Source organism: Melozone crissalis, unplaced genomic scaffold (genome assembly GCF_028551555.1).
Source record: "Melozone crissalis strain CALT ecotype California unplaced genomic scaffold, PUWL_Pcris_2 ptg000042l_1, whole genome shotgun sequence".
NCBI classification, from domain to species: Eukaryota; Metazoa; Chordata; class Aves; order Passeriformes; family Passerellidae; genus Melozone; species Melozone crissalis.
In genome coordinates this window covers 1,188,994-1,261,082 of record NW_026535820.1, presented here as the reverse complement: position 1 = coordinate 1,261,082, position 72,089 = coordinate 1,188,994, and positions in this window count along the sequence as shown.

The window sequence follows — 72,089 nt, the reverse complement described above, 5'->3', positions numbered from 1 at the left end:
ATGGAGTTATTTCTATTGACCTTGTTCATAGTACCACCAGTTGCTAAATTAAAGTTCAAATCAGAACATATGTGACCAGATGAGAATTTTTATTAGATTTTGAAGTTCTTGTTTTTCCAGACTTGTATTTGACACAACAGTAGGTTGTCTCTTTCAAATATGACCTATTATGTATCAATTGCAGTGGCTGAATCAGATCTTAATTTTACTTTGTCTGATAGAATCAGCTAATTATTTCTGTGTAGTGTCATTTTATCTGATAACAGCTTAGCTGACTAGAATTTTAAAAGCTTTGTCTTAAGAAGTAAACAACAGTGGGAGAATGCCACTGTTCTTAATGATATAAAAACTTTTTACTTAAATTCTATGTCCCTCACTTCTCATTTTGTGTGTTGTCACCTCACAAGGATCAACATTATTTCAGTCTGCCGCATGGACTTCTTCTGGGTTAAAATACTTCTGCTATACTGACTAGCCCTAAAGTTCAACTACAGGTTGTTATCCAGGATAAATATAAAGTCACTAAATATTTCTACTACATCATTTTCAGTTCTCTGTGAAAAGTGAAAGCAATACTTTTATCCATTTTCATTTGAATTATTCCAAAATATCACTGTCATCATTTGCAGATACTGCATAGCAACTCTACCTGAAGCAAAGATTGGTCAGAAGCATGGTCAGACTAGGGCACTGTTCTGAGGCTTGCTGCATTTAAATTGTTAGGCAGCTGCAAAGTCAGTTGCCCCTACTTCATGAAAATGTTTAAATTTCCCTTCTGAAACTTAAAACAATAGTACTGGAGATTACATAAAATGTTATTTTGTTTACCACTTCAGACTGGCCATATCTATTACATACATTTCTCAGGGTTTTCTTTGAGCTTCAAATTTGTTTCTTTCAAAACATAGCTTATTTACACTGATAACTTTGAGTAGCTGCAGTGTCTAACTCAAGGATTTTTTTTGCTGACATTTAAATTTGGTGACTAAAACACTTGAGTTGTGATATGGCTGGAGTGCTGGGAAAAGTATGTGAGATAGATAGGCTAAAGACCTTTGAAAATGAGAACCAGACTATGAATTGGAGATGATATTTCATGGGCCACTTGAATACTAAGCAAGGGACAGCTGTCTCTTATCCTACCTTGTTTAGCTTTGAAGACACACAGCCAGCCAAATGATTTTCCACTCAATTAACACTGCCTCTTAATTGACAGTATTTTTACTGCGCGCTGGGTGGAGGATGGATGGCTATATACATTTGGTCTGATGTGCCACAGTTGTTTCAGCGGCCTTGATGATAATGTCAACTTGCACAGTGACAGTTGTTGGTAGCTGATACAACCTTTTAAATATAAAGCTATGCATGATTATAGTTCTAAATTTTAAGCGATAGAATTTACATGTATAGACTGAGAGGAATAGCACATTGATGATTTTTTTTATTAACTTCTTTATAATAATTCTTTTTTTCTCTGTTCCCTTGAGTAATGCCTGCTCAATCCTACATCTATTGAGGCTCTTCACCCTGCAGGCAACTGTCACAGAGAAGACAGACACATAACAGCTACATGCTAAATGATTGGATATATTCTTTTCAGGAAAAAAAGTCGCTTCCAAAGCAAATTCTGTCATGAAAAATGTGATATGTTTTTATCTTTCCCCATGAGTTTTTAATTCAGGGACAAGTTTTTAGGAGAACTTATCCTAGTGTTTTTAACCTTTTAACCTGGAAATTCTTTTATATAATGAATTACTAAATACAAATTACATGTAATGTGCATATTGTGCCCTCTGTACCTAATGTACCTATTGTACCTTCTGTGTAGAGCTGGTTATTTAGACCCCTAAACAACATTTCATGCTTTTAAAAAAGGCTAAATGTACAATTGCTATAACAGCACTAAAATCCTTAGAGGAAATGTATTATAAAAACAGGCCTATCTAAAAACTTATTCATAGCGCGAAAAAGTATTCATCAGTAAAATATGTTAAAAGTTCATACTTACCAATACAGTCCATCTAAATTTCTCACTTCATTGTCTAATAAAATGCGGGATGCCCGCTATTTAGCATTTCTGACGTGGTTGAAATATAGAATATATTTCTTGGAATGTTATTATAACAAAACCTGCACATGCTTTGCTAATTTCTAAATAAGATGTATTTATTATATCTGTATGTATTACAAGTATATTTATTTTTGAAAAAAGCAGTTAATCTACTGCTGAGAAGCTCTGAATGTCAAGTGTTAAAATTGCAACTTAATTTGAGCCTTCGAAACAACAAAAAACAGTGGGAGACTTACAACAGGAAAATATTTTGATATTAAAAAAAAATCTGGTGGCATTTAATTTTATTCCTGTAGCTCACAAAACCTTGGCCAGACTAGTTATGTTGGAAACAGTACTCCTTTACTTTTGTGTATGTCACTAATTATTCACTGATTTAGGGTCCTAAGTAGAGATCAGTAGAACATACAAATGTTGGACATTCTTAGAAAAGGTCTCAATATTTTACGACATCTGAACTACACAAAATTTATTAAGATGAAGAAGAACAGAAAAACAGAGCTGCTGCAAATTCTTTGCCTATCTTGTATGAAATTAATATTTATTTCAAAATGCATGATGAGGTCTCTTTTGTCTCTTCCTCATAATTTATAAACACTAAAGAAAATGTTTCATCATATTACTATGGGACAGCCTGTCTCTTTCAGTCTACTTTGAGCTTTGAGTCATATTTAAATAACAAATTTGAACTTGCTTGACATGTAATTCTACCTTAAATAGGCTATAATATTTTAAACACATTTTCCAAAAGTCTCTGTTACATATCATTGGAGCTCAAATATCATGCCTGAAAAGAGTTTTGGAAACTTTGACATTGTCATCTGACCAACCAAACCATGTTTGAAATTGTTATCACTACTGCATTTGTAAGTGAGCTCAAAGCTCAGCGCAGACAACCTGACAGGCAGTATCTTGGAAGTGTTGTGTCTTAGTAACCTTAAACATGGCTTTTCCTTTTGAACACTTTAGTAGTTGAGATAAAGTGGAAGCGATTTGGCAGCCCTACAGCCTTTGATCCAGTCAGTGAGAAAAATAGTACTGAAATGCCCCTAGTCCTGAATTTTATAAACCATGGGAGGATGACAGTAATCTGTCCTTTCCCCCTTTTTCCCCTCCACAGTTAGTACAAGGGTTCCATTTGAAATGCAAACTTCATGAGTCTAAGAAAAACACTAATTCTAAAGTGCTACAGAGGCCACCAGAGATAAAAGAAGAACATATTTCATCTTCCTACACTTGCTGCAGCTCACTCATTCTCCTCATAAAGATGCTGTATACAATTTAGCAAATTTTGTGAAATTATTGTGAAAATACTTCAGTATTTCCTTTCACATTTCAGTAATCATTAATACCGTGAAATTAATCCTAACTTCTAAACAATGTAACCCAGGGAAGTGGTGGATTATTTAGGACTTGGCTTCTCAGGGGCCTTGACAATCTAATCTAACCCAACACCCTACCTTCAACAGTTTAGAAAAAATGTTTTTCAGAGTGCCCTTCCAACCTAGTATTTTCTACCCCGTGTTCTTCTCCATTCCTTTTTTCTCTTTCCCGTCATGCCCAGTCTTGTTTCTCCCTCATTCTAGCCCCAGCCTCAATGAATCCTGAGCAGTTGTAGTTTTTGTTTCCTCCTAAAACCTATGCTCAGTTACAATCCTTACTTGCTTTCATGGCTATTCTCTCAGCAAGCATTATGGCTGTCAGATATCCATTCACAAGAAGAGTAAATACCACCACTGTGTCACCTCTAAGAGGACATGGGAGGTAGGCTGAGCAAGTCATGATCTTGCCTCTGGTGCTTCTACCAATGTCTTTCTCTTTTTTAGGCATGTCCCTTGGCTGATAAAAGGTAATTGACAGGATGGATCAGAGAACCCAACCAGTCACCCTGTGGGAATTCAGGTTCAATCCACCTTCACAGATTCTGTTCAGTGCAGTACAAGATTATGGCAAGCTCGTCTTGGACAAGGAGTATGCCAGGCCCATCTGTTATTTGGGCAGCTCTAATCCATTGTCACTGAGCTGAAAATGTCACTATCAGTATTGTGAACACTGCCAGAGGGAATATGGCTGACTCAAAGAGAACCATCTTAGTGCCTTCCTTCATGTAATGCTGGCTAGGCTCTAGAAATACATTGAATTGGGCTGAAAAGTCATATAGACAAGGCTACATCATGAAGAAATTACATCCAATTAATTATCTTAGTAATCTGTCCCATCCCCTGCAGTCATTTCTGCAGACTGCATGCCACTCAGACAGTGGAACTCCATGCTGCAGAAAAACAGATGCTTGCAAACACTTCTGTTTTCTTGCCACTATGTTCCACCCAAGGGCAAAGAGTTCTGTCACTATGAACAACCACAAGAGTGAAGAGAAGCGCTGTGAGTAGAGATCTGAGCTGCCCAAGATCTTAGTATGACAGTATTTATTTGGATTTTTTTGTGGATCAAAAGCAGCAAAATCTAACTGGACTTCACTGGACTTGAATATGTTGGAACTAGTATAGAAGTCTTCTCATTGCATCACTCCTAACAAAATCCTAAAGGTCCCAAGCCTATTCTCAATAAAGCAATTAGGACTTAGCTTGATTAATAAACAAACTAGATAACCTTCTATGAGCAGTTTAAAACTCATGTTTCTTGACAAAGAACTAAACTTTTTCTAGAAATATTAGTAAGATTTCCATGGCTCAGGTGCATCTGTGTTGGTATGCATGAGCTGGCAGTAGTTGTTGACATGAGCATAGACCTGTGTCCTGTTTACAGGACTTGCAAGGACTGCTTATCAGGATGGCTCTTCGGTGTGAATAGATGGTTGGTGCACGACCGTAGCCTTTCTCTACCTTAAGCCCAAGTATGCAAATAAAGACTCTGTGACTGTAACTGAAGGCGAAAGGCCAGACACTTGCCAGAAATGGAGGTGAGAAATCAAGCCAAGGAATCTCAGTCAGAGTGGAGAAAACTGACCTCCAGCCCGGCGCTTTTTTCTCCCAGGCAACAGAGGAGAATCCCCTATTAATATTCCCAGAGAGGCAAAGCCAAAATGTTAGGAGAGCATTATGTATTTGTGCTTCTCTTTATAACATATTCTTGATTTTCAGATATACTGTTTTTAATTGCAGTTTAAATTAAAACATTTTAAAATATATTAGTGTATCTCAACAACATTCTCAAATTATATTTTGTTTATTATAAGGAAATAACTGTAATATTAAATTATCACCTCTATAGCAACCTATGGTGCAGGCCTTCAAACTCTTATTTTTTCTCTCCAATATCACAGCTACTAGTCTGAAATATCTGATTTTCACAAGCAATGAAGAAACTCCCCATCATGTGTTAAATATTTGCTTCATATTTACCATTACACTGCAAAAAAAAAGTTAAAAACTTAAAGATTAGTTATTAATATCAATATGTGTTCTTATGATTTTGGCAGCAAAATCATGCTGATTTTTTTAGACATGCTGAGTCTTCATCTGTAAAATGAAGCTAAAAGAGAAGGACCACTTCAATTTATGGCTAGACTGGACAGGTACGGTATCTGAGTTTTTAATGTTTTTGAGCATAATAGATAACATGTATGGAGTTGATTCAATGAAAACTATCATGAATAATGACCTTATAAGTTTAGTCTTTCAAAAGTTGATTCAAAAAAACGTTTAGAAAGGTATTTCAACTAAGAGTGCCTGAGATCACAGTACTAAGTTGCTTTCCAATGAATATTTGTTAAATTCAAAGCTTCCATGCTCTGTGAGATTGACTGAAATTTCCTGAGAGACTCCTTCTCCCTACGTGGTCATAAGCATTTGCACAGCTGCTAAAGGTTTTTGGCAGCTTCCCACAGCTGTGGAACCACATCTGGACTAGATCTAAGTGGTCATAAATTTCAGTACCTTCAGAGCAAATCAGTGAAACCTACTTCTCTCACCTAGCAGTACCAAAGCCAAAAAATATGCCAATAAATTCCTGCTATCAGGAGGGATGGAAAGAGAAAAACAGAGACCCTTTTGTCTTCTCTTTAGCAGATATGTAAGATGCTTTAATAATCTGATAAAGGGACAGAATATAAATTTAGAATATAAGCTTTGTTAGCTAAAACCTAATCTGAAATATAAAAAAAACCAAAGGAGTTAATTCAATTTCAGGAATTCAGAAAATAAAATCTCAATTTAACTCTTAACAGCAAAATTTGAAGTTAGATTCTTTTTTCCAGGCTTTTTTTGTTCACAATAATGTTTTTTCAAGGAGAATCTTGTCTCTTAAGAAAACTACTAGACGATCACCACATTTTTAATTGCACGGTGGAATAAACTCAGTAAACAATAGTATGGTTTGCTATGCATCTTGCTCTTGAATAACTCAAAATTTGGGAGATAATTAAAACTTAAACTTCTAAAGTGAAATTCAATCCCATATCTTTGAAATATATAATTTTATATATTTATGAGACTTTTTTGATTAGGTTGACATTATACTATTGTTTGAAATGGGCATCATAAGGGGAAACTGAGATGTTGAGAATAAGAGGAAATGTATAATTTATAAACTCTACTTAATAAAGCATATGTTAAGTACAGCTCTGTGTGGAAAAGTCTTTTAAGGTTATTTATAGTTTGATTTATTATATTAGAGTTCTTCTTAATAATAGAGTTATCTTACCATTGTAATTGAGCCTATCTGTCAAGATTACAGAGGACATTTTACATATCTGAAGGAAGATGGCAAGGCAGAGCTACGAATCAGCAGCAAGTACCAAAGTTAGGATGGCAATCAATACTATTGAACGACAGCATTTTCTTAACTTAAATTTTCCAAATCATTTGAGTCTGGATATATGCTTAATGTTTGTCCAAATCAGAATTGCCAGTTAGATAGGAATGACCAGCAACCTCAATTGCTTAGAGTTTTTAAATAAGGTTTTCAAAATCAAGCTATTGAGTCAGCCAAGAGAAGGTAAGAGAAAGAACTCATGGACAGCTGCATGGAGAGAACAGATATTTGAAGAACAATCTTTGTTCATAAATGATCACTGTGTATTTCAGAGTGAAGCAAAGAAGGCAGTCACATGAACTGCTGATCGGTAGTAGAAGCGTTTTCAGCCAGGCCCTGAGATCTTTCTTGGCTCCCAACAAGACCAGATTCCTACAGATGCCATGCCACAACTTCCTTTTCTTTGCAAAGGATCCCTCTACAGTAGTGCCATCTTCACTCTATCTCAGCTTCTGCAGGAGCCATTTTAGAATTAGAAAGCTGAAGTGCAAAAACTCAAAAATCATGGGTTCATATATTTACCTTAGAAATTCTTCAAAAGTTAAGTGTAAAGTTTCTGTCAGGTCAAACTTCATGTTGGCATGTAAGCGTTATACTCAGTCATGATGAAATACTTGCCCACTAAATAATAAAATAAGTAATTTTTCTTATAGTAAAATAAGAAAAAGATATTGCAGTCAAAAAATTGAAGAGGAGTGTAGTAGAGAGAAAAAAGATAAATAAAATTGGTGTGGAAGATAAACAGGGCATATTTGTTTCTCACTTCACTGTTTGTTCAGGAGCGATATAATCAGCTAAAATAGTATTGTAACAAAAAGAATGAGAAGAAAGGGATGTGATGAGATGTGAAAAGTTGACCAAAATTTTGCTCAGATTTTAGAGAGTGGAGGAGAAGAAGAACTGAATTTTCCAGGAAATCTAATGCAAGTTTCCCTCTGCTGGTTCTTTTGCTTTGAAGTAAAGATCAGGTAATGTCATTTCAGGAGGTGGAATGATGCTGTAAGAACAACAGCAGAATTGAAGACTGAAGATTATTTTTGATTGATTCATTGATTGCATGGGAAAAGAGAGGGTTTGCTGTTGGGTTTTGGGGGACGTGGGGTTTGAGTCTTTGGATGTGGGTATTATTGTCATGGTTTACTTTCAAAATTAAAAATTATCCAGCAGGAATAATGGCAGGGAGTCCTGGGTGTAGTCTTCATTATTTTGTCTATTGCAAAGAAAAAATCCAATTAGAAAAAAAACTTTATTAATCAGAATTATTTTTCTTCTGCATTGCTTTCAGCTAATCATTAATATTATTGCAAAAGAATCTCAAACCAGTACTCTCCTTCTCATATTGTTTCAGTAAGTTCAGTAAGTTCTCCATCGTCATCTGCATGATGATAGAGACGATCATAAAGCAAGGAGTTTTTGGTTATGCATAATAAAGTGACTCTTAAGCCTTTTAGTAGAGTGCAACAGGATCTACAATTAACAGGAGCAACTAGGGAATTTTGGTCACACACACCAGCAAAAGTGTGATAAAACTGTGGAAATCCGAAGAGTGTCTTCAAAAGGGGAATTCAGAAACCAGAATCACAACTGAAGTTGTGAATCCTTTGTCCTCCTGCACTACTATTCTCATCTCAAAATTTGCCACTACTAGATCGATAGATACATAATAATTCCATTATGTTCCTGTCTATATCTTATCCCCCACCTCACAAAAGTCAGAAAACAAGCTTGAGGCCAGTACCTATAATTAAAGCTCTCAGGCTTATTGACAGTATTAATACTGTTATTTGAACATAACATTCAGAAAATTTTCATTTGTGGTTCATTCAATAACCATTCCCAGTATTTCTTAATAAATGCAATAGGTAAAAATATTCAGTAGGTATCAAAAGTGAATATATGAGCCATATACAGTACATATCAGTTTCTGAAGTCACTAAAAAATCAATACACTTATTTGATGCTTTCTTTCCCAATAACAAAGTCCTGCTGCATTAGTCCCCATGCTCCTAATCAACAATATTTTCTATGCTGTGAAACTGTATTCTGTCTATTTAACACTCCTTCAGTTTCTAGTAGCAAAATAATTTCGTGGAAATTCTTGAAAGTTCTTGTGAAAAAACACCTGTGTATGTGAGATGTTATCTGATGGAACATTAGTAAAAGTAATTTAAAATGTGTAAGAAAACAAATTTCTGTTATTATTGTCAGTCTAGATTACATTTTTACTCTGGGTTATGGGATCACTCATTCTTTTGCTCTGTAATTTACCGACTTGACTTAACAGCACTACTACTACTTAATACTGAATGCATGATTTAAATGAAATATTTGGGGAGTGAGTTAAGACTTGTCAGGTCTTATCTAAATCTTACTGAAATTGAAAATCTCTGGAAAAGACTTATAGGAAAAAGATTTTTGGAAGTGTCAAATTTTTCATCTTTATTTTGAGGCTGGCACAAATTAACTTTATTAAAAAGGGTTTTTTGGATTTTCTTTAAACTGCTTTCTAATCCTTATAACATTTTTAAATTGTTGGCAGAGAGTTTAAATTGCTTGTTACTATAAATATCTGCATAGTGGTAGAATGAAAAAAAGGGGTTTTTAAACTTAATTTTGTAGAAATGCATTGTATTTTCAATCTGTATCTATTTAGATGAGTTTTTTGAAAAAGAGCACAAGGGTCACTTATTCTGGTTCATATATATGTTATGGCCCCAGTTTTTCATAGTTGCACTCCATTCAACTGAATGGTTAATTCCTGACTGAAAATTTACACGTGGTGGGTAGATTTAGCTGAAGATATTGATCCTCTGGCAGTGAAGTAGTTACCTGTATTTGTATTTCCTGTAGGTATAATTAAGCTTCAAAATTAACACTTTGAAGTTAACACCTCATTGAAATCAGTGGACAACACTTACACTTCTCCTCAGATTTTCCATTATTTTGGGCTACTGATTGAATGGATGATGCACATTGAGGACTTTATTTTAAAACACAAAGAAATAGAAACAGGAAATAACCTTGAAGTCAATAAGCAAATTCTTGAGATCCATCCATGGTCAGTCGTCATTCATATTCATAGCGATGTGACTTATTTACAGTAAGATGCATTTATTCAATAAATATTAAAGACTTTAGGTTTGATGTCTTACTTTATTTATTCAGAGTTTTTTATTTTGTTTTATTTTGCTTTCTTTTCTTTTTGCTTTCTCCCTGAAGTGAAGGGGAACACAGCTTTAAAATGCTGTGGGGAAGAAAAGATCTTAATATGAAGTCCTTTGTGACTGAGGCGAGACTTAGATCCTAAGTAACAGACTATCCTTTGGATTTTTTTTAAATTTATAGTGCTTGATTAGAAGTTTTTGGATAAAAATGAATGATAATAATCATCTTTCAGTAAAATTATTATGCTGACTCATGAGGTTGTCAATGCCACTTCCAAATGAACATATATTTCTATCATGTAACTCAAGAAGTAATTGTGTTGTCACATAGCAGTGGAGCACCAGAATTTTGACAGACTGTTTGTTTTTTTCCCCACAAGTCCTTTAAGAAAGGTCTAATTCCTGAGATTAAAATGTGTTTGTAATTCTGAGATCCAGAATTACAGTGACTATGATGTCTAAAGGTTGTGTGCTAAAATGTTGGAAGAGATCTGAAAGAAAACAGGAATTGCCAGAAATCTTATGCATTATAATACTATGAAATAAAACTGAAGTTAAGCAGAGAGATTTAAAAAACCCCAAGAATTATAACTTAATATACATTATAAATTCCATTATATAATAGTTGATCAGCATTGTGCCTGTGCCTGTTTATAGGGTGAAAATTGAGAAACTTTGAGATACTGGAATGACAAGAAACACATACAGGAACCACAGAAAAGGGGAAATTCCAAGAGCTTAATAACACTACGGGAAAAATGCCAGAGATGTATTTAAAAACCTCCTATCTACAGGCTGGAGAAATTATTCCAAGGAGTCTAAGGTAGCAATGTATGTATTGGATCATATTTAACTATGTGATTTTCTTGTGGGTAAATGTTTTCATGAGCTCTATTCTAATGTTTTACAAGTAAAGTAAATGTATAAGGGCAGAATAATTTATTTTCTAATGAGGGATCAAGTAGTTTATTTCTATTGTACATGTTATTACAGTGACTGTAACATGCTGTGAGAGAGCAGAACGATGAGCAGTCACATCTTGCTAACACATCTTAGATGATAAACAGATGGAGACTATAGAGATATTCCATGTTAGGACACATAGAAAAAATTATTTCACAAATGTAATTAGCATAAATTATATTTTAAAAGCTTTGGGGCTTTGTTTTGTTTTGGAGTTTTTTTATAGTCTCCTCCTCTGCCCTCTTAATAGCCATGACTTTGGCAGCTTGAGTCTTCAAGATCAGCTACAATTATGATGGGTGGATGAAGCCTTAAAGGTTAGAAGTTTATTTTGGAGCAGTACCAAGAAGTTTGGATACTAATCTCATATTTATCCAATCTAATCCTTGGAGGTCTCTCTCCTTCCTCTTCCACATCTTTCCTCTTTCTCCCCCCAAGACTATGTCTTTTTTCAGGCTTCATGCTTGCACTGACACTGTCCTTTCACACTCATCTTGGAAATTTCACATCTGGTATTGCTTTATGCTTCCTGTTATTTTAAAATCACATACAGTGGGATCTCCCTGAGTCAGGGATTTCTCACGAATGCTTAGCTTCTTGCCCTGGTGAAGTCTCAAGTCTGGTGAGATTTGAAATGATGAAAAGTGAGACAGAATTGTCAGGCCCATTAACTGATTTTGATAAAAAAATTCTGTTCAATTTAGGGTCAAAAAAAGGGTTGATGAGACCTCCAGTCTGATCCCCCGTGTAAAGTAAGCAACAGATTTTTAGCTCCTGATTGCTGCTGCATTGAATCCAGTAATTTGAGTTCAACTGAAGTATATTTTCCAGCAAACCATCCTATCTTCACCTAAATACAGAATGAGATACTTCCCTCATCCTCAATGATAACTACTCTTTTTTTTTTTTTTAATTTGACTTTGTCCTTCTTCAGCCTCAAAAATATTCATCCTTAGCCTTTCTTTACCAGATTACAGGTTCTTTAGAAGCCTAGTCTTTGTCTTTCTCCCTGGACTTTTTTTTTTTTTGGTGATCTATCCAAAGTTATTTAAGTCTCTCATACTTGAGCTTTATTCTCCAGACATTGAATAATTTTTATCTGAACCTTTCTAAATTTTTCAGTACTCTTTTGAAAATGTATAATGGAACAACAAAAATAAAATTGCCTCTCTAATCCTATTCAATATTCTCCCTTTCCATACCAACAGAGCAGACTGTCTCTTTTCATTATTGCATTGGACTGGAGGCTCAAATTGAATTACTTGTCTATGGTCAATGCTTGTCAATGGTTTCTCAGGACACTTTATGGTACTCAAGAAATGGAACTCGAACATGCTGAAGTCTTATGATGGAAATTTTTCTTTTTTCCTTAACAACAGTAAACTCATAATCCTGAATGCAAATAAGAGGAAAACACTCAAATAAAAGGGTCAGAAGCCAATCAATTCTTAGAACGAGGTCATCAGAGTCAAAAGAGCTGTGAGGACAAAAGGGAAAAGCAAAATTTTCTTCTCACATGGAAAATGTATATGCCCACCTTTACCAGGACATACACTATGCACAAAACTGGAATGACTACCTTAAACTCTTCCAATGTTTCACCTAATTGTAGCTCCTTATTCCTGCAAAATCATATATATAACTTTGGCTGTACATGATTTGAATTGGTCCAGTCATCAAGTGTTACAGATCACTTCCCATGACTGCCTGTCTTCATTATTTACCGGTGTGCCAATCTTTGTGTCATCCCATAAGTTTTATCAGCTCGGATTTTATCTTTGCTTTTCAGAGAATTGATAAATATTGAAGGGTGTCAAGCCTAATATGAACTCCTGCTGCAACTCAGAAGCAGTCTCAGTCAACTAGGATTCCTCACTGCCTGCTACTTACCAAAATGTCAGCCTACTTAGACCTACTTATTTTGATTTAACTTGGTGAAATTGTACTGTGTTAAGTTGCATTGCTAGGAAGTAAGCAGTAAGAGATGTGTTCTGATAATTTCTATATGCATTTAGTGTTCAGGAAGGTGAGAGGCTGTTTGTGAGGCTGAACACATGTGGAAAGCATCATGGGCTGGATTTTCTTATGGACCTATCTTGGTCTGAGACAGCACTCATAGACTAGTCCCAAACAGTCTCACAACATCAAATTTAGTACACACCTTCAGCCTTCCATGCAGAGTAGAAGAAACCACTATTCCAGCTCTCACAGCTGACCCAGGACAGAACAGATGTTCTGCATTTCAGTAGTAAGGATAACATTTTGGAAAACCAAATGTTGTCACAGCATCTCATCTAAACAAGTCATACTAAACACAATTTATTTTTTTCTTCTGCTGAATTATCTAAAAAAAATTGTCCAATAAAAGGGAGAAACTCAAAATTCTTGGACTGGATGTGTTTTAATTACCTGCTCATGGATTCCAGATAAATATGATATATATAATATGCATACATACATACATACATACATACATATATATACATACATACATATATATATATATATATAATGTATATACATTATGTATAAGCATATTCTTGAAAATTCCTGAGACAAAAAAAATTGTTACAATAAGGACATACCAATAACCAAATAATCTCTTTTAAAATATCTGGTTTTTTAATGCTGTTGAGAATTTATAGATTTGCTATTATGTTAACTTTTATTTTAAAGGATCACCGTATTGATCCAAAATAATCATATTAAATGTTCATATAAACCCTATCAAAATGGCATTGCCTATTAGAAAAAAGCTGATGGTCTACACAGCAACGTTTTGAGGAAAATGTAGACTATTTCAGCTGGGGATTTGGTAGCCACAAAGTGATTTGGACTTTGGCCAGAATATTATAGTTAATAGCCCTTCTTTTGTGATAAGCGCTATGGGATTTTTAATGACAAGCCAGTCAGGAGGAGCTGAATTTTGCATCTCTTCCAAAAACAGCTTTATGAAACTGGTAAAAGGTTTTACTTACTCTTACTGAAGGAGTTTGTAGAAATGTGGCTCACTGACGTCTCTAAATCATATTTTTGAAAAATAAAAAATGCTCTTTCTGTTTTTCTCTTTTATCTGTTAATTATTAAATAATAATGTAGATATTTATTTAGGATGTTGAATGAAAATCTATATTAGCAGATAGCTCAATACTAAACCTATATACTTGTCTGACAAAATAAGTGCACAGATGTTCAACTTTTTAAAAATACTTTTCCTAATATATACAAATATTTTATTTGCAAGCCATTTAGATAAGCAGAATAGAAGTTAAATTCATATGCTTCATATTCATAAGTGAAATGAAAATTAAATTCACGTGAGCTTATGAGCCCATGTGATGGATTAATAGATTTGGTTTGGATATGAAGTTGCAGTAGATAACAAGTTATCCTTGTGACTATAGAACTGCTCTCCTGCACTAGGGAGTAGAGCTCTTCCTTTATCCCTGAAATACTCCAAGCAATATCAGTTTTCTCAGTTGCTGTAAAAGGGATCCATAGTTAGTCCTTTATATTTCATTTCCATTTCCTCATCTTTGTAGATCATCCATAGACTTCCTTCAGGCTACGAATGTGGTAGGAAGTAAAGCGTTATTCCCACTCCCCTCTTTTTAGTTTCTCTATTTTGCAGAATCCTTTGGTTTAGGGAGAAGTTTTGGTCTTATGCATGTTCCCTGCCACTTGAAGCCACTACCTTCTGTTCTTTTCTGTGTAGTTTCTCTTCCTCCCTCTTCTGGTTTGTTCCACTTCCCTAGGTGAGGAGCAAAAGTGGAAAAAGCAGAGGTTTCCACTCAGTTGTAAGACAGGATGCACTCTGTGCACTAAGCAGAGAGATTTTCAACCACAGCTACACAAGGCCATCTTTAGAGCTTCAGGTGCCCCAAGCAAGACTAGGTAATCGTGCCCTGGGATGAGGTCAAAGTTGGTTTAACAGAGGGTTTCAGAACCAAAAATGAAAGCTTTTGTATCTCAGTTCAGAGGAAAGACAACCATTAGAAGTACATCTCAGTGTCACGTTGTTAGGCAGAGATGTTATTAACATCACTGATGTACATGTGTAGTAAGCCAGAGGCACAAAAATGCTTCTATCTGGTTAAAATGTACACACTTGGGCAATGCCAGTGGACATTTTACACTTAAAGGGACAGAAGAGACTTTCTGTGGTAGACAAATGAGCTCAAAGAATACTTGCCCCTATCAGTGCCCCTTCCACTTTGGTATCCCATGTGGACACTTGTTTAGAGTTCCCCTAAGGCTGACCCTGCAGCTAGAGTGTGTACAGAACAAGATTGCCTACTGTATGAGAAGGAGGAGCAGAGGGTTCAGGCCCCTAATCAGCAATGACATTTCTGTTTCCTGACACTGCAGAACAAGGAACAAGGGGTCATTCCACGTAGGAAACTCAAATGCAAACCTGCCAATTAAGGGAAACTTATAGTTAGAAGGAATGTCACAAGCAAAGAGACAGAAACACACAAGAACAAAGGCATTTTAAAAGATAAGTGAAGAAAATCATCAAGAACCGTCACTCTAGGGAATTAGAAATATAAAAACCAACCAAAACATACAAGCAAAAAACAAACTTCCACCAAACCCAACGCATCTTTGCATGCCCCGACAAAATAGTTTTAAAATATATCAAATATCCAAAAAGAAAGTATGACAATAAAGCTGCTGGCTATGAGATTGAACAAACCAGACATCAGTTATTATAGACACTGTAACATGTAAAATTCTGTAATAAAGGGGGGATAACACAGTACGTAAATTAGGCCTATAAGACTAGTTAAACAAAATGAACAGTTTACCCTGACCCTTAAAATTAATTCAAATTGTAAAAAATTTCAGAAAAAATATAAAAATATTCAAGTGTATAGCTAAAGAATGCAAAAATGAGAGGAAGAGGATAAAGCTTCCTTTAATTTCTTTTTTAAATCTGATAATCTCCTACCCTGTCCTTCTCCCCTCCTGGACTATTTCAATATAGTAGTACAAGTTCTTTCCTATTATGAATAGAATCAAAATTAAACACTTGGTCAAATAATTTATGGTAAATATTCTTTATGTTTGATAATGGAATAAAGGTTGTGTAAAGTACAACTTGAAGTAAAAAAAGTAGTAGGAACTCACCTGATGTGGAAATAACTGCAAAACTGATTTTATGCCTCAATATTCACATTTCTATTTAAATTTTAATAGTATAATTTTCCTTTTTTTTTTGCTTTAAAAGTATTTTTGCACTTGTTTCTCTAAAAAGAATTCAAATACTTATTTAAAATGGAAAATCATTAGATTTACAGAAGTTTAATGCTAAAAAGCACTTCCATATATGTGAAATATACATACTTGAAGAATTCAGTGGAATTGACTGAGAATAGAGAATGTGAATTTTTAAGAATTTGGAATTCAATTTTGATAGGTTTCAATGTTTCTGTTTTGCAGTCCTGTTCTGTGACTTACATCAATACATGGTTTTGACATCATCTTGGTTTTCACATCATCCACTGGTGTCAGAATACAGTCCCACAAGAACAGCATTAATGTATTACATGAATTTTCTTTTTCCCAGTGGGAAGCCTTCATAAATGAGGCTTGATACCAGTGCCAGCAGTAGATCCAACACTCTAGACTGGAGATCTGTGCCAGTATTAGAATAAAACTTTCAAAGACTAAACAGAAGAGAAATAGTCTTTAATCAAGATTAGACAGAGTTGTTACCAATTCCTCCAATTTAATTCATGTGGCTCAGTATAATTCCATTTTTCTCGTGGGGAATTTTCTGGACTGTATACAAAGATGCTGAGGAATGAAAACTTGCAGTTGATCACTTGAGGCTCTTTCCTTTCTAGGAGAAGACAAGAGAGATGACAGCACATATTTTAACAGGACGTAGTCAGCTATTTAAACCCAAATGGAGCGTATAAGTATTGAGCTCTTTGTCTGAGCCCAACCAAGTTTATAATTCAAGTATTCTACTTAGTTTTACTTCTGTATTAGGAAGAAGCATTCAGGCAGATCAGCTGGAAAAAATTCTAGCTGTGTCTTCCTGACTTTCTGAGAAATTGTTACCCCTTCTTGCTACTTAGAGTATGTATTGACAATGGCAGTACAAAAGCTAAAGATTTGAGCCAATTACATTTTCTTAAGATTCCTATGCAGTGCTAGGGAGATAATGAAGTTTTTACTATTTGTATTGGACTGATTGTATGTCCTCCTTTTTGTGTAAACTTTCTTTCTGATTAATGACTGAGTATATAAAACTTAATATATGAAGGTAAAAAATTAGAGAAAATCCTTTGTTTTACTTTTAAAATGAAGAATTTTAAAAAAAATTAAAACATATCTCCCTTTACAGGATAAAAAATGGTATACATTAATATTACAGAAATAAAGGAAAAATTAAGTAGTGTTTTCAACATGGCAATACTTGAAGCATCTCTGCATTGTTAATGTGATATAACTGTAGATGAATATAACTCTAGATGAGTGGAAAAATAAAAATAGAATATTTTTTACTTGAGTCTGGTACCATTTAGGCTGATATTAATTTCTTAGACAAGTTAACGAGGAAAATACTAATGAGAGAGGAAATAATATCATTGAAAGACAATAAATCCTAAAACATTCTATTTCTTTGGTTGTTCATTAAGTGAAATAACTTGCACCTCTAGGGCCCTTTTCAAAGATTTGGGTGCCTCAAAGAGCTATTGCACACCAGCACTGGAGAAAATGCTTGGAAAAGGAGTGTGGTAGACCTTGTAAACCAGCAGCAAACTTGTCCCAGGCAAAACATTTGTGAGTCAGAGAATTGTATACAATTTATTGCCAATAAAAGCAAACTTTTGATCACTGACTTGGGTATTGGGGAAAGCAGGAGTACAAGCAATGTGTCAGACTCATACATTCTCCCCTTTTCCAGAGTTAATTGCCCTTGTATTCTCCAAGGGTCGCATACAGTTGATGAAGGCTCCTGTGGAGAGCAGTGAGGCGAGGAAGGGAGGCTGAGCAGGGCAGTCCCTCGGGGCTGTGTGCATGCACCCCTCATCCCACCCTGCTCACCTCTGCTGAGGGACTCTGGGCTCCTTCAGAGCTCTGGCACACACCGAGGTGCCCATTTCTGTGCCAGAGCTGGTGGGAATCCTTCCTGGCCGGCACAGAGCATTCCCCAGGCTCCTCCCAGGAGCATCACCCACAGCCTCCAGCTGCCAGCCCTTGCACCTGTGCAGCTGCTGTGGGGGAGCACAACAAAGGTGTCAGCGCCCGTTCTGGGGTGCAGCAGTGACCACTGCTCCCAGCAACTCTGCTGATTTTTCACTATATGTTATACAGAATCAGTCTCGACCTTGTGCTTTAACAAGAACATTCCAAACAAAAATCCTCATTGCTTTCACAGGAGGTTTTAAACAAAATACGTAATGACTTCTGCACCCTCTGCTCTCATGAGAAGCTCAGTTGACATCCACAGTGCTGTGTTAGGATTATATTATGCTTCATAATGAAAGTGGAGAGTATTTTGTCTTATCTCCAAAACCTTCTTTGGCTTAGAGAATATGGGTTTCATCTTATATTTACAAGCATCCAAAAGAAAAAGAAGCTAAGTGTCAAGCAATTTTATTTATACATACATTTATTATTGATACATATATTTATAGAACTGAGAGTAGACTAGGAAGCATATAATAAGTTTTCACAAAAAGGACATACTTGTCTACAGCTTTACACTTGTGGTTAAAAATCTATTGCACATTCTGAATTTTACTCCATTTATATGTATATGAAATGCTTTTACTGTATTTCAGACTAAGTGTAATCATATAATTGTCTGGAAGCCATTTATATATTTTTTGCATATCAAATTTTTTGTAATCAACACGTCACATAAAGGTGGACTATATTTAAGCAGCTGAATACTTCCTGGTATACTTATTATGGATGCTGTTTCATTGTTTGTCTACCTGATAGACCTATAACTTATCCCAGAGAGCGAGAACACATTCAGATTTTCTATGCTGCATGTCTCTCGAGCTTGTGAACATGTTCTGGGAGAACATGGCTATATCTTTACTGCAGCAGCCTGGTGCTGCGGGTCACTTCTGGAGACAGGAGGATTGGCTGGAGCCTTGTTTCAACCTTTTACAAACACTCTGAGGGTTATTGCTGCTTTGCACTGTCTTGCCCAAACAGATTGAGGTGCTGCAAAAAGGAGAGAATCAAAGACATCAGGTCTTGTAGAGAAGAAAAGTTATTGTACACCCACTGTTTTTTCTACCCTTCTTTCTGCTCTTGAGATGGACACATCACTTCCACCCACCTGCAGAACTACAAACTCCCCATACATCTCTGAGGTATGAACCTGGACATTTAAATGAGTGAACAGCAAAAAGGTCAAGCTTCTCAGGCTTTCAGTTGAAAGAAAAAGATTGTAATCCCTGATCAAGGCTCTTTTACTGCTCAGCTTTTGGAGAAAGCAAACTGAATGATGCTTGAGAATCAAAAAAAGAAATGAGTCCTGAAATTTCCCTCCTAAAGAAAAAAAAGTAAGTAAGAATACCATGATAAAGAATTTAAAAAAAATATTTTTCTTACAAATAATAAAAATGTAATGGATTTTTTTCTGATTTTTTCTGATAATTTTCAAATTCTGTTTTGATGGATTCTCCATTTAGTAAGTAAATATTTTTGGTTTAGTGGTAGGATAAAGACATTAAATATATGTTAATTAGTTATTATTTCATTTTAATTCTCTGATAAAAAGGTGCAGAAAAATAAAAAATTAAGACGTGAATTAAAACTCAGTGAAACCACAGAAACTACTCCAGATTTACATTGTTTTATAACAGAAGTAGATTTTTCTCCTCTTCTTTGTACAAATTATTTTAAATTACTTCGAGTTCATCAGTTAAACTGTGATGAAGAAATCAAACTACAACTTTTCATCACATCACTCACAGAAAAGAATTTTTCATAAATGGCTGCTTCCATAAAGGTGAAGACATATTCCTAAAATCAGTAAATGAAAACTTATATTTTGACATTTGTTAAGAGTTTTAACTGCTATTTTAATTCAATAGCTCAATAATAAAAAGTTCCTGGGCTCTCCTTTCTTCCAGAATGGCCTAGAGGTATTTGCATTCCATTTTCAATCTAGCCTGTTTTCTTGCAGCTACTCTTTTTTTATTATATCTGCTTTGATATAACTGCTTCTGGAAATTATCCAGTCTGTTCAAATTCATTTTATATCTTATAGAAGCAATGAGATTGATCTACTTTGTCTTAGAAGGACATATAACTGATTTTTTTCTTCTATGTCCAGTATGTAAGTACATACGGATTCACTGAGGCAGTACTTTTGGTTACCTCTTGAAAAACTCATTTTTATTCAGTCATCCATGAAGTGTGGTGACTAGCTTGAATGACAAGCTTGCTTTTGTAAACTCTCTCCAAGTTATGTTTAGCAAATGAATGAAAACCAACCAAAAGATGATATTTCAAATGTTTTTTCATTTTTTTAAACTGAACTGAAAAAAAAAAAAAAAAAGCCAAAGAACAGTTGAGGGAGTCCTCAGCTCAAACAAAATAAAATATTAAAAAAAATTCCTCTCTGATGCTCAGTGAATTTTTGCAAAGAATCTTCTATTTCTTCTCCCATAAACAACACTTGTCTTTTCTTTCTTGGAGATTTTAGTTTTAGTATTTTTAAGAAATGTGACACATGTTTAAGCTCTTTTTTTAATTATTATTTAAACTCTTATTTTTCATATCCCATTACACTTTATGTGATTGGAAACCTGCATTTTAGTCTAGGAGCTATGAAACGGGCTCAGCATACTGCATGCAACGCAAATAACTGGAAATCAAGTGGTGAGAGCAGGAGACACATTAATTATTCATAGAACTAAATGTATTGAAGAGCCCACATTACAGCTTACAAAGGAGTATCTGTGAGTCCAGTGAGGGGAGGAGTAACTGCCTTCAAATCCAGTTAAAGTGCACCTGACACACAAGAGGATGGTTCTCAAAGTGACTGTGAGAATTTTCAATAAAAGCTAGGGTTTTTAAAGAAGTTTCTGGTTCCCAAATCCCAGTGAAAGTCAGTGAGATATGGGAATTTAATTCCCTTCTTCAAATCATAGCTGCAATGAGTGGAAAGATCTGACCTACATTGTATTTTGAATTTCTGCCTATCTACCCTTGTTAAGAATTTTATAACATTGACCATTGTATCTACATGTGTTCTGACTGACACCCTGTCAAACCATGGGGAAATCCAAGTCTTTAGGGAAAAGTATTAGTATATTTACTGTGAATGGGCACAAAGAATGGGTCTCCCAAAGTAACACGAACCATTTTTATCAACTATTGGTGAAAGCCAGGATAAGCTTATGTTTGTGGATGGAAATTTTCATTTGAATTTTCCTTCTGTGTTTTGTAAATATTTGTAGTTTTCTTTTTTTTTTTCACTTTTTACTTCATTGAAAGGTAAAAGACTGCTGTCATGAGGTCTTCAGTAATGTTTGGAAGCAAGAGATCTGTGGACCACAGCCGCCTCTAAATAAAAGTAAATGTGAATAGGTTTCATTGAAACAGTATCTCATAGATAAACACTAATGGTATTTACATTTTGTTGCAAAGAATTTTCTAGATGGGGGTTGTTTGATCATTTCTGCACACTTTAGTACAAAGTATCTTGTTACAGAAAACAGTATTGGTTTGCCTAAAATTTCTACTTTCCTGAAAGTGTCTAAAAATGAATACTATATTCTTAGCATCGGTATATGGCCCAAGGTGCATAATTAGCTATTGCTTGTAGGGATGTTGTTGCTGCTTCGATAAGCAAACCCTTTTCAGTATGCATTAATACAAATGTATAAGAGAATTACAAAGTTAGTTGGTACTTCATATGGATTCACCAAACATTGCTAACCTTAGAGAGATTGTAAACATTCAGTGCTGCTGTATTTTGTGTGTCTTCTTTTTCTGAATTAACCAGAAAACCTCATAATCAGGGAAAAATAATAGGAAAAATATCAGAATCTTCTTCTTTATTTTAATTTTCTTTTCCCCCTATTTTTGTCATAGGAGTGTTTAAAAGTTTAGAAATCACAAAAAACATTTCAGTTGATTCATTTATGGTTTTTTTTTCAGATGAAAGTGGAGACTTGATGCTGCAGGGAAAAAATTTGTAGTTTAAATCAAATCAAAATTGAAGTGACATATTAATTTATTAATCACATGTAATTAACTAGGCATCAATGAACTATGTATTGGAAGTCAATACTAGTAAAATAACGAATAATCCCTGTCACTTAGATACTTAGAAAAAGCTAATAAATCGAAAGACCTGGATATTTTGAAACACCCTTCTATAACTAATCCTAAGAATTTCTAATTGTGGATGAACACATGGGCACACACACAGAAATATGCACCCATTGCCGTAGGTTTTGGAGGGTGCAGATCCTTTCATCTCAACATGAGGGACCCCGCTTGCCAAAGCCTGATTGTGCAAGAGCCCCATGTGGTGCTTGAGCTTGGTGCTGCCATTCCCCACTACAGAGGCGACAGCCCCCAGGAAGATACCCCCACGCACTCAGGGTAAAGGTCCCCAGGGCCTGCCTACAGTGGCTGTGAGTGAGCTCCGCATGGTTGCTGGAAGCACCTGTGGCAGAGGGTGCAGGATCATTTCTGGCAGGCTTTTGCCTTCTGCTCTCACCTCCACTACCTGGCTCCATTGTCACAAATTTTCAAGCTTAGTTTATACTTCCTTTCAGGTTGAGTCCTTTGCTCCCAATGTCATTCAGAGCTGACCTGGTGGTCCTGTTCAATGGCAAGTTGAATCTGAGCCAGCAGTGCCCTGGCAGCCAGGAGGGCCAACGCTGCCCTGGAGGCATCAGGGACAGCATGGCCAGCTGGGCAAGGGAGGGGATTGTCCTGCTCTGCTCTGCTCTGCTCTGCTCTGAGGCTGCCTCACTTGGAATACTGTGTGCATTGCTGGGAATCACAATGTAATAAGGATGTAAAGCTAGAGAGTGTCCAAAGGAGGGCAACTAAGATGGTGAAAGGCCTTCAGGGGAAACCATAGGAGGAGCAGTTGAGGTCACTTGGTCCATTCAGCCTGGAGAAGAGGAAACTGAGGGAGGCCTCAGCACAGTCTACCACTTCCTTGTTGGGAGAAGAGGAGGTGCAGGCACTGATTTCTTCTCTCTGGTGACCAGTGACAGCGTCCAATGGCCTGAAGCTGTGTCAGGGGAGGTTTAGGTTGGATATTAGGAAAAGGTTCTTCACCCTAAGGGTGCTTGAGCTGGAACAGGCTCCCCAGGGAGCACAATATCTTTGTGTTAACAAATATTGATAACCAGACTGTTTGCCAAAGGTAGCCCATTTAAGGCCCATATAAGCAAATCAGTGCATATAACCCATATTTTTAATGTTTACAATGGACAATAGTTTTCCTGGTTTGCACTTTTGCCATTGCCTCAAACATCCCTGTTATGTTAATCACGTATACAAGAATCTGGACTTAGTAATAATCTTGAGAAACATTAGAACAAGTGTTAATACAATGACTTTAAGTTTTACATTTGAGCCTAATAAACAATGCAGAGTATATTTTTTTCTTTTATGAGATGCTTTAAACAGAAATTCTCCCTTTTCACAATTATGATGTTATCATATATGTGCCTCACTCTTTTTGTCATAGATCAGAACTCCTGTGCAAAGATGACTCTACCAGACCTCACACCAATTTCCATGCTGCTTTGATGAAGAGAGAAGTGGTAATTTGCTACACTGGTGAATGGATAAAAGCAAAATATCATTGTATTAAAGCAGTGGATGCAAAATTCCATGCGTCCTCCATCACTCTCTCCTTCTCAGTGTGCAGTACATGAGAAAAGGAGGTTGGAATATTCACAGTCTGCGAAGTCATGGAAGGCTAGAGTTTGAAGTCTGGTTTAGCTATCTTTTACTCCTCACTTTTCTGTACAGCATATGAATTTCCATATCTGTATGTATCTAAAATATTTGGACATATATCTAGGTTATTTGATAACTCTTTCCAAAAACAATAAGTAATACTAATACTTATAAAACCTATCTTCCTTTTTAAATAAGATGACAATCACTTTCAATTTATAGGCCTTCTTTATTTACGCTCAATACTTCTTGTCTTTGTCTATCTTTACTTATGCATCAAGTTTGTGAAAAAACTTGTGCGTGCCAGCTGTCCATTACTGAAACAACATGTGCTTCACTTCCTTTTTAATAATACTGGGGCTTCTGCTTTTCCCCTTTTTTCTCCTTTTTGATTTTTTCCTAAAAGTGTACAGGAGGGATTATATCTATTGTTGTATTAATAATCAAGTATGGCTTTTTTTTTTCCTACTTTGCTTTTGTTTTCAATATCTTTTTCAGATTCAAAGTGCTTTTAAAACATACAACTTACAAATTTAATATATCTAATCTGGAATGGTAACAGGGAAATTTAAAACTTACATTAGCTCAGTAAAATTATTCCATTTTTTAAACCAGGGAAAAGGAGATTAAACATCAAAGAAGGGAAAATTTTACTGACTTAAAGCCAATGAGTACACTGTGGGCTTCGTAGAAAAAGAACCTACAATGCTATTCTATCATTGTCTTTATGAGAAAAAGGTCATGCAAATTCTGGTGCTAGAAAAATGAAGGAGATAAATTCTAAAATAAGGAAATTATGATAAATATATTCTTTTGCATTTGCATTAAACATTCCAGTTGATTGGTATTAGCATTAGGTTAAAATATTTATGATACTTGTTCTGGATAAATCACATCAATATAATTTATTATTTAAGAAGAAGTGAGAATAATCTGCTTCAGTGCAGATAATATTGTTATTCATGCTGTCCTGATGAATACCATCTTTAAACAAGTGGAAAAATGTTAAGTCTTTGTACACTCTTGATTTAGAAAACTGTAACAATATTATGATTTTAAATACCTTTTAATTTAGAAGAGGACACTCAAATAAGAGAAGGATTAAAATGTGTAAAAAGAATGAATATGCCCTAAAGCTATCTCCAGAGTATAGTCTGTACTGGTCTACCTCTGTATTGGTACTGGTGTCGTCAATCAGATTAGATATCAGTGGATTTTACGGTCCTTAAATTTTTCAGAATATCATGGTTTTTTCCTGGCAAATGCATTTTCAAAACACAATAAGTGATGATAGGACACTTGTTTTTACCTTCATGTAATATAGTTTCTATTCTATTAATGGAACAAAACTATTACCACGATAATTCAAATAAAGGAAAAACCTCCCAAGGATTTAGAGATAGAAATTGACTAAGATAAAGGCATGCAAAAGTTTTGAATGTAAGATTTTATATTCTTTTTGTATTTGAAATAGTTTTTAATATGGTAGTTATTATTTGCTTAGCATCAATCTGTACAAATATAGAAAGAGGATTCAGATCTTTACTTACAAACTGAAGTTTATCCAAACAAAAGCGTATTTCAGCGTATTTCAGACATATAACACTGTCTGCTGCCAAGCAAATTTCACATTTCCTGTTAAATATTACTTTGCCCCTGCGTAATTATCAGAGAGTTTATAAAAGAAATTTACACCGAACCCTGGTCTGCATACACAGGAGGCATGAATGCTGTTTGTAACATGTGAATTGTGAAAAGACAGATGAAAGAAATAATTGGATTTAATGGACCTATTTGAGATAAATTCATGTGGTGAGAAAAAGTACAAAAAAAGTTTGAATTTGAAAATTTGGAAAAGATGATACAAAATCAGACAGTAACTCAGGAGATGAGTGGAACAGGCAGTAATTTTTTTTGTGGTAGAGACAGAAAAGAAAACCATCAAGACTGCAAAAAGCAACAAAATTTGGCATCAGTAGTGAGAAGCAGGCTTCAAACCCTGCGTGAGGAGCAGTTTGCAGTTAATGGCCTTAATGTGGTCAGGAAAGGGATCAAAATTCTTAGGAAAAAATCTCAACTACATTGGTATTTCAATAATAGCAGATGAGAAATTGTAATACAGTTGAGGGGCTGAAGAGGGGCAAACTCAATGGGAGATATGTAAAACAAGGACTGGAAAAAAGTTAGGAACAGCCAAAATATCTTGGAATCATGGAAACAGAATCCAGAAAATCCTGGTTCAGTGATGACACCAGGGAGAAAAAAAAAGAAGAAAACTTATAATGGAGAAACAGTAGGGAAAAATTTTGAGAGGATATTTTTCAAAGCCATTTCCAACTTCATAGTTTTTAAAGCTTGCTCAAGTTCCAGTAGTTTCTGTCCATTTTCTTTTTCTATAGTCTTTATATGACAGTCTCCATATATTTCCCATTGAAATGAACATTGCAATTGGCTCTATGAAGATTTGTACTGACCTCATTGTGTCATCAGCTTGACATTATAATTTCATCTCCAGAGAAACATTGAAACACTTTTCATCATGATTTGATATTGTAAATGTGGTGACCATAGATAGTAATAAAAATTCCTTGCAATTGCATTTTGACATCATAATGTAATCTCCATAGTCTTCACTTGACATTGTGATGAGATTGCGGCAATGCTAACTTTGTATGAATGAAGCTGGGCCCATGGAATGAAAAATTCAAAGTACAGTTTAGTGCATAGAGAGCAAATGGTTATTAATACATATACATTTTATCATAATTAAATTTTTGTTAAAAATTAGAACACATTCTCTATTCATATGAGGAATGGAGATCTGGAACATTCTGTTAAGCGAAGAGATCAGAAAATGAATCCGTTTTCAGATAAAACTTTTTGAATTCATGCAAATGAAAACAGCATATTTAGTGCCAGAGCAGAGACTTGGAATCTGTGATGAGAAAGTTCTTCACACTTCCATTGTATTCTGGGGCATGTACTTCTGCCTTAGTTCTTGAGTAGTGTAGGAATATAAACAAATGTAATATGTTTATAAAATAATTTTTCTATTTAGAAGTCAATTAATTTTTAGTTTTAAATACATGCATATGTCTTACAACATGTATCTTGTTTATCTGCTTTGGTGTAAAAAAAAAAGTTATCCCTTGGAGTAAAAAGTTTGGTGTGGGCTTGTTTGATTCTCTAAAACTTTAGGTTCAGAGTTGTTAAGTATAGTGACAGACTGATTTAAACAGTGACTTTCATCCTCCTAAATTAGTCATTACTCTAATACGAACTGGAATGACATTTTTTAAAAGTCAAAGCATTGCTGATTTTTTGTGGAATCTGAATTGATGACCTCCAGGTAAAATACATTTATCTTATTATTAGATCTTTGAGACACTATATCACTTGTAACCTTTACTTTAAGCACTTTCTTGCAGATATCCTTCTGATTTTTGCTATGCAGGCTACAACAAATATTTAAAAATAAGTAAAAGGCACTATCCCTGGATTATAACTATAGTACTAGACAGACTGACACCTGGAGTTTTTCTTTTTTGGAGTTTTTCTTTTTTATTGATGAAACTGAATGTCTTCACTAGAGTTTAGCTTATGGAACTTGAATAAGGCATAGATAAAACTCCCTGTCTTTCACAACCTGCATTTTTTAATGTTTGTTTCTCTTGTCTGTCTTTCTTTTCTCTTGCTAGTGATTAGAAAATATGAGTGTAAAAGTATTTAAAGTGTGGTCAAATGCATACACCATATGCTTGGAACCGTGCAGGTTGAAAGTTTACTCCTGGCTCCATTCCTAACCTGCCCGTTCACTTTACCTCTCTAAGGCACTTAAAAGACAAAAGTGTACATAATAGGCTTAGAATCTTTCAAAGATGACCTAGAATAGAATAATCTTATCATAGAATGATGGAATCATAAAATATTAAGAGGTGGAAGGGACCTTAAAGACCGTCCAGTCCCAACCTCCTGCCATGGACAAGAATACCTTCCACTGGGCCAGGTTGCTCAAGGCCTTTTCCAACCTTTCCTTGAACACTGAGGCATTCACAGCCTCCCTAAAAACCTGTTCCTGCACCTCACCACCCACAGACTGGAGAATTTCTATCTGATATCTAACCCGAATTTGCCCTTTTCAGTTTGTACCCTTAAATCCTTGTCCTATTATGACAGTTCCTGATGAAACGTACAAATATTTTTTTTTTAAAGTATTATATGTATTAAAATATTTTAGGCGGTGGTTTTATCACTAAGTAGTATTGATACAGAAAAATAATTTAAAAATATATAACAACATTATAATTACAATAAACAATTTTTGAGTGTTTATATTCCATTTTCAGATGAGGCAAACCTAAATGACCACAAATTCTGTATATATACAGAGCTAAATAATAAAATATCTTTTCCTAAATGACTTTAAGGTTTTTTAAATACCTGTATTTTTTAAGTGAGATTGTAGTGGTTTTATGTCAAATTGTCATATCCTGGGCTTCAAATCAGAAGTTAGAAAAAAGCATTAAGATTTTGTGAGTAGACACTTATGTGGAGAGAAATTATAAATTTCCTGTGAAATTTTCCTAATTATATAAAATTCAGAAAATTATCTGAAACATTTGCTGCTAGATCTTTTCATCTTCACTTCCTTTTGTGAATAAGAAACATTGCAACAAAAGATAGCACCAGTGCAAGAATAATATGAGAAGTTTTTTTCCCACTCTGGAAAGTTTAAATTGTCTTCAAAATTAACTGATTTCCTTTGTCTTTGAAAATAAATATATTTAAATAGTAAATAAATATTATTACAATTTTGACATGAAAAGTTGCAGTATGAAGCAAAAACAAACAGCTGAACTATTGTTATAAACTTTTGTTTTCACTTTGAAAACATCTTCAGTCTTTTTTGGTTTTTTTACTGTTGAAATACACAATGACAATACCATTTTTTGTTATTATTTTGAGTTACTTTTTAATAACTTTGAAGACATGCAAATGTGAACTGATGACCAAAATGAAGATTCTAGCATTGACTTGAATGCTTAAAATAAATTCTGTTTATTAGTAATACAATTGCATACACTATTCACAGCATGTTTTGAAAGTGCATTAAAGAATTTCAGTTTTCAATGTGGAGAGAGAACTTGTCTTCTGAAGAAGAAATAAATTCTTCAGATGAACAGTTGTAGGCCTTCAGATACTACCTGAATATGCCTCATTTCTTCAGGTAGAATGTACAGTCTATCCAGACCACTTATAGCAACTAGGCTGATCAGTTCCCTCAAAAGTAATCTGTGCTTTTCCCTAATCCATTTACTGGGGCACAGCTTCTTCACTAGTGGCCTGAGAGGTTGTCTGCCAAAAGGAAAGCATTTGTAAATGGCCATTAATTCCAAAATGCTTATCTCCAGTGGACAGAGATTCTTTTTGCAGTCATTTGGGAAAAGGGATTGAAGTCTGCTGGACTGAATACGTCTGCCTCAGGAATCCCCATTGCACTGATATTGGGTTGAATTCTTCTCATTATTACTTCACAATTGAGATGTGAGCCCACAACAGTCCTTGCCAAGATAAATATTTACTTTTAACAAAAGTACTAGTGGCTAGAAATTCTATCTGCCACTTCCATCTAGACCATAGACCTCACAGATAATGGGGGATGTGGTTAGAGACTTGAACCCGGCAGAAGGGGGAAATTTTATAGGCAAGTAGTATATCAGCTCTGGAGTAGTATTTCTTCTCATGTTATGCAGTGTGCTGACCTGACTTCAAGAGACCACAGACATTTCCACCAAGAGAAACTAAAATCGTCACATTTTTAGTTTGGAATGTCCTGTAGTATATCTACAACAATGACCTATGAAGTTTCTTTTATGTGATTTCCACATAAGGTGATGATAGTTGATAAGGTAGACCATGATCACACAGTCCAGCCAATAATACAAATGTTTTGTAAGTATTTAACACTGGTATTCTGGGGGAAATGAATTTTTTAAATAGCCTTCCATTTTCTGTTTGTTATTTTAAATTCTAAAAATCTCTTAATAGACATAGAGAATCAGTTTACAAGTGTGATGATGAAAATATTTTGCCTGTAAACATTCACATACAGTAAATGTAGTCAGATATCAATTTTCTGAATTTTAGAGTAATACTTTAATTACTAAAATAGTTTATGTTTATTTCAGTGCTTAGACTGCCTTAATTCAGTACATAAGTAGGGCAATTGATGTGAATTCCAACATCTGGCAATCAGTGATTTAATGAGTTACTTTTTAAAGAAATGTCTGTCTGCCGGAGGGGTCTATAATGCAATTAGACACATTAGCACTTTCTCAGTCATTTTTCATGAGAAAATGAAAGTGATTGGTGCAAGCTGCAAGTTGTTTGCACTTTTGGAAGGCAAAAAATTCATAATAGATTAATATTTCTGCTTTATAATAGGAGAATTTTGTTAGAATGATGTAATGTAATACGTTTGTTGCAATTTCTGAGTATTTGTTTGCAAAATGTAAGGATTTAGTCATAAATGATAGTGTGCAGTTACAGGCTTTGGCCAAATTTTGTTTTATGCTAACAATTCATGAAAAAGGGTGCTGATGAAATATTTAAACTAGAAGTCAACAATCCAAATTCAAAGAAAACCCAGAGAAACCTTTGTAACCAGTAATACAATTTGGAAAGGCTTCAAGTATTTTTACTTTTTGAGTTCTCTACTTAATTAATAGTGTTCTCTTAAACATATTTTATTGGATTTGTTAAATTACTTATTAATTTCAATCTCAAAGTACAAAAGTAAAACTTCAGGAATTTTAAGTTTAATACACTGTTACACAGAAAAAAATTTAACACTTTGATATTTGTATCCACATTCTAAATCTCCTGAAGATTTTGTAGTAGGAGTAAGAAGTAATTTCTTGTTTTACTGGAGATTTTTCTGATACAAATGTCAAAATTTTTGTACTCATCCTGTCACTTTTAAGAACACCTCACTTCTTAGGAAATTAACTTTAGTGATTAGGAACAAAATTATTACAAAAGTAAGTTTAAAGATGTTCATTTATACACTGCTATATGCATTTTGTGCATAACGTAATAATATATATATGTGTGCACTAGACAATAATGGTCAAGGCTATAATTTTTAAAATAAAGTAAGACAGAAAAAGAAATAAAATTAATCTTGAAAACTATTTTGAATATTTGCATAATATTACAATAGAAATAATCTACTTGCAATTATTCAATTAAGAGGTAAAACTATTGTCCTTAGAAATTAAGTAACCTGTGCTACAGAGGAGTTTATCACAGCTTTTAAAATAAACTCAGCTGTGTGAATAAAGTGGAAACTTAAGTGGAATCTAAGTAATTTTTTTGCAGTTGGGTTTTTGAAGTGTTAGGACAGGTTCTAATTGAAACACTGAACTTCATGTGCTTTTTGCCAACAGCCTATGAATATAATTTCTGCTGATTTAAGAATCTGATGTCAGGGCAGTAAGTATGCAATTAGCTTTAGTTTAAGTGATAGCAACATGCTGTAAATAAGAATCTTAATTGTGTTTGCAAGATTAAAATTCAGTTTCATTGTTTTTTTTCCCCTTGCTTCTTTGGTGGCTTTGTGGTATATTCGCATTGCTACCTCTAAATGAATGTCAACTTGTTTTACCTCGGCTGCAGCCAATCGATACTTCATTAGGCTGAATTGTCTTGTGCCCATGCAACCTTGAAGCTGTGGCTTAATTACCAGCCGTATTATGCAGTGGCTCAGAGTGCTGTGCTCAGCTGTGTCAGTTTCGAACAAAAGCCATGCTGTTGCCTGTATTTAGGAAAAATGGACTTTTGAACTACAGAACTATAATGTTTTCTAAGTTAACAATTCATGATGATAACCTTTTTTAAAATGTATATGTCAGTTTTCAGTAAGTTTACATTTGAATAGGTTTCTGCATATTGCAAAACTTCAAAAGACGAGTACCTTTGCTTTTCATGTTCAACCCATCTTTGATTTAAGATAATTTTAAATTAATGGCAAAGTAACATTCATCTGAAAGAGAAGACAGGAGAAAGTGCAGTCAAATGGCAATCATGACAAATGACATCTCTTGTCTGAGAGTCATTTTTCCTCACTAGACTGATTTGTCATCCCCACTTTTGACATTTTTCATCCTGCTATGAAATCACATTGACAGAATAAGATATTTCTACACTTAACAGTGGGACATAGAAGATGATTCTCTGCCTTCATTTATTTTTTGTATTACATTTAAGGGTTTGTAAAATTTGTAAGCAACTAAAGTCCGATGACAAATTTCATTTGCTTTATAAAATATAAAATTCACACTGCCCTATAATCCTAAAGTAAATGTTGCTGTTTCATTTGTGTCAGGCCATTATACAATGTAAAGGAAAACAAATCTCTATGAAGATTTTCCACTTGGGAGTATTGCCGTGTTATGACTGAGGATTATCAAATCCAGTAACAATGAGGACAAACTACCTAACTTTAATGTATTGTGCCATTGCCTTGGACATGTCAAAGACCTGTGGCTAGCCTTTGCAATTTCTTACTTCAGCACTAAAAACATATAAGACTTGTCCATTGCTGAACACCTTATGTTCATGCAAATAGGTATAATTAGCTTAGCTTTTTCCTCCAGATCATACAAACTATACAGAGACATTGGCATTTTCTCTTGAGTTACAACAAAGGATTGACTAGAGTACAGTCCTAAAAGGCAGACCTCAGAGATCACATACATGCAGCTGAGTATGTACTGACTTGTACACGTGGCACAAAGAGCAATTCTTTTTGTTGTTTGCATTTTCTTGTTTGGCTGGATTTTTTGTTTTTATCAAATGCCTCATGATTACTCCTGTGTACACCAAAACATTTATATATGTTTATATATCTGTGCCTAGTACCTTACTGATGGTGAGGCATGCTGACCACAAAATGGGAGGATTGTTGCCTTACATAAGCAATGTTTGAGTGCTCAGAGGATGATAGTCCTCTTTAAAGGTCTTTTCCAAAATCCAATGAAAGAAATTTAAAAAAAACTTTCTGAGAAAATATTTCTTTTATTTGTCTGATTTTGTGTTCAGTGTACTAGATCTGTGGCTAGATATTATTGTGTCTTTCAGTGCTCACATCAGACAATCAACTACTAGAAACCTCAAACACTGTTTCTAATTATCATCATGTTCAGAATTTTCACACCCTTTATATCATGTAAATGTTACTCGTTATCCATGCCTTTTGTGTACAGATCAGGCCTGTAAAACATGCCAGAATTTGTACCAACAGTGTGAGCCTCCAACTTCATGCCAGTATTAGTGTTCATTCTGTTGTATATTGCCATGTACTGTGTTTTCTAGTATAGCGAAGTACAAAAAACCAACTTTCACTTAATTAATTAACAAATCTTATGTTATGCATCAGATGCTGTTAATTATTATTTTCCTGCTTGAATGAAAAGAGGTTGCCACCCTTGGGATTCAAATTGCATAGACTTCATGTGGCTCTGTTCTTACTCTTTACCCACATTAATCCTAATAGACTTCAGGCAAGGTTTGGATCACCATTTTGTGAGAATGAAGATGAAAAGTCAGCAGAATCAGTGCCTTTCTACCTATTATGTATAAAAAACAAAAAAACATAGCCCTGTATATTAAGTGCCTATCTGTGAAAGTTTTCATTTTATCAGAGAAAAAATTTGAACTGTTTGCATATAAAGGGAGTTTTGACTAACCAAAAGGGGACACTGTTCATTTCTGCTACTAGACCATTCTTAAAGTTGCAAAGTGTTTATCTGCCCTCTGTTGAAAGAAGTTCTTATTCAAGTTCACAGTTCTATTTGAGAATGTGGGCATGATCAACATGCAGGACCATAATGGCTTAACTCCAGCCAGCAACTATGCACAACATAGCCACTCCTTCACTCCCTCACCCAGAGGATCAGGGACAAAATCAGAAGAGTAGGTGATATAACACATGGATTGACATAAAGACACTTTAATAGGTAAAGCAAAAGTCCCCAACACAAGCAAAAAACCCTGAGGAATTCATTCACTGCTTCCCATGGGGAGGTAGGTGTATAACCATCTCTAGGAAGACAGGGCTCCAACATGCCCAGCAGTAACTTGGTAAGTCACACACCATCCCTCTCAATATCCTTTCTTTCCTCTTCCTTCCCTCAGCTTTCTATGCTGAGCGTGGCACCATAGGGTGTGGGATATCCCTCGCTGTGTCCTCTCCCAACTCCTTGTGTACTTGTGTGCTGGTGGGGTGGGGTGAGAAGCACAAAAGGCTTTGATGCTGTGTAAGTGCTGCTCAGCTGTAGTGAAACCGTCCCTGAATTATCAACGCTGCTGATGCACAGTCCAAAATAAAGCCCCATACTAGCTGCCATGACTATCATGAATTCTATCCCAGCCAAAACCAGCTAGAGGAAAGATGCCATTCACTGTTCTAGTCTAAATAAAAAAGTACATTTGAGAAATTTTGCTTTGTGATCAGTACTTCATAGCGTTGTCCCTCCTTTAAATTCTTCTGCCACTTCTTGTGTTCTGATGAATGTATGTGGGATAGAAAGACATTGTAATGAGCATGGTTTATTCCATCAAATCTAAAGCAGGTGTATTTGTATTTCTGTAATGAATTACATCTGTTCACAGGAATTTTTCAAGCAACTTTCTAATACCAAAATGTTTATTATTTACTCACAAGATTTCAGGAAATGAGTGTTCAACATAACCACACTCCTGTATAACATTACACAGCCACAAGCAATCAGGAACACAACAAGAAGTTCACTCTTCAGTCCTGTTTTGTGATGATCTCTTTACTCTTACACAGTTTCCTCTGGTGACAGAATAACTTAACTTGGTAAAACTTTTCCCCAATATACCCTTGCTATATTAATAGCAACTGTCATTCATTATTATACTAAAAGGGAAGAAAACTTATACTGAAATATGAAAAAATGTCCTTCAGTGAAATTATATGTACAACTCAGCCTTAATTCAAGTTCAGTCTAGTAGGAGCTATGAAGTATTTTCTTTATTTAATGGTTCAGTAATTGGAGACATCAAAGTACCTGCTACTGTTCACTAGAAAATTAAAGCACATAGAGACAATATAACATTGAAGACAAAAAATGAGGGTTTAGGGACATATTTTACCAGTACTGTAAAATTAGATTTTTTTTTCAAATTGAGTTGCATTATATCTTCATAATCAGTTTCTGAAAAGCTAATGTTATAATGAACCATGTTTACCTGGAAAAAAACCCAACATTTTGCAAGGATAAAATAATGAAAAGCTCTGAATTTATTCATGTTCCTTTTACAGGTGACAGAGATTAGTATTGGACTTTGATTACTAAAGCACGGGCAATAATTGTTGTCTCTGTTGATTTTGTTTTATTCATATGAGTACATGGGCTGCAACAGATAATTAGAGCAGAAGAGGAGAAACTAAACTGGAGACAATTGATCATTAAGATTGAATGATATGGGGCAAAATTCACTCACTGCCCGTTTACTCAATGGGTAAAACAAGACAGCAAAAATCTTATAAAAAATCTAGAAACTTACCAGTAACTTCCATTGTTTTCCCCCATTTCTTTCCTTGCCAGCAGAAGAGTTATGACCCATTTTGCTTTTACTGATCATCTTCATCATCACAGAGAGTGAATTCCATGAACTACAGTTCAACAGGAATGTGCATCACTCTCATGATCATCAGACATGGCCTCATGTGATCCCTGGAATGCAAAAGTAGGGCAGCAGGGAGTAGGCAAGATATTTCCTTATGTATACAATCATGATAAGAGAGATATAAAATACATTACCTCAGGAAAATGTCTGCAATTTAAAATTATTAGGGTAGAGGAAAGAATCTTAATATGTTGTTAGAGTAGGAGAAAATGTTTTGAAAGAATAAATAAAGCATTAAATTTACTTTATTTCTGAAAAAAAAGAACAGGGATAGGATGTCATAATACTTTAAAAAGGCTTGAAAGTGTGTTTATACTCTATAATCTAGAGTAAATGCATAAGAAGGAGCAAATATCTGTATACTGAAGTAAAACAACGAAGAATTAAAAATATGTGAAGTTTATTTGAAAATATTACTGTAGCAAAACTGAAGTTGTATTTTAACCCTGGTTGTTGATCACAAATACAGTTTGGGCAAAAGCAGAAAGATCAACATATATCTCATATCAGACTAGATAATTTTAATGGTTCTTTCTGAGGCTAAGCTATATGAATATACTAGTACAACTCTCCAAATTATTTTCTTTAAAAACACATGCAAGTCATCGTTGGTAATGATAAACTGAATTCGCACCCAAGTACATTGAAATATGTTCCTGAAGGTCTCCCTTTAAATTCCTCCCACTAAAAAGCCAAAGCAAAATAAAAATACAGTTATCTGCTCTCAAGTTGATTTCCAGATATAAATCTAGAGATATAAATTTTCAGTATAAATTATTTTTACTATGTAACTGGGCTGTATACCATTGAAATAGACAGTAGTCAGGAGTAATCAGGTGAAGCAATATTATAGGCTTATTTCATCACTCCTGTTAGGATGTTTTTTAATATTGCAAAAGAAGAATGTTCAAAAAGTTGTTAAAATATTATAGTTATTTAGTCCATTTAAGAAACCTTGGTAAACAGAAAAGCTTCATTCAGAATGTAGGCTGGCTATAGTACATCTTCAGTTAAAATATTGACTAGATATTAACAAAATGTCAACATGTAATTTTTGAGTGAATAAATGTAAATTTTTACCTTTGAAAGCAAAAGTGAGTTTAAGTCATATAAAACTAATTTTAAAACATTTAAATAAAATCTTTTTTAACCATACTTAAAATTATAACAATTTTGATCAATTCTTTCTACACTAATTTTACCTTAAAGAGGCAGTTTATTCGATAATATTAAAACAGAGTTGATTTGTTTTCTTTAAAAAAAGTAGCAATTAAATGACTAGAAATTTTTATTATAGTTAATAATTTATAGCATTGCAGTTAAGAGAGAGGCATACAAGGCTGGATATAACAAAAGCTCTCATTGTTTCATAGCATTTAAGTCCAGAAGGTTCAATAGATCATCTAATCTGACCTCTTGTATATCACCTGAGATAAGTCCCCAGTGAATCCCCACTCAGTCATCTACAAACTGTGCACAAAACTACTTTCATTTTTGGGCAGCTTACATGGCTAGTACTCATCTAATAACACAATTATTTCCAATTAACTCAACAAATTTCTTTTTTGATCTCTACAACTGCTGGTTCTGTGGAGGCTGGAGGTTGACTCACTGAGAACGTGGCTCTTTCTGCATGCAATGTTGCATTTTAAGAAAGCTGGAATAGGGGGTTTGCAGTGCTGGGTCAGAATATAAAGCCAAAGTGGATTCTCATTCTAAGGACTATTCAAAACAGTTTTGATCATATGCTTTATTTTTCTTGAGTTGTAGAGATAAGGAAATCACAATGCCTGCTCCCATGATACATTATGGCAGCAAGGGTATGCGTTTCAGCACATTTGCAATCTCTGGATGAACTGTGGATCTTCCTTCCTTTTGGGGTTTTCTCAGTACACTGAGCCTGTAGCTGCACTTTAGTATCTTTATCAAATTTCATCCATTGCCAAGAAAGTTTTCCAGGCCAATTTTGCATCCTCTAGTTTTTTGGTGTCTTGGCCTTCAGATGGTGTTAAGCTCCTAAAAAAGCTACAGAACATGAATATATTTGGAATAGAATTATGTATGTGTATAGCTGAGGAGTAAGGTAGCATTTGATACTAAAAAAGATAATAAATTATGAAGAAACACAGGGAAAACTGTTTTCAGAATAGTTTCAGGTGTTGCAAACCCTTTTTTGATGTACCTGAACAAAACTAAATTTCTCCTGTTTAGTCTAGGTTTGTCATAGATGATAATAAGTTTGCTACTTGTGCAATTAATGGTATAAATAATCACTATTATGTATTGATATCTTCTCACACACTCTTCTAAGATTATGGTGGAGAAATTACAGTAATATGAACAAGACACTAATCAGAAATAGCCCATCTTCATATTTTGAAAGATTTTTCTTTTTGAGGATATGGTCTTTAAATAAATTTTGTAGTGGGAGCAACTATGTTCTATGCCACTTGCTGAAGCTGATTATGTCGTGTTGATAATCTGTCATTTTCATCTTCACTGCTCACCTATGGCTTATTTTGATTTCTCCAGTATATAAAAAAAAGCTCAAGAAACAGTTTTAATGAATTCAAATAGACTTGTCTCCTAAGGTCTTTTTTATAAAGTCACCTGTGAACTCTTGCATTTAATTGATGTGCAAGTCTGTACAGAGACAGTGGTGTGTACAGAACAATTGGCTTCCTTAATAGTGTATTTCATGCTCAATATTTTTTTCCTTGTTTTTCAGCTAGACCTGAGTGAAAGTAAATCTCATAGACAATGCTCTATAAGTAGAGCTCTATAGCTCTTTTAAGCAGTACTCAACACACCAATTTTATAATAATCATGTGTAAGGAAGGAATGTGTAAATATCGTGATGACTTACAAAATGAGTACTAGATGTAGTAATTCAGCTTGTCACATGATGTTAGAGTCAAGAAAGTAAAGAAACCATCATTTAGGGATCTAGGACTAAATTGTACTTTTGGTTTTAGCAGCTGGATTCAAGTGACTTATTTAGACAAGGGTGTTATTAGACACTTTGAGTGACTTAGTACATTGAAAACCACAGGGAATACAACACCATATAAAATGTGATATATTTGCAGTGAGTCAATTTTTCTGCAAAACAATATGGAAATAAAGAAACAGTTTAGCATATCTTACAGCACAGTGTGAAACTGATTCTGAATTGGAGTGTTGAACTAGAAGAACTGCTTTGAAGGAATAAAGAAAATCTGTAGAACATCACAAACCTTATGCTGATTCTCATTCACTGAAGGTAAGGAGCAATTTCAATCTTAATTTATGCATGTGGACATGTTCAAATAGACATGTTGACAATATTTACTGTAGACTTCCAGCTTGGATGTCAATGCTATGAAGTCACCTAAAGTGCTATACAATGCTGAGGGAGAGAGCCATCTCCAGAAGATCAGTATAAGATTCTATTATTCTACTCTTTAGGTCACTTTCTGAGTCTTTCTTTTCCATTAACGTAAGTACAGAAAACTTAGATGCTGGAATTAAGTGAAATGACTACACCTGGAAAAGCTAAAGTTTTTATTGCTGTTATTATCATTTAATAAAGGATGCAAATGATCACTAGTGGTCATACAGATTCTAAGATAGGAGAAGACAGATGATGGTCAAAACATGCTGATCTTTGAAATAATTTTATGCAAGTAAGAAGGTAGGAATTATTTATTTTGGTTAGATTAGTCTGTCTTCTTTGTGAAGTTTATTTTTTAATAGACTACCAAGAAATCAAATTGTATCTAATGTTTTATATAAAATATTAAGATCATTTAAAACTAAGAAATGCTACTGGTGACTGCAAAGAACTCCAAAGAAACTTACTCTAATGCTTTATTACTTTCGGTTGTATAAAATCTATGCTCTAACCAAATTTGCAAGCAATAATTCAAGGTATGAAGTATTTTGCTCTGATGACATTCTTATTACTTTAGTGTCAGCTTGAGAGCTGACACTCAAATTAGAAACCGATGCAACAGGATCAACACATCAAAAAAACCTAACACACATAAAAATTAGTTTCTTGGTCTAGATTTCTAGTGTAATGTACCACAAGCATAGGTTATATAACTGCCAAATTTCTTGTATCTGAGGTTCTTACAAAATTTGAAGGGTAGTAGAAATCCTTTAGCATTCAAGTCTAGTCGCCTGGGTAACTGAACTGAAATGTTTCCTTAAGTTTATATCTTAAAGTTATGAGAAAAGGTGCCTTTCCATTTGGTTTGGAGACTTAATTTCCATAAGGCTGAATGCACCCTAAGAGAAAAAGGAACTGAAACCCTTATTATGACAAATCTAAGGTGTTTGCTGAACAACACTTTAGATTAAGTGGGCAAAATGCTGCTTTAAAGAATATTTGTGCAAGTATCTCACTTAATAGTTTTCAGGTAGCTGGATGCTGCACAGAAGTGTATGGATCTTGAAGTGCCTCAGTAGTAATTTCCAATTCTCATTCTGCCATAAGTGATGGCTTGATGCTTTTAACTCAGAATCCCAGGCTTGGTGCCTGTAGGTGTCCTAAACAGGCTTGCCTGCCTGGCATGGAAATGCCACTACCAAAAGTCTTGGGAAGTCAGAAGTCATTGCATAATGCAGTGACAGAGATAGTGTTTTCCCTCTGTGGGTTGCACCTTATAAAATACAACAAACAATGTATTTCCTCATGAAAGTTATTTCCATTAGCTGAAGTGTTCGAGGTCTATAATCTGACCTTTATGGTTACAGCTCACTCGAGAATCAAATAGGAAAATGTGAATAAATTGAGTGCCCAGGTAAAGTTTGTGCAATAACTTGACAATACAAAATGTACTTACAGGTACACTTACTGTGTACATAATAGTTCTAGTGTTGACTTTTAACAGTCCTACTTGGTGACAGCTGTCTGTTTAAGAATTTGGCATTGTATAATTTGGGACTGAAGATGATAGAGGCATGCGTGAGAGATGTTACTTGTGTGTATGTTTAAGTGGAGAACTGTGCCTCTGTAAGCTTCAAAAGGTCAGAACTTGATTTAATAAACTTTTCTTCCCAGAAAACAAGCTTTATTCTTGAATGTGTAACATTGTTAGAAAACTGCATGTCTGGAGACATTGCTAATAGGCTTGTGAGACCTTTTGCTCTATCCAATGCTGTCTTGAATAGTCATGCTGGATCTGGTCTGAATAAGCCAAAATCCTTAAAATGTTATTTCCTGATTTGTATGCTTTAGATCACTTCTGCCTTCTGCAGTACCCTTTGCAAAGGTGCAGAGCTGGGATTTCCATATCCTCCAAGTGCTTCTCTGCTTCATTGTAGCATATCATTTCATCATTGGTCTAGCAGCACCCTTGTTGGTTGTCGCTAATAATACCTTGCTACCTCCCTTCCTTTTCTTGCTCACTGCCCACCAGTGCTGTATTTTTACTGTTATAAATGTCTTTAATCCCTCTGTATAATTTCTGCTTTTGCCACATAGCTGTTTTTCAGTCTGCAGTCTCTTCATGACAGCGCAGAACATCCTACTCACAGTGCTCATTATATTTTCTTAGGTCATGATAACTCTGAGACAAGTTTATTTTTCTCCAGTGGAAAATACTCTCCTCAAGTCCTTGGATGACCAATAGGACTTAAAGAATTTTCTGATATGAAGCTTGCCTTTGATAATCTCTTATATGATACCTATTTTCTTGCTCATTGGAATCTGACCACTCTCAGCTTCTATACCTTTCAGAGGCACTTGAGATGAGAAATAATTGTTGGAGTGGTAACCACAGGCAGCAAAGACTACTGCATGCATCATTCATTGATTTACATACCATGATTCTTAATTTTACCAATTTAATTCCTAATTCACAGGCATGTGCCATTAGCAATGGGTAACTCACCTCCTGCCTGCTCAAGAGTGCTTCAGAATATGATCACGGGTGCTCAGACCAGTTACATTGCCTAAATAAATAACAACCACATATTCAGGATTCCTAGATTTTCTTTTTCAATGATCTCAAAAAGAATCTTTTCATTCTGAATCAAGGTATGTGGATGGATATTGCCCACAGATATGGTGAGACCATTAACACTTCTACTTTTATAACTTGCATTTAGATCTAGCAAACTAGTGCTCAAAAATTTGTAGATACTTCTGTTGCTTTATCTGTGAGATGTGTAATGTGCAAATGCTGTGCCTTGCTGCAACTCCTGTAACCTTTCCTCAAAGGTAAGGCCTTTTTATTAAAAAAAAACCCCTATTTAAAACCCAGCCTAGGAGTCTATTCCAAGGTATCATCACAACATTTAATGATGGGTTTGGATTCCAGGACAGAATGGCTTATTCATATAGCCCTTTGCCAACATTACACACTGAGGTGAAATATTGCCTTACATACTTTTCTCTTGCTTGTTCTCATGTTGCTCCAGACTTGGTGACCAAAAAAAGGCCATCTGAACTATCACAGAAGTTTCAGAGGAGTTGACTAGAAAATTGGGCAAGAGGAGGAGAGAAAGCTAGATCTAGTCTGTTTCTACTCTGTGGCCAGGTCCCAGTGGACATGTCCTTATGTTCCACATTATGCTTGTTCAAAGTCTTCCCTCAAACAGATAGGGATAAATGAGATTCCAATTATTTTGACATGTATTACTAGCGGCTAAAATACATTTATTCCCTATTAGGTTAGCCTGGGGTGCAATAAAACCTAGTCTGGACCTCAGATTTCTGTTTCAGAATGCTCATTGATTTGCAGATAACAGGACAGTTTGAAGAAGTGCTGACAAAATCCACCTCAGCTTGACCCATCTTGAACTGATGCTTTTAAGTACTCATGGAGATCCTACACACTTGCTATGGAGCAGGGAGACGGAAATGGAGTTAACAAATAGTACCACGCATCAAACTGTCCATAGTCTCACTGTTCAATAACACTTCTAAGATATATGCATGGTTACAAACAGAGGAGGAACTCTAAAAAGATTGGAATGCACATGGTAAAATAGGCAGATACTTTCCTGCAACAAGACCTGGTACAATGGAAAGATCCAGGGCATCTTTTTAAATACCACATATAAGATTAGGGGTATGTGAAAAACAGGCATGCCCATATGTGACCTGGGAGATGACCACTTATAACTGGCAGAGCCACAAATTTCACAAATTTTGAGAACCTTGGACTATAGTAATGTTTTCTTTTCTTTTTGCATAGTATATAACAGTAAGCTAGATCTGCAACTTGATAGTGATCTTGCAATGAGATGATTTTTGATAATTGCCTCCAAAATGTTGTTTGCTTATTTCATTGATTCAGGCAAGTGTTCAAGTGCCAGCAAACTGTGTCTACTGAGACAGAGAATAATTCATTAAGCTATGTAAAATATCACACAAAAACTTGAGCAAAACATAGCCACTTTGGTGTTCTGACAGCTACCATACCAATTTTAATAAAGACAGTCCTGATGCTATATTGAAACTCCTGTGAGCCCCATTGAAATCAATTATCACTTTTGCATCATGTTAACATGAAGAATTTAAGTCAGAGAAGAGAAATAATTATTTTTAGAGCTTATAAGCTAGCTTTACTTGAATAGATTTTCCTTGGGTAAATATCTTGACTAAATTTCAAAGTCTGGTTTCTAACTGAGCTATATTGGAGTTTTAAAATATTTCTCATATGTTAAGAACTGTTAACATGCATAAGATATTGCTTGCTTCTCTATATTAATAGAACTAAACCATTGAATAATTATTGAATAGGTTAGATATTGTTAAAGAACTCCTATTTCATTTAGAGCAGCTCTTATACTATGTATCACTTTGCTGAATGAAAGACAAAACCAGGGAATAGTCATTTTTACGAATGGACCATCTTACAAAGAGAATGGGAAGAGTGATGCTCTTTTTCTCAGGAAAATACTAGAAAAGATAATGAAAATAAAACTAAAAATAGAACCTTTCATAGGCTAAACTATTTAAGTTATAAATATCTATGAGGAATTTTGTAGCATAAAATGACAAGAACACAAGTATGTTGTTCAAATGAGATGTTGGGAGGATTTCACACCACCAAATCAGTCTGAAAAAGGATCGGATAATTATTAAAATAATCTAGATTTAACTGAAATGATTAAAGTCAATATCTCCATTAACTAAATGTTTTGCTAGCATACAAAATTCAGATATAAAACATGAAGGTAGAACTACCATATTCTAAAGAGATTTGATCTTGGGTTTGGACATGTAAAAAGAAAAAGGAAATATGATGGACTGAGGATTGGCTAGTATATAATCAGCACATATAATTTCTTTCAGAACGTAAATATTAGGAGATTGGAGGAAAGGCAATAATGTGGGACTAAATGATGCAAAGTTTGGAATTGTTTGGCAACAGCTTGTACAAATCAAAACATTTTTGAAAAAAAGTGAGTTTGTGCCTTTTTTCTTTGTGAAATCCTAAGCACTTCCATGGGACACTAGATCTGCCATTTCTTTAAAGAGAAATAGAATTTTGACTGGAAAGCCTTCATAAACTTGCCAAATAGTTCCATAAGGTCTTTTGAACAGATCTATATTAAACTGGCAGGAGTAATCACTTAAGCCATCAAATCACTTGCCTTGTATTATGACCCTGTGGGGCAAGAGACTAAAACTCATGAAAACTATCTGGAGGGGAACTTGATCTTCAAAAGAGTTGGAGTAAAACCACTGTATGGATCCTGTTTAAAATTTGCTGCAATCCAGTTCTGGTGATTCACTCTAATGAAAGATTTATTTGTCATTATGGCTATGTAGCCATACTCAGAATTGAAGCCTAAGAGTTGGAAAAGTTGACAGTGGAGCTACACAGTGAACATCAAACACAGAATTATAACATAAAAGTATTTCTGTGGAAAAGTAGTTCTTAAAAAAATCAGGAGTCTTCATAAGATGCAATATCTATCTGTCTATCTATATATCTATGTATCAATTGGAGATAGGACTAAATCACCCTTTAAGTTGCCTTCCAACTGAAACTCTTCTATGATTCTATGATTTTATGATATTAGGGCATTTGATGGTGAACTCCATGTACTAAAAGAAAATATTTCTTCCAAGAGGGCATTCAAAGAAATAGGTTAAAAATGGGATTTGAAAGAGAATCAGCAATTCTCTTAGCGGAAGGTGATGATATAGGTCAGTATTGAAATGACCTGGACAGTGAGGTCAAATGGTGTTTGGGAGAGTAGAAATTTTTAGAACTTGTTTGAAGTCCTTGTGGGTCAATTAATTTTCAAATATACTATGTGGTCACACAACCAGCGTAATTTACTCCTGTCACAATGAGTATAACATTTTGCTAAGAAAAAACACAGTCAATAAAAAGACAGAAATATCAAGTTCACAGAACTTTTTTATAAATATGCAAATATATGGGTCTGTCAATTTAATATATCTAAGGAATACTGGTGTTTATTGCTTGAGTTAATTTAAAATTTTTGACTAGCAAGATGTACAAACAAAAGGGCCTGCTAAGTACTGAAAAATTTGACTGAACTTACATGATGGAAGCAATTCAAATATAAACTTCATCAAAATTTTTTCATACTACTGAGGGAAAAATATTATTCTAGTGAGAATTTTTATTTTTTTGTTGGTTTATTCTCACCATAACAAACACGAATAATATAGTGACAGAGAATATGTAGTTTAAGAATTTTTCTCATCTAGTGCTAAACTGCATCTTGGCTGCTCCTCCTAGGATTTCTCTGTAGTCAGTGGAGAGAAATAGAAATTTTAAGGGGTAATTTGTCTCATGTAATATATAAATTGCTGTAGGGATGAAATGATAACGACCTGAAAGTGTGTATTTCCACTTAAGAAAAAAACCAGACATAGATGACTCTATTCCTTTTCAGTCTCTTATAGTTATACCATGATCATGGCTTCAGCTCCTGAATATTTAATGGTATTTCTGCAGTATAAAAAGGTATCCTAGGAAGGCAGAATCAAGTGCTTTCTGAGAATGGTGAGATTTTTTTCTTCTAATTTTGTCTTGCAAATTATCTAGTAATTTTCTAGTAGAAGTATCTAGTTTTAGATACAGAACCATTTGAACACCATTCTTTGAAGCCAGGAATGTAGGTTAGTGTAGTGGTATGTTTAGTGCACTCACTGTACTTTATTTAGAAGCTATTGGGAAATATTGAAAGGCCTTGGTTCTAAATACAAAACATAAAAGGATTAATAAAAAAAGAAAATAAAAAAAGAAAAAAGAAAAGAAAAAGAAAATGTTTATATTAAGTTTCAGCTTTCTTGTGTATAGAAGTCTTTAAGGATTTAGTGAAAATTCATAAACTTTGAAACAGAGGGTACCAGTATCAATTTTGGATGGTCTTGAGCAGAAGTAATTAATATAAATCAACAATGTACACTTTTGTGTGGAAAAAAAAAGAGAGAGAAAAACTCAGGAGATGCAGAAGAGCGAAATGAGTCTGGTAAAAAAATAAAATATTTGGTTATTTAAATAAACTGAATCAACTGTACCTCAGGGGGAAAGATGTGAGATAAAAAGTAAGAGAACACAGTGAAGTTGAATATAGGCTTATTAAGACATCCCAAGCCGAACCCTGCCTTTTGACTAACTTAAAGTATAAAACATGAACTGAGTCTTGGAACAATGATATTGGGGCTTAATATGAATATTGACTAACAGTGTGAGATATGTCAAAAGAAAGAAAAAAGGAGATTGAATTCTACCTGAAAAAACAGCAGGTATTCCAGGATGGAGAGGTATTTGGGGGCAGGCAGTGAGGGGTATTTTTCTATGCATAGTCACTCTCGAATATATTGCCAGGTATGACACTGAAAACACAAATAAGAATTATTTAAGCTGTAAATTCTTTGGGGTAAAGGTTGGTTCTTCTATCTGTTTGTACCCTGCCTTGACTAATAGGTGTTTATTTTTGTATGTAAATAATAGCAGAATTTCCTTACGGAGTTATATATATATATATATACACACAAAAAGTCTGACCTATAAATTGGACAATTTCAATAAAACTCCAGGTTTTACTGCCACCTTACCCACTGAAGTTCCTGAAGGATATAGCATACTCCCTTATTTCACTCCACAGTTTCTGCACAATACAACAAGGCATTTGTGATGAGATACATATCTCAAACCTTTGGAGTTGGGGAATAGATTCAAACTATTCAGATTGTGCTGGTCTGTAAAATTGGTTGGAAATCTCATGTGAGAACATTGTTCCCATGAGATTTCTGGTACTGTCTTCTGTGAATCAGATCATAAATACTGCAAGAACTTTTTTTGTTTCAGACATATTTCTGCAGTTCTTTTCTCACAAGATAATTAGAAATATGGAACTGCACATAAATGAATAATAATGAAAATAAAAAGTCAACAAATCATTGGAGAAATTTGATAAAAATCAGTTTGAATTTTTGGTAAAGACTGAAAGACTTTCTTTCATTCCACTGCTGCTTGGTCATTGTAAAGAGTGCACCCTCATTTTTATTCACACTTAACATGCGTTGCAGTACATCACTAATACTCCATCTATATGTATATGCTATCAGTTTATTAAGGTTTTAATTATATAACTTTTCATGTTGGGCTTGTGATCTTCTCTTTGTGTCTTTCAGAACAGTTCTATTCAATAGCTTTTGATCTTCTGGGAGCTTAAGGACTGAGTTGCCACTGATGCTGTTTGCCAGCAGCAAAGGGAACTTGGATATGGCCTGACCATGGAGACTGATAGGCCATAAGATATTAAGCTCCCGCCAATTTCTATTTTCTCTTTCAAAGATTGCTAACCTCATCTCCCCAGGGACTGCAACTGCTGCCAGCCTTTAAACCAGCAGGAGTAATATCTGTCTCTAATTCATAATTACTAGGTCTCTGCTACAATGAGCATTGTTGGTGCTTGCCTTTATTTAATTAGTGAGCATGTGCATTTGTACTGGTGAGAAGTACAACTGGGTGGAAACATGACATCATTACTTTAAAGTTATTTTTCTCTTTCTCTTTTTCCTGCATCTTCCTGTTGTTATATCCATAATATACAGCAGATCATTATCAGTCGCATTAATAAGATTCAATGCTGTGCATATTTTTCAACAAAATTTGTATTGCAAAAGAAACAAGGATAGCACCTTGTAGAATTGAAGCAGACAGTCTGTCCCTGAATTTTTACCTCTTCCCTGTGCCTATTCCCTATTATTAATGTATATTATTACTTCAAGTATGTCAGAAAAAGAGACAAACAGTCAGAGGCAGAAATTTCTCCCTAATTCACTCTGCCTAGCCAGCAAAATGTAACACAAAATTATTCAGGGGAAAAATACAATTTTCTGTCATATCTGCCATACACTGATAACAAAGCTACAGGCTAATATGTTTTGATATTTTTGTCACTCGTTTATCATGTGACCTTTCATGCTATCATTAATACAGCTGAGGGACAGAGCAGATACACTGAAATAAGGGTGTGGAGAAGTCAGATTGCTTCTCTAACAACTAACGGTCAGTCACAGCAATTTATGCTTTTCTTCAGTATAGCATTGACTGAAGAAGAGAAATTGTTATTAAAATTTGATATTACTGTCTAGGCTCTGCCATATAGAATTTGCAACTTTTAGCTATAATGGGAATACTGGGAGGGGGGAGGCTTAATAAATTTCCCTTTGAATTATGATATTAATACAATACAACATGCTTGCTCAGATATTCAAGGGATATACAAGTGGAAAAATCATATTCAGGACACTCCAACACTGTGTATTAGTCAAAGTCCAGAGTTGTTATATCAAAGAAAAATATTTTAATAACATAGATGCAATCACCTTTTATTGGCTCAATTAAAACAATTGCCTTTTTCATTTGTGTTTATTTGTTTGTTTGTTTTCAGAATTCCAGTTACTGATCATGTTGCCTAGTATTCAGCAATATTTTCAGGACATCCAAGAAAGTGCAATGTGTCTTTTTTTTATGTCTGTGTGTCATTTATGATAAATGATACCTGGGTTAAATTTGCATTTGGCTTTACACCATTTCTGACAATAGTCTAGCTTTTTATGTTGCCTGTGGAGTCTGCTTTGTTAAAATTCCAATATAAAACTAATTTATATTTGACATTAATGAGTTAAGAAATGTTTTATACAGTACATCAGAGCTGAGAGAGAACTTTATAGCATTCTAGTAAAGCAAATTACTGCTGAGTAGAACCATTATGTAAAAAATAAAAAATCTTTTACTAATCTAAGCCGCTTTTCTTTTCAAAATCTTGTGATTTTTAATGTTTATATTAAGAAAGAACTGAAAATTTAACAGACTTTTTTTTTCTCTTTCACATTCTGTGGGGGAATTGCAATTGGACTAGTTGGAAGAGATCTCTTTCATCAGTGTGCATGTCTGTGCCAGGTCAGAGTAAATCTTTATATTAATTTATAAAACAATATTGAAATACTTTAACTATTTAAAACATTAAATAATGTTTTTCTTGAGAATTACTTCTTTGAGTAATATTTTTAAGTGCACTAGAAAATGACCTTTACATGTGAAAAAAATAAGTAAGGATGAGCTTTAAATAGAAGGATTTTTAAATAGGTCCCAGAGAGAGCCTTGTAGGCTTGAAATGAATCTTTTTGCATTAGATCTGATTGCAAAGCGAAAGTTTAAATTTGTTATTACAAATTTAAAGACCAGATTTCCAGAAAATATATGCAAATTAATTATTCAATTTGCCAAAATATAAGTTGACTTAAATTTGACTACTTCTGTCAGTAAATTCACACATGTTTGCAGAAATAAACCCTAAATATATTCATGAAAACAGAGGATGCATTAGCACTACTTAGAAATATGATTTGATGATTTCATTACTTAGTATTTTGTAAACAAGCCCATAACATGTATTTTTAAACAGTTTTGGTCCATTTGTAGTCAAATGGACTGCATACTCTATGTATGTAAATGTCTTTTTATAGATATATGCATATATGTATATAGAGGGAATTATATATAATTTCTTAGTATCTGATTCATGTGTATGGATAGTAGTGTCAGATAAATAAAAAGCCTTTTAAAGTCTTGCAAAGTCTAGGATATTCTATAGAATATTTTTATAGGAGGTAATGTATTTTTACCTTTTACCTAGTGTCTCTGTAACAATGTTCTTAAGCGTGTTCTCACTGTATTATTATCACTTCTAATTTTTGGTAATTAATTATAGTGCTTCCTGAAGCAATTAATAACAAAGAATAGATGCAGGAATAATGCTGGTGGTACAAGGATTTAAAAATTATGTAAACCTATCACAAAATAATATGAATGTGGTCAAAAGACTCCTGTAAATATGCTAGTCAAGTGCAGAAAAATTACACTAAAATACTTACCCATTAAATTAAAAGCATCTTTCATACTATTCATATAGAAAAAAAAGTAATTATTTCATCTCAAATGATAGCCATAGAAGAGGAATATCACAAAGTGCGTTCTTTCATTACTCCACAGTTTATTACAGTCTAAGCAAGACATTGGCTAAGTGGACTTCCCTTTTACCTCCCTGCCACTAACAGCAGTCCTGACCTGGACATGCAGCCTCTTTCAGGATGAGAACAAAATGTGTCCATGCATGCTTAGTCTATACCACCCTTGAACAGCTTATATATCAAGCTGAACTGTACTGAGTGTTTTTCTTTTTCTTCTTTCTCTCTTTCTCTCTTTTTTTTTTTTTTTTTTTTAATAGGAGAATGTAGCTGAAGTGGAGGCTTCGGGGAGGTGTGCTTGTGACTGCTATCAACAAAGGATTCAGCTGGACTGAGAGCCTCCAACCTGTTTAATATGATGCTGAAGGGAAAATTTGGAACCTTAATCATGGAATGAGCAGCCTCCACATTTATGTATTTTATAATGTACATTTTGCTCAATGTACTCCAAAATATCAAAATAATAAAGGAAAGGAAAATGTTGAAAAGGAAGAAAATGCTATTTTATTAAAAGGTTCCTATTGAAGTGTATTTAAAAAAAGGGGTTTTCCTCCTGCAAACTGGAATCAATTATAAAAATATTATTGATTGCTGAAGCACATGTTAATAGCACAAATGGCAAAATTTTGTTCATCTTTCCAACTTTGTTCGAAGTGTATGTGCATGTTTTAAAGTGGAAACACTTATTGCTTTAATATTTTAGTAAATTGATTGCAAAGCTATGAAATAAGAATCTTTCATTTCCTGCTTTCCTGCCATAATGTTCAACAAAAACATACAAATGAACAAAAAAGGAAGGGGGATTTTAAGGCTGACATTCGTGTTTGCATGTAAATAAAGCACAAGCCACAAACAAAGCCAGCAATCTCACATACTTGCCTTCAGTGGTAAAGGATGGAAAGGCTGCCTGCTACCAATCAGCAAGTGGTTGCTATGGTTACAAGGTCAGGAAATATGCCTTTTCCCCAGTTGTCCAAGGCTTGCACATGTCACTTCTGAAACTATGAATTTTATATACAGGTCAGGAGATGCATACCAAAGAAATAAACAGTGAACTGGACCATAATGACAGCTAACGTTCAAACGTCCTTGAATTTTTTAAATTTCTATCCAAACACATTTTGTCATTTTGAATGGGTTGGGGTTTTTTTTGTATAAAATTGGAGCAATTCTCTCCTGTAATGAAATTTTGCAAAGTAGGTACAAACTATGCCTCATTATTATAAGCTGCATCAATAACTTTCCTCAGAAAGATGCTTATGTTCTTTCCCTTTATTTTTTTAAACTCTTTAAATTACAGCTTTGGAATATTATAAGAATATAATTTGATGCAACTTAAGAACTCAGAATAATAACTACTTTCTAAAAAACATATTTAATAATGCTGTATTTATCTGTAGACAAGATGGTGGTTAAGCTGTTAATGAAATGCAGATGGTCCTGTTTTAAAGTACAAATGCTTCTTTACTCAATATGCTAAGCTTTAGGGGAGTTTTAATATAATCTCTAAAGGTTGAGAATGATATAGTATTTGTAAAATGAGTGAATTGTGAAAGAAACCTTGATTGTTTATGTGTCGTTGAAGAATTTACTAGGAAAATTAGTCAAAGGCCTCTCGGGGGACTTAGCATTTTGCTACAGATAAGGTAGGTCAAGTAAATTTAGTGATGGTTATTAAAGGGTCTGTATTATTTTTGCTTTGTATTCCATAGTGGTACATAGTAATCCTTTCTGTATTTCAAACCTTTTTAAAATCTATTCTTTATTGTATTAATATTTAAGAACTGTGATAATTGTTTTTGAACTTTCAACTAGAAACTGCTAAATGGACTTAACAAAAAGTGAACAACGAATTTGAAGTGTTATTTATACAATTGCCATTGGAATATTAAGCTATGTTGCTTCTCCCCAAATGTGTATTATATAAATGTTATAGTCATGTAATTACAGCTTGCTTTGTATATAGTTGTTTCTTTTCTAACTGGGGAATGTACAGTAGAAGTACAGCATAGAAATGTGCAGCATTTTAATAACACAGTACGTAGCACACACAGTTCAGAGCACTTGTAATGCCTCTTTTATTCTTTTCTCTATATGCTGTACGCTAAGGACATTAAAAGTTGAATTAATTGTTCTTTTCCCTAAATATTCCTTCCCACTTCAGTTTTCAAAAAAGTTCTTATAATACAGTATGTCTGTTGTTTTTATCATGCTGCTTTCTGTGGCTCTCAAATTTCATTCATTGATGTGGACAGCCTGAAACAGACCAAAATAGACAAATAGCACAAAGAGAATATGATGTTTCCATTTCCTTTTGGATTATAATTTTTGTTAAACTGAACATTTTTATTCTTTTTATTTTGCTTGTGGGTGGGTTGGGGATTTTTATTTGGATTTTTGCTTCTTATGGATTTTTTGGTTTGTTTTTGGTTCAGAAAGCTTAGTCTTTATCTTGATAGCAGTCCTTCCCTTTTCATTCTTTTTTTACCCCTATTTTTTCCTCTTTCTCTTTTTTAGCAGAAAGCAGCATTCAAATGAGAAACTAAGTACATTTCTTTTCAACAGGCAATTTACCCCATGATGAGATATGCTTTCACTTATTTTTCTTTGACATTCTAGCATCTAGCAGCACAGCAGGTATTCAAAGGTTAGGTTTCAAATAAAGGATAACTACATTCTTACATTAATAGATGTCATTGTATGAATATGTCATATTATGCCAGCATTTAGTGCCTCTAATTGTTTTTCTAAAATTATATGTGATAACAAAGATATAGGCAGAGTAAGAAAGATTTAAAAATATATTCCTTTATCATTATTGTTCTATTTTTGCAGGTTAGCCTTTTCTGTAGCATTAAATTTTTCACAGATGTGATACCATTTGAAATTAGGAAATTATTTGAGAAATTCTGCTAACATATAAAGAACCTGCAAGAAGCATATTTTAATTATGGGCTTGCTACTTGAACTGAAAATAATATATTCTGATCTTCTACCTGTAAGATTGAAAACTATTCTAGCAGTCTGTAATATAATACTGTCCCGGGGAAACTGTAAATATAGGTTTTAGATGTGACTGAGGAATAAAAATCTGTGTTGCTAAGAACAGACTGTATTTAATACACTTTTTAAAGAGTACGACTAACAACATTTTTCCATTCGTACACAGTTTTACCATGAGACCATATTGCACTGTCTTATGTACTTTTTTCCCCTCCTGTGACCTTTTCGTATGGCCAAATGAGTCTAGGTTATGTGTCTTGTGGCCTGTGAGCAACCTTGCCCATTAGCCAGTCCCCAAACCTTTGATGTGAACCATCAGCCCTACGATTTCTGTGGTTCATTCATTTTTGTGGTTCTCTAACGATCTCTGCCCTGGCTCTGAATCCTGCCTTTATTGTAGACAGAGCTGACAACAGGCAGCCTTGTCTTTCATTTCCTTGATGTACTTTGTACTGCAGTATGGCTTTTGTTAGTATTGATGCAAACATTACCATAAACCACCACCTAGGGACTAGAAACAATTGACTAACTGTTTTCAAATCCAATACACTTAAGTTGATCAGACACAAAGTTTAAGTACAGTTAGCTATAACAGCACCAAAGCTGTGTGGTCTCAGCCTCTATAGACTGAAAAATAAAGGTCAGTGGAATGAGGATGGTTGTGTCAAGACAAACTGCAATGAAATTTATTCAGGAGGTGAATATTGGACCAAGAATTCATTCCTTCACTTGTTTAACAGGAAAAATATCAGTTTTACAATGAGAACTACTTGAAATTGTATACGTTTTATTTCATTTAAAAGATCATTCAAAGAAATAAAAAAAAGTGGGTTTATGGGGAGAGAGCAACCATTTTAGTAGAAAGTCCAGATTGTGATGAGATGCACATTTCAAATTGGCTAATTTTAAAAAAATTTTCAATTACATTCTAAAAAGCAGGCTAACAATCTCTACACTCATTATAACTGAGTATTCCTGATATGGAAAAAATTCAAAGTTAGCAATACTGTAGATGCAAAACTGTGCCTGACCCCTTTTGTATAAGGAGCAGTGGCAGGGTCATTTTCTTTTTGAGCTTCGTTAGATCCTGAATTCAAGCCTTTGTAAAAAGGGCTATTCAGATTCAGTTTCCGTATGATTCTTCAAAGATGTCAGTTGCTCTTTGAAGTTTCTTCCTAAATTAAGCAGTTGAGAACTTAAGAAAGTGAAACAAAAAGACTGAGAAAATGAAGTGGATTCAAGGATCCATGAATATTTCAGCTGTCATAAAAAGCTTCATATTGAGCATACAGTAATATGATTATTAACATTGTGATTTATTTAAAGTATGAATATGTTAAGCTATAATATTTAAACAGTGGATGCAAACACATCAAGGAAGAGTTGAAAGAATTTGAGCTTTTAGGGGAAAGAAGGGAGCAGAGAAATAAGAAAACAAATACTGATGCTCTCATTTTTTTCAAAAGTTTTGATGCAGCCATTACTTTGAGCTGGTTCATTAGTAGCTATTCTAAATTAGTATACAGTAAACAAAAAAAGTTATGTCATACATTTATGAAAATCTGACATCAGTGTTAATGTGATTATGTCAGAGAGAACCTCTTTTAATATTAAAATTGGCAAGTTCAATTTTGCTACATTTGGTTTTTTATCTAAATGGCAGTAATGCTTTTTGCACTAATGTTAATCTAGAAAAAAAATTTTGGCATTGACTCAAAATTGCTGATATTTATATGCCTAGATTATGCTTTAATTGTCATGTTCCTTTTACTGTGAGTAAATTTTCTGGAGCAGAGACTGTTTATATTCTATCTTTCTATAAAACCCCCAAAACACCTTGGATGACTTTATTAGCAATAACAGAATTGTTTGTTTGTTTCCTTTTTTACTTTTAATATTTTTGGCAATATCATTTTTGTAAGATAATGTACAGTATGATTTTTTTTAATCCGGACAGTAATGTGGCAGACTACTTACCCCCGAGAGTGTCCAAAGAAGAAGAGAAAAGCATTCTTTCCAAGTTCTTCAGAATTTTTTTGTTTCTCAAAACAATAAAATTTTGAGTGATAATAGGCATTACTCTACCTTATTTTGCTTTCCATTGAAAGTCAAAGAAGATTTGAATGGACTGCCTGGCTATATTTCTGTTTCCTTTTCACTATTAAAATACTTCTTTACTATCTCACAACCATGTTGTCACTATGTACACTCAATCCTATTCCATCCACTTGTGAATCTGATGTATTGTCATGTCTTGTACTCTAGATTTGGTGGTCTAGCTGCCACACCCATCTGAAACCACAGAAATAATTTTAGGGTTGGTGTATTTTGGTTTTTTTTCCCCCTTCCTTAGAGGACATTGTTTTTAAAGTAGAAAGAAATTAGATGTTTGAAAACAAGAAATATTCATTCCAGTTGTGACTTATTACCAGTGTCAAGAACTGACTAAATCCTAAAGGGTCAGCTTTTAGAGGAAAACATGATTAATAATCTCAATATTTTGATAGCTGAACTTTTAGCCCATAAAGAGAAAGAAGGACTGTAAGTCTTTGCAGACTAAGAAACATCTCATCTCTGCTTATAGAAAAAAACCCCAAGATGATTCAGAGGTGGGCTGAGACCTGAAGATTACGCTGAATAGAGTCCGCTCTGATTTATTGTTTATATCAGATGATGCCATTTAACCCCATACTGGACACAATACAGAGCTTGATATTTTGGGTTGAGAGGGGGCAAGAGAATTGTAATGCCCAGCTTTTCACTGTCTAGTGTCCCCATTTTTAATAAATTACCATCTTTAAATCTATGTCTATCTCTATTTCTTGTGCCTTGTGCATTTTGTACAGAAAATCTCTGTTTCCTAGTTACTGTTACAGGCTGTATCTAATGATGTGGAAATATGACAACATGAATGCATGCACTGACAAATTTCATAACTTTGACTCCTAAATAAGATCATTTCTGAGAAAAAATGTTCTGATTCTTCATCTGTGCACATGGTTTTGATATTTAATATGCTGGAACTTAATTCAGAAGATTTAATGTGGCAACACACTGTTCAAACAGGTCTCTTCCAAGGCAAAATGATTATTGATGCCAATTATGACAATTTGGCTCAGTGTTTCAATAGTAGGAATATGAGCTACAGTCATTTTACAGCTGAAAAAATTATCAGTAATAATTGACTGTGAGTCCTGAACAGGCAGCTTATCCAAGTTCAGTTCAGACAACAAAGGTGCAGAGGAGCCAAAGAGATTTAAGTCCTCAGTTCAATGTGTCATACCCTCCCTGACATCACTTTATTTTTTAACCATCATCCAATGGACCGTATAAGATATATAGGGGTTGATGGCTTTGGCTGCCGAATTTATGAGTAGAATCTCTTGCTGAATTGTCCCATAATTGGGTTCTTAAAATAGATTTTCTAAGGTAAGTGCAGTTGTAGTTGTGTATTGTATCCAAGTTCAGAATTCTTTTCGAAACAGTGAACCAGACACTGAAATTTATAGGGAAAGTTATAATGGCCAGTGATTAATAATGATCATATAGATTAAATGTCATAATTAGACTGACAAGACTAAAAGTCCAAAAAGGCAATAGAATTTTATGACATTTCATTAATACTGGATTTAAGCCTTTCATTCCAGCATACAAGCTTTTTTTATTTAGCAATATTGAAGGGTTAATTAATTTATTTCAATATTTTTGCAAAGAGATTAAACACTCTATAGTACAGCTGATATTTTTTAAATATATGAATAATATCTATTTTTTATTAAAATAATTCAGTTCTAGTTCAAACTCATGCCTAATTCACATCTGCATTTTTGCAATTATCTAGAAATTATTACTTCAAGTTTATATTTTTTTCATGCTTATTTATTGAATACAAAGTGAGTGAGGAATTTATTTTTAGGGAAAATAAATATGTTGAAATTTTTTACTAATTTTGTTTAAGATATTGTTGAAAGCAAAAAAATATAATTTATGTGCAAAAAACTAAACCCAAAGAATGGAAGTGTTGGACATTTTGACACAGATATACAAATGAAAGTATGGTAACTGCCATGACCAGAATAGATAGTTATGTCTACTCTGGTCATGGCAGTTATCCATGTCCTTGATGTATATATCTGTTATACCTGAAGTCAGGCTGAAAAGCATTACCAATGCATTTGGTATCACTTAAAGTTATCTGGTAGTGTTAATTTCTTTCAGTGGTTTTGTAACTGCTCATCTGCATTCAGCGTCACTTCTGCACGGTGGAATAGGAAAACACGCACTGAAGTATAACAAAAGGAGGAGCTAAGAGAACAGAGCTGGGGAAAAAAAAAGGCTTTCTGAGTGTGAAGTGGACTTGATCTCTCTCAGGGACACTCCTCTCAAACCACTTTGTGTCAAGCAACTAGCATGGGTGAAGTTCTCAAGTTCTACAGACAAACGCATCACACTCACATCCAAAGCCCTATAGTGGCATTCAATTGGTGCACCTGTATTTGAATTTTTCCCCTCAAAGTACCTGAAATAGACTAAGAGAAGCTAAGAGAAGCTTTTTTTTTTTTTTCCTCGTCCCTTCCCCCTACTCCATTTATTTTTTAATGGCAGTACAGAGAGGGAAGAGAAGGGAGGAAGGGAGGTGACAACAGTAGGAGGGGGTTGCAGGCTCTGTAGGATTGCAAGCAAAGGTTCATTCATGTACGTTTATTCCGTACAAAAAAAAAAAGAGACTATTCAACCACTTTGAATAGATCATCATAACTGCTTGTCTGGTCAGCTTTCTCCTTAGAGTTTCAAGTTATAGGGGTCGATGTGTAATCTAGGGGTCTTGTCTAGCTGCCTCTATTAAAAAGTGCAGCACTCAATGCCAGCTGCACTAAGCGGGGTGCCTCTATCTGTAATAGTGCCATCAACAATTCTGAAGATGTACTTTGAGTGCACACAGGATAGACAGACAGTCTGATACAGCTCTGACATTTCCAGAGCTGGCCACAGCTGATTTTATGCTAAATACACTAATCTTTTACATCAGTCCTTTAATCAGGAAGATATTCACTCATTGATATGCTTCTAGTTGAGGGAAATTAAGTTGGCTTTGATAGTCCTTTTTCCCCCTTCTGTAATAATTAGGAAACAATCCAGAGTTTAACTCTCACAGCAGCACCAAAGGGTATTTTGAAGTAGGGTGTGTTCTGTCATTAATTTGTTAGATTTTTCTCTTTTTCTCTGTCTTTTTTTTAGAGAAAGAAGTATTAATTGTATTTCATCGGGTGATTAAATACAAGAAAAGAAACACATTCATGACTCTGCTTCTTTATCTCTTTTTTTTTTTTTTTTTTTTTTTTTTGGTGGGATGTGCAGGAAAGGAGGACTGGTGCTAGAAAGTGCATTCCCTGTCTTGAATGAGGAGAATTCTCTCTCTGTTTCGAAACAGGGAGGAACACAATAAAGTGGGCAGACTCTGAAGCTCTAGGAAGCTTGGTCTAGGTGTCTGAGGACCTGGAGGCATTCCTTTTAAAGCAATGCATGTTGCTGTCCTTTGTCAGCATAGTTTCCTAGGCTCATTTATTACTGCTGGCCACAATGCCCTTCTCATCTACTCACCTGAATAAATCTAAAAAGAATGGGGGAAACTTAATTGCTGCTTGAATCAAAAAGTCTCATGTAAATTTGCTCTTTGTGATATATACCACAGCTGCAGAATACACTGTGTCCTTCTCTTTTCACACACCTTACATCTAGACTCAATGTGCATTATTTACTTAATCATTGAGTGAAAAGCTGCCAAGGACAGATGCTAAAAGCGAGGAAGACAATCACAGTTTTTCCTTTCCAGATTCTCATTTCTGGTTTCCTTTGCTCCTCTCTCTGAAGGCTTAAGACTGAAAGCATCAGACCTATGCTATAAAAGCTCTCAGGCTTGGAGGCTAAGAAGAATGTAGAAACTAATAATGACATGGCCTTCAGTGCTTTGTTTGCAGTGAACAGAAACAACAAAAGATTCTTCCAATGATCTAAGCCTGCTTGAAACACAGTGCCATTTCTTCCCTTGAGATGTGAAGTAAGGAGTGTATTGAGCGTATGTTCTTCCTTTTTAGACTAAGGTGTTTGAAGCCTAGGACAATTTTAAAACTTGAGACTACAGCATCTCATCTGGATCCAAATAAATTTGGCTTTTCCCTCTGTCCTCCAGCTTGATGAGATAAGAGATAATAACTCCAGAGATAAGGATAAGAACTAAGGCAGTGCTACAGCTAATAGCTGCAACCAAATACTACTGACCTTTATCTTTTTCATGTTGATCCACAAGAATTTGGCAAGGCCAGGATTGGGGGGATTTTAAGGAACAACATCAGAGTAAAACCATGAAGTTTATTCTTTACAAAATAATACTGAATTTTGAGTTTTAAAGGATCAGGAACAGGACTCTATAGAATATTTTCTGCAGAGGAATTCTTTACATCTGATTTCAAGATGGCATTTGTTGACAAAATTATCAGATACACTGCTAGTCCCCAGTGTGCTAGAAGGAGAGCCAAGTCTTGGGGAAAAAAACTCTTGATACTCTCTTAATTTCTGCCAGGGTTCGTAGGAAGTTGGGAGAGGAAAATATAGTTTGCAGTAGCTTTGTAAATCACTCAAATGCTTTCTCAAGGCTGTCTTCTATGTTTTCTCTTTGTTTTGCTTAAGTTCTCCACTCTGTTCTATGCAGCAGTATGCTTTTTGAAGTGGAAAGAAGAGAAAGCTTCTTGTCCTTGTCATTAAGAACTTGCATAAATCTCTTTCTTCCTTACTAGTCACCTTTTAGCTTTATTGGATAGGTCTCTAATATTTTTGCTTTGCTAGATATTAGTGTTTTAATATTCTCTTTCCTTCTTTGTCTTCCCCAAACTACTTGTCTATTCCCTTCATTCATTTACTTCTATTGTGCTTTGCTGTTTTATTAAATGGGGTCTACCTCTATTGTTCTCCAAATTAAGGTCTGAACTAATAAACAAATATCTGTGCAGTGCTGAGTGGTCAAAAACATAAATGTGAATATAGAATTAGACACTTCACAGGAATGCTCCTTAGCCAGAAGGCTTATATGGTAGGTGCAGCAAAATAAATAAAGAGAGGAAAAAAAAAAAAGAATAGAAAGAGCTTAAAAAGTGGTGTGTGTTATGTACCAATTTGGAAAACTGCAGAAAAATCCTCGTTTTCATGCTTTTATTTTGCAGTGTTGTTGATTATTTTATCTTATCTTTGACAAAAGGTATCGCTTAATAAAAAAAATATATTTTTATAACCACACAAAAACCTGCTTTACCATTTACATCTTAAAAAAATGTATTGTGCATTTCCTTTCATATCAACCCCTTGTGAGAGAGGGATCCAATAGCTGATTGGACAACTATTACCCCTCAGGTAGTAAGGGAACTTTGATGCTGTTCCAGACTTCTTAACCATAATTTTTATTTGTTAGTTCATTTAAAAGAAAAAGAAAGAAAAATAAAGTCTTTGGGAGATAACCATTTATGTTTACAAAAAGGAAAATACTTTGCTAAGAAATCTTTTTTGAAGGTTGTATTGCACTCAAGGGGACATCCCAGACCAAATCATGAATGTCAAATTTTAGTCTGAGTTTGTGGCCACTCAGAAGCTGACTGCAGGTCTTGCTGAGAAATCTATTCACCACATATATCTAAATAAAGAGTCGAAGCAATGTCAATCTGAGAATTATTAATAATAGATGATTAGTAAAATCTATGGGGATGGGTTTTTTCTACAATCACGAGGGCCATGGTAACAATATTAGGCTTTTTTGCCTGAAGGAACATATATCACATATTCTGCTAATGTTTCTTGAAACATGATAAAGCAAACTTTGTCTCGTTACAGGTGAGGGTAATTTTTTTTAAAGCACAGAAATTTGAAAATCTTCATTCCTTGTGCTGCAGATATGTCAGGTAACATTTATATAATCTGGATTGAGGTGGACCTTTGAAAAAAATATTTACTTTAATATTTTATACATTCTTCAAGATAAATCAGAGCTCCTTCACTGACCATCACTGACCACCAAGACCATTTGTGCTTTTCCTTCTCCCTGACATTAGAATGGATTCTTTTGTGTTGAAATATTTTATTTGATTTCCAGTTACTCCTGCCCTGAGAAATAGAGAAAGTTTTTTACAAAGCTCTGTATTTTTAAATGTTATTTCACACTATGGCATGAGTTTGTGTTGGGTTTTATGGAGTTAGACCATGAGTTTATCCAGAGGCCTAAGTTAATGAAAAAGGTTCTCTCATTAAGCACTGTGTGTTTGTTGAAGCATGTGGCTGCTGTCCTCACCAGGCTACACTGCCTGCCTATTGATTTTTCTTGACAAATTTAAGGTATGCTTTTGACCTATAAAAAACAAAATGGCATGAGTCTTTCACAATAGCTGCAGGCGTTTGAGGGACTTGAACGGATATCTTGAAAATCTGAGAGGGAAGACTGGCAGCAGAGTTTCCCTGAAGGTGCCTTCAGCTGTGAACTTATTAAAAACGTCTTTGTAGACCTTCAGGGTACTCTGTAAGGCATTTCTATTTTCTTATGCTTTTGGAAGAGAGGGACGATCATGAAGGGCCTCCTACTATTTTAGATAAGCAGTCTTTAATAGAAAATTTGTGCAAACAATTTCAGGTAAGTTCTTTTATAAATATATATCAAAAGCAAAATTAGGTGGCTTATAGTGGAACTTGACTATTCAAAAACACATTTCAGGATAACTGTCTGCTGTTTGTCTTGATGCTGTGCTGCTGTTGATGGAGAGATGAAAGAAGAGGTAAGGAAGATCTTCCCCATGTCTGGTGACTGATAAAACTTAACTGTTTTGGGTTGTAAGAACTTAAAGTGGGCTTGGCAGGCTGTGGATTTGCTGACTCCTCTGGAGTGCTGTGCATTGACCCATTTAATAGCAAGAATAGGATAGACTTTCTGAGGATGCCACTCTATCAAAAGGAGAAGGCAAACTATATGTCTTGACATTGCTACTTTTTTAAGAAATGCAAAGAGATATATTGGGGAAGAAGGAAACAGAAAAAGCAAAACGGCTTCATCTGTTTTTTTCTTTAACAGAAAGGCAAATTTACAAGAAAGAGTATCATAAAGTCACTGCTCATTTCACAGACAGATTGTTTAAGGCAATGGGAGGGGGGGATGTGTCTGTGGTTATCTATAGGTAGATGGATGGTAATGTGAACAAACGGGAAAAGCAAATACAAAAGAGAAATAGTGGATATAATATAAGGAAGAAAATGCAAGGAGAAGAGGAGAGAAAGCAGTAATCAATATATCAAAGTAAGATTTCTATGGTAGGAGGGAAATATGTACAAGAAGAATGAGAACCTACAAAAAAGTGAACATAAGTATTTATTTTCTCTAACGAGTTAGATTGTTAATTAATTTAATGTTGTTAGAGAAGTGCTGCTATTAAATATATTGCACAATAGCAGAGTAGATTGTACAAATTGCCCCTTTCTTATGTTTGGGGTATATATTTTGAGTCTTTTGGGTCCAATGACAATGGCCATAGTAGAAAGAGATATGGCAAGATGACTTTTTCACAGAGATTGCCATGGGTATTCCCTGGACTAGGTGGTGTCAGGTAAACCAAATCAATAACTATCAGTCATTTTACAAAGGCCAAGATCTTCCTTGGGGATATGCAAATTATTAGGAATTATTTGGCCTTCTTTTTTTTCACCAATAGGTGGCAATATTATTTGTTATTGACCTCCATAATGATCTGTTATCCTAAATTTTAAATAATCATCTCTGAGTTAATTATAGCATTTTTAAAATTTGCCTTACTCCAAGTGCATTAAATGGTAGGAAGTGAAAATATATTCATAAGTTTCCAGATAATTTAATCTTGTTGTAAAGAAGTTAAAATTGAAGGGCAAGGGATGTGAGAACTTCTACCAGGTCATCAGAAGTCTATCCATAATGCTTTGATAGTCCAGCAACTCCTTTCTGATTTCCAGTCCAGCTCTTATTTCCTGTCTTTATGGTAGTGTTTCCTTTAATATTTTATGGTTTTCCTTTTTAGGTTTTCCAATTAATTTTCCTTTTCAGATACGTACTTGGAAATTGTAGATTGTATGTGTATAGCATGAAAGATCTAAACTCCTGCTTTACTGTTTTTCAATGCTGTTCTTGTTTATATGCACTCTATATTCTTAATCATCTTATTTGTTTTTCAGGATGAATTTTTCTTAGCATGTTACCAACTTAAGGATCAGAGTTTTCCTGAGGCCATTGTCAATATTTGGTAGTGTTTTTTGTTGAGTTTTAGTCAATTGCCAACACTCGACTTTCCAGAGCAATGTTGATATGGATATAAGACCTGACAGAGGTACTGTAGGTGCATCTTCATTTTCAAACTGAATTTATTTCTCTCCTAAGTTGTATTTCTCTCCGCACTCCTTAAATTTCTTCCCACTCTCTGAGGAGTTAGAAATCAATATTTTTACATTAAAAAGGCCAACAATCTTGTCATTCTTTTTACCCAAACTAACACAGAGTTAATTGGAAGTTTTGACTGAGTAATGACTAAAGAATTTGGCTCACAACAAAGACAGTACATGAAAATGTATTTTCTTTAGAAGAAGAGGACTCCATCTGAAACAATACAATAGCATTTTTCAGTAAAATGATCTACTTGAAAGTGATATATTGTAGTGGGTTTTGTAGCATTGTCTTATCCTTGGACTGATGTATGGTAGCAGTTAAAATGATAGTCAAAACAGGAAATGTACAGAACAAGTATCTAGAAAAGTATGCACAGAGTTTTTATGATTGCTTGGCTTGCCTTTGTTTACAAGCTCTTATTCATTAAGCAGTTTTCTTTGTGTCTCTTGAAATTCTCTACAGCATTTCTCATGGATTTGTAGCAGCTCACATTGAAGGTGTCACACAAACATCGGTAATATCAGCACTTTCTTTCACTTCCAGCCTGAAAGTCACACCAGGTTCATCAAAACTCAGCTTACTTGAAATCCTTGGTGAATCTACTGTATCCAGTAGATGAACCACAGAAAAGATAGTGAGTAGCACCTATTTATATTAAAACTGGTCAAATTCAGAGAACTCACCCCATTCAAGGGGGAAAAAAAAAAAGGAAAAGGAAAAAAGTACATAAGGACTTCTACCAGCAAAAAATGACAGATTTTATAAGTAGAGATGGCACACAGAATCAACTCCTACTTAGTTCAGATACTTCTCTATCTGTGAGATGTTTCTGGTTCTCTGGAAGTTTGTAGCTTCTTCTCTCCTGTCTCTAAGAATCAGCCTGGAAACTAATTTTTTTCACTGTTGTATCACTTATATCTGGTATAAGCTGAGCTGATGTGAAGCACTCCCAGTACAGTTTCCCTGAGATACAAGGTACTGCTGTGCCTTAACCATGACTGAATAGTAGCTTATTAATGGCTGCTGTTGCAGCTGAATCAACAAGCAATAAGCGAGCAAAATTAAAGGTATTTAATCTTTGATCTTGTGGGTAGTTATGGTTTTGCCACCCATGATGATGCCAGTAAAAAACAGACGCATGAAACTCAATGTCAAAGCCTCTAGCTGTAACTGTTTAATTACTACTTCAGTTACTGTTCAATTAGTGTTTGACCACAATGTATACAGTGTTTCTGATGTTAGCTGAAGGGTTCTCACTAGTCTTTTAACTTCAATTTTTAAGCCTGAGTTTCTCTCAGAAGGCAGTGGGGTGCCTTAAATTCAAGCTGATGACTTATTGTATGTAATAGCTCAGTCCAAATGAGTAGTAAAGACTGGATAGAAGGAGTACTGTAAGGGAACTGACTTGCAGGGGAAAGGATCTGTACTTCATTTGGGGCAGATTAAAGAGAAAAAGTGTTCCAAATCCACCACATCTCTATGTAGTGAAGTCACAAATTAAAACAGCATCAAAAATTACCTATGAAGAATATCTTATGACTTTCCTAAATAATTGAAATATAAAGAGGTCCTGGAATCTGGAGAAATATCTGAGCTATTCTCTGTCTCCAAGAGAGACAGAGGTGTTTAGAAATATGAGGCACAGAGTGTATGTGAAGTCAGCCTTCCCTTGGAAATTCTTCCTAACTAGTAGTACTGCTTTCCTGACTAAAAAAAACCCACACATTAAATGCATTAACCCCAACAGGTCAAAACAACCACAGCTGCATGATTTCCCTATATATATGTATGTGAAATATTGCTTCATGTTCTCAAATTGTTTTGTTTGGGTTTTTTTTTTTTTGTTTTTATTTTGTTTTGGTTTGGTATTTTGTTTTTGTTTTGTTTTGTTTTGTTTTGTTTTGTTTTGTTTTGTTTGTTTTGTTTTTTACCATCATCTTAACAGTGAAAAATACCTTACTGGATCTTGAGCTGAGGCTTTGGTGTTCAAGAACATATTTGCTCTTTACTTCTTAATATCTGGGCATCAGTGTTGACTTCTGAGAATCACAACAAAAATATGATGTTCCTGTGCTAAGACCTTGCCAGAACTGAGAGAAGTTGAACCCAGGATTTTCCATAGTCATGTTTTGGAGGTCAGTTTAGGGCTGGTTTCCCTCTTCCTGGAGCATTCAGAGAATGGGCTGATACACACTTACATCACATTCCAGGTATCCCAGTGTAAAATCTTTCTGGGCATCTACACAGATGATGCAAATGAATTATCACCAAAATTACAATGTCTGTATTTAACCTTCTGCCACACCCCCTCCAGGCTGGGAGTATTCCAGGAGAGCCCAGGACACCAGAAGCTGGGGATGCAGGCCTTCTCCTCTGCTCTAGTTTTACATCTGTGACAAGATGGAATCTCTACGATTCCCCTTGGCACCATTAAAAAAGGGCCCATCTGTGTCTATGCTGAAAGTCATCTCCATCCAAAGAAAATTAAATCAAGAAACTAATGACAAATTTTAAAAATAATTTTTAATACCTTAAGCTGTATGTAAGCTACATTCCTAGACTTTTTTAAAGAAACATATGCCAGGCTTTTATGAAATCAGAGGTTTCTGAATTTGGCCGTTAGTGCTTTATACAATAAACTTTTCCTAAAAATGACGAATCACTAGCAGATGTTTTCCATTACCATAGTGTAGCTTTGTTATAATTCACTAGAATTGGTTTGATTTTTGCCATTTTCAACAACTTTTTTAGTGTGTTTATAAAGCTGATAAAAATATTTATTGGGGAGAAAGCGTTACTATGCCACATCTCTACTGAAAAATTAGTCAGAAAAGTAGGGTACATAGTCTTCTTTAAAAATTATGACAAATATCAGTTTTATATAAATAAAGTAGTTTCAAACCCACAGCTTCTTGAAATAACAACTTCTAGTATAATTAAATGTTAAAACAGAATGGAAATCTGGCATTGAAAGAAAGAGGGTAATGTTTCATTTCCAAAGAATGCTGCTTTGAAAATTCGGATTCAGCTGCACATTTAAGCTTGATACAGTTCAAGAAGTTCTAAAAGGTAAAATATATGAGCTTGGACATTAGGTTAACTCCTCAGCTTCACTAATTTTAAAACTATTCAGATTCTACATATAGAAATGGTAACACTAAGCCCCTTATCTTTTTTTTTTTTTTTTTTTTCTGACGGAGGACTGACTGGAAGCTGAAATGAACTGCACAACTTAGAGAAACCTCAGCAGGAGAGATGAAAGTCTTAAAGTGACCCAGAGGATGAGCTCTTTCCAGTTTGCTGTTCTGAAGGCATTCAATACCATTGTTAAGAAGATTTCTAAATTGCCAATATACATTTTCCAGATCTTATTAGCATCCCATTACTCATATTTAAACTACAGAATCAGTCATTATACTAATGGTATTTTACTCCTTCATCATTGCTGTTTACTCCCCTCAAATATTTGTAGACTGTTATTTTTCCCTCTTAGTCATCATGACAGCTGGGCAAATACTTCAGAAAATTTTTGCAAATATTTGTGGAGTTCTGAAATGAAGCCTCATATCCTATTTTATTAAGCCATGGTGAACTTCTTCATTTAGGAGAAGAGAGCAGCTTTTCAGTAACACTTTCTTCCATATATGTTCAAGTCATATATATTTATGTATTTTCTGCAAACTTGTGTGTCACATTAACACATTACTGGGCTTGCCTTTTCCTTAGACACTTAATTTTGAGAATAATATTTATTTACCTCCTTTTCTGATTTTTCTTTAACTTCAGACTTCTGAGAATTTTACAGTGTATACAAAGGCTCCTTCCCCCTGCAACTCCTTGAATCAACAGGCAAAGCTGTTAAGCCCCATTTGGAGGTGTTTTTAGCCCTTCAAGTAACTAGTCAGTGAATACCTAAAAGTAACATGCAGTTGCAGCATTTCTGCTCAGAACTGTGTGTTTCTCTGTGCAGGCAGGATTCTTTCCTAATAAAGAAGTCATGAAACACATCACTGAGTGTGATTACCCTAACCTGCTAAGCAGTTTTTATTTCTGCACCTATCTCTGATATGATGTGATGTAATTAACTTGACTGTAAATTTGTACCTGATTCAGTTCAGAACACAGTTCAGCATGGGATGCTAAATTATATAAACAGGCTCCAAGGGGGGTTATTGTTATTTTTATTTTTTTAATTCTTGATTTGCATACCTACCGGTGGGGAATATTAAGCCGCAGGTGAGATGACTTAATGCAAATCAAAAACTAGTGACAAGGCTCTGTGTGCCAATGCTCTGTATTTTTTATTAAGAAAATTAAAGTAGAGAAAGTATGTTTGTGTGTGTCTATCTGTGTGTGTGTGTGTGTGTGTGCATAAAAGTGGGGGTAGTGCAGCAAGCCTCCAGCTCTATTGTATTATGTTTAGTTTATTTGCTTTGTGAGGACTCAACATCCCCATCATTTTTTTGCATTTTCTTGATTCTAGAACACTACCTATTTCCACCCTAAAGCAAAATCTAGCTACAGTCCAATAGTTTCAGCTCTGAAATGTATTGTGTCATGCTCAACAGTGAGGATCACATCAAGTGCCACTCTCCACAGTGAAGAGAGCAGTAAAACACAGAACTCCTGGGGCTTATCTTTTTCTCCAAAAAAATATTGAATTTCTATCTGTGGCCCACAGCCCTCCCTTTCAAATCCTACTGATGCCTCTGGCAGGAAGATCTGGTAGCAGGAATGCAGTCTAAGCAGAGGCTTAGCACAAAACCTGCTCCCCTTTGGCAGGCCGCCATCTTTTCTGGGGGGTGAGGGGAATTAAAGGTTCCTAAACTGTTCATACGAGTTGAAAGATTGTCTGGCTCTGTCAAATTGATACCAAAACACTGGGAGATTTTCTTTTCTATTTTTTTTTTTTTCACCATAGGAAAATCAATGTCCTGGAAAATATTTGCAGTCTTGATAACCTAATGACAAAGTATTGCTGCTAGTGCATTGTATCAGTATTGTTTTGACGTAAATGATGGAATGATGGTAGCAAAATATAGATTTCTAACTTTCACAACTTGGCACTTGATATCATGCTAATTTCTTTAAATGAAATATTTATAGGTAATATTTAGATTATACCTTTCTGGAATATTTTTTGAAAGTAAAATGTGCTTGTATCTCTACTGCATAGACACACACTCTTGTTTTGCTATTTAAATCCACCCTCTATTCCCTCAAGGACACTTTACTACCCAAGTAATTGATGAACACTTTTACCCAACCACTAGCAGTAAGTTTAATGACTTCATGATACTTGCCTGAGTTTCCTCAGCTTCTGCTGGCAACCAGGTGTGGGAGTGCACATGCTCAGCTGATTTCCAGTAGCTGAGCAGTAATTTTAACCTCCTCAACCTTGGTTATTACTATCAGCAACTCTGTGAGCACTCTGTATTGGCCCAGGAGTGAAACTACCATTGAATCATAGAATTGCTAAGCTTAGAACAGACCTCCATGACTGTTGAGTTTTACTGTTAACCCAGAGCTGCTGTGATCACCACTAAATCCTATCCCCAACTTCCATGACCACACATTTTTGAAGACTAGCAGGGATGGTGATACCAGCACTTCCTTGGATATTTTGTTCCAGTGGCTGACTACCCCTTCAGTGAAGAAATTTTTCCTAGTATCTAAGCTAAACCCTCCATCGTGTAACTTCTATTGCCATTTCCTGTCTTCTTGTCCCTTGTTACCTCGAGGAGACCAACTTCCACTTCACTAAATTCTCCTTTCAAATATGCACCACCTCCAGAAATTTAGAAAAATGAATATGCTTCTCAGTCTGTTTTACTCTGTTTTCCTCAAGAATGTTGCTGCAGACCAGGAAATCTGGTCACCACCCAAACCAGACTATTTTGTGCAGTCTGTCTTTCACCTCACCTGTTAGGAAAGTCAAACTCCACTCCACTGCATTTGTATGCACATGCCATCAGTATTTGAAATTCCTTTTAAAACAGTTTTTTGATAATATCTATATTTTAATTAATGTAATCATTATTTTTAAAAATAGGCAAGGGTATAATAAAATTATTTTATTATGTGATGTTAACTTTCCTTTTTAGACAAATTATACTTTTTGATACTATGTTTCCAAATGTTGTGGGCTACTAACTGCTTCGAACTTTTTCTTTTGACATTTCATTGGGTTTGTAACTTTAGTAACTTCATAATACTGATCTGGTATTACAATGCACACCTACAACACACACCTCTGCTGAAGCTCTCTGAGTGCAAAAATATCTAAAGCTGATAATTTCAATCCAAAAATCTTCCTGTTCCAGAGTCAACCCCAGTAGGTGACATCTTCAGAGCAAAGGTACACAGAAGAGAAAGTTCCTTGAGAATATAATGTCTACCTGGCTGCACCTCATCCAAAAGTCTCCTGCAGTAATGTGTCACAAAATAGTAGTGTGGTTGGTAGTAGAGGGTCTTCTGAAATTATAATAAATAATTATTTACTATAAATAAAGGAAATATTATCTTCAACTCTCATTCAAAAGTCTGCTTCTGTTTACATGCTCTTTCAGCTTTTTACAATCTGAAACTAATACTCTGGAAAGCCAAACCCCATATCTTTTGATGGAATGAGTTAATTAATAAGGATGTCTACCATAACTAGGTAATCTCAACTGTCCAAAATGTTGGCATCTTCTAAATTTCCCACCATGACTCTGCTCAGCTTTCATCTTTGCTTCCCCCTCAGCATCTCATTTTTGCCTTCTCCAGATTGGGTCTATAGGTGTGTATAAAGGAAGGATATGCCAGTGTTCAGCTTAGCCCTTCAGCAACTGGGCACCAAGCTGCTGATGCTGCCAAATATATAGGGTAAATACCATACATCTAAGTGCTGCTTTAAGGGATGAGTGCTCAAAGTAATGGGGAACATATTTTTGGGGACTGTCTGTACATCCTTTACAGTCTGAGGTCTGATTTTTGTCAGTAGGAGGAGTATTTGGTGGGGAGAAGGTTTCAATCATGCAGACCATGGGTATTTGAATACCAACATCCATAATCTGTCACCTATCTTCATGTTAAGCAATGGCTCACTTTGAAAACAGCACGTCCCCGCCCAGCCTCAAAAATATTGTAGAATAAATTTCTAATCAAAGGGAGCAAGATTTAAGAAATTGATTGGAAATGATAAAAAAATTAAATAACATGCTCAAGTTTATGAGCGTATATGATAAGTCTTCATGTTCCCTGTCTGGATTTGAGATCAGATCTGAGCAGCATAGCACTGGAACTTGTTCCTGTTTTGTTTTATTTTGAACATATTTTGTGCAGTCTGTCTTTCATCAATGTGAACTGAATTTTCTCTCTAGCTCTTCTTTCAGTCACATTGTATTTTTACAGGAGAATGTTTTCTCTGCAGTCAGTTTTTACCCAAAAGATTGCTGTAACTTTGGGCTATTTTTATTTGAGTAAATGATCACATAGTTCCAGAGTTTGTAGTTTTGAATTCTTAAGCTTGATGAAGAGAAACTAAAAAGAAATTGAAAAATAATAATAATAAAAAATGTGTGTAGTATTGATGTTATTTCTGGTTTTGTTTAAAAGTTAAAGGGATTTACATGGAAAAGGAAAGGAAGGGTATGTCATAACTTCTGTGCTAAGTAAAAGGTTTTGTTTGTATAAATCACATACTGCATTCATCATGCTCAAGACAAATGATAAACATTTCATTTCAGCATTCTCATAAAAATTAGGAATCTGCACCAATAGCACTTATTCCTCAGTGGACTGGTTCCTTTTCTTTTACTGTCCTCCTTCCCTAGCACAGTCATGTGGTAGGACTCATGGCATTATTAGTTGCCATTGCTGCTTTCCCACCCTAGGATTACTGTCAAACTTGAGCAGCTTGCTCTGTAAATAGTTTGGCCTTTAATTCCTGAGGTCCATTGCTTTTATTCTTTTCCTGCTTTTTCTGTTTTCATTTCCTGATGATGTTGTCATCATCAGTGGAGTTATGATGAAGAAGTTTGGTACTATTTATAGATTCTGGGCTCATAGCCAGCTATTTTCATGCCTTCAGTGCTATTTAAGTCTATTGTTCATTTTTGATTGCAGTACAGCTTCCTCTCATTTTGCACCTAGAGCTGTGAGTTTTCTGACTCCACCAACAACAAAATTATGGGTTTAGTCTCTATTTTAAAAAGATATAAAATGGAAAGAGTAGATTTACTTCCTTTGTTTTTGCTGTGTTCTACATGCTATCACTTAATATTAGCTATTAAAGTGGATCTTGTGCTTCCTTTGAAGATAGGATAAGGTGTTTTAGAAGTTCAATTCAAAGCGGGTTCATTTAAAAGATCATTCCTCTTTTGTTTGATAAACTGTTATGCACATGTGCAATAACAATATACTGTTTAAAAACTCTTGACAAATAAGGATAAATATTCAGCATGCTACATGGACAAGTGTTCCTGAGATTGCTTTATTGTTAGTACAAAAAGATACCTATTTTTTGTGCACTACACTGAAATACATCCCATTAGATTGAGTATGGCTCCTGCTCTTGCTCCCACAGGATCTCAGAGT